General features: G+C 46.1%; 1 protein-coding gene and 1 non-coding gene across 2 annotated transcripts; both read left to right on the top strand.

Annotated features, from left to right (window-relative positions):
* The first annotated feature begins 30,439 nt into the window (after positions 1–30,439).
* LOC119383969 (putative exonuclease GOR) lies at positions 30,440–59,275 on the top strand. Its single transcript, XM_037652253.2, has 6 exons — positions 30,440–30,571; positions 39,863–39,936; positions 45,826–45,939; positions 48,548–48,663; positions 56,724–56,983; positions 58,988–59,275. The coding sequence occupies exons 1-6, from the start codon at positions 30,568–30,570 to the stop codon at positions 59,077–59,079; spliced, it is 660 nt and encodes a 219-aa protein (XP_037508181.2). The 5' UTR covers positions 30,440–30,567; the 3' UTR covers positions 59,080–59,275.
* Positions 59,276–60,539: 1,264 nt separating this feature from the next.
* On the top strand, positions 60,540–60,613 carry Trnas-gga (transfer RNA serine (anticodon GGA)). Its single transcript has one exon. It is a non-coding gene; the product is annotated as a tRNA-Ser (tRNA).
* The last annotated feature ends 11,476 nt before the right edge of the window (positions 60,614–72,089 follow it).

Genomic DNA, 72,089 nt, shown 5'->3' with positions numbered 1-72,089 from the left:
CGGACGCGCGGCTGGTTGACCTCCCTGCCTTTCATTCCTTTCCTTCCTCCTCCTCCTTCTAAGCCGGCTACATAAGCCGCAATAGCGCTGCCTTTCCTTCGCTTGTTCTGACTTCCTTTTAATACGGTAGTGAGCGCGTTTCGCGCCCCCCCCCCCCCCCCCCCCCCCGGTTCGTCACACCAAGGGGTCGGCCATCACTTCGACCAGTCCACGAGAGTTCCCCGACACATCTGGAAGGTTCCCAGACATTCGGGCGCGGTTTGCGCAAGGCAGTGGTTGTGTGGATAACGGACCAGTTACATAAAAACAGCAAAAGAAGCACGTGGAAATATTGACCTTTTAGATTCTCAAGCATTGACATTTCCCTCTGACATAAAATGTTATTTGCCTTTAGTTTCTCTGGGTGATCGCTGGGTGACAAAGATTCACGAAAAAAAAAAGAAAACAGTGCCTAGGGTGTGAGCTACACAAAATCGAAAAGTCTGTCACAATGCAGTGGCATATTGCAGATGAAGGAGGAAATCAAATGGAAGGGTACGAAGCGCAAAGTTAGATCCAGAAGGTAACAGCCGAGTCGTTTATAGGAAACGTCCAGGGGATTTCCCCGGCGAGTAAAAGTATGAAGGAGAGCGCAATCGAGGAATAGCTAGTACTTGAGAATTTCAAATGGGAGAAGGCAGATGGAAACATTTCAAAGCTCACTGACTGGGGAACGAACTAGGACGTAACAATAAAGAAGCACTGTTGAAAGCCGTAGAAAACTTGGAGGACGCTTGAACTTGAATTTGAATTTGAACTTTATTCAGACAGACATTGTCTGGGATGAATTAGGGGCTAAAGGCAGATACCACTGCCTGACAAAGGCCCCCCTACCCATACATAGCTCAGGGGTGGAAAGCCACAGTACATGCGCAAGTAGAGGTAACAAGAAAAGAAGGTCAAAACACGGGCATACAGGCGATCAAAACACAAGTAAAATAGCTACCTTCGGTACATACTAATAATTATGCGCCCACTAATAATAATGCGACACTAATAATAACTTCGCCTTCAAGAGTAGAACGCGATAGCGTAATCGGGCCCCGGCCGTGCGCATCGACCTGTTTTCAAGCGTTCCCAGAACCCCCCGCGGGTGCGCGAAGCACTATGGGAAAAGTGTGTACAGCGAGCCCGCCGGCTGTTCCGTAGCACCAAAGAAAAACACGCGTCGCCGCTGGTTCCTAAATACTACACATGTCTGAACGCACCTGCATGTATCTCTACGCATGAAATGCGAAAGGAACGATGCAGTCAGTGTAGGTATTACCGAGCGGATGTGTACCGGATGTAGCAGTTAAGCGGCATGCGGGTTATCACGTGCCGATACATGCAGTCAAAACGTGCTATCGTGAGCGATGTGAGCTGGAACACCGAATTCGTATTTATTCAATGATTACTTGTTCACAATCCGCTATGGCATTTAATGCCATAGCGGCTCGTGATCGGGTTTAACCAAACTGTAGAGAGGTGTTACAGTATAATCAGGTATACAGATGATTATTTGATTTTAATTGACAAGTCACGCGCTGTTCAAAGAAGTGAGCACATTCTAAACGTGTTTAAAGAAAAATGGATGGGACTAGAATTCACCTGCGAAATGTCTTGCTCTGATAATTTGCAGTTTCTTGATACATGCTTTAAAGTTTCACTGCGGAGCATGTTTGCGGGCAGTATGGCCCGCGTTCAGCAAAATCGGTGTTTAATTTCTCGTCGGCGCATTCGAATATTGTTAAACGAGGAATTGTGATGTCATGATTACGCACGGCATTGGGAAAGAAACTTGCGCACATAAGATGAGCAGTAGTTTCCAGCTGCAAAGTTATCAAAGAGGCGGGATATCCTGCGTATCGTTGTATCTGTTTGCGAAGATCTGTTCGCATGGCAAACAAAGATTACCACGGACGTCCTTCATCCGCAAATAATGAAGAAACTAGAAATACTGCAGTTATTCTACATATATATAAGAAGTTGGATGGCCTGAAGAACGTAGGGAAGCGATATGGAGGTGAAGGTTGTGTTTGCCGCCCCAAATAAGCTTAGTCGCATTGAGGTCGCAGGGGTCTGCGGTGGGCAAAGAAAAATGCGGTCAGAGGTATGCCAATTGTTTTGTAGACTAGTTAACCGCAAATTTCTCTTTCTTGTGTCCATGGACGTGTACATCGGCCAGACTGGTCGATGTATTATTACGCGCCTCAGCGAGCATCGAAATTCATTGAATGTAGCCGTCTCATCTCGCATCGCTATGTCAGTCATGAAACTGTAATTCCATCTTCGAAAGCACAGTAATTTTGTACCATCAACCCAATCGGACAACGCGAGAAATTTTGGAGGCATATCACGTCACAAATAACGCCACATTTTGTGTCAGTTAACCTCCTCAGTCGTGACAAGACAAGGAATTCAGCTTTATTAATCGACTGTAAGCACGCGCCTTGCTTGTTTGACTTTTTGTGCCTCTTTATGACACGCGCGACGCACTCCCATTTTTGTATATATGCTTCTTTTCACGCGTGCAATAAACTTTCAGTTGTGTGTGAGCGCTGGTTTGTGCATTTCCTTCTTTGTACTGCTCCTTTCTTTTTTCGCTCTAGGTATTATTCCAACAGCACCAACGAAGGTTAGTAGGCACTTATCGTTCGTTACATAGAGGGTGCGAGCCACGCAATGAATGTATCTCATTTCCCCAAATGCCGACAACACTTTTTAGTGTACTCTTTAAATATCAGAACCTCACACTGTACTCGTCGACAGTGTCGATGGCCGTTGATTCCAAATGAATCCGCGAATCATAGCCCGCTCCTGCACTTCGTAGGCAACCGAGTTGTATTTCGTTTTCATTTATGCCGTAAGGCGCACTGGCGCCAAAAAAATAAATAAAAATAAACAAAAGGTGACGCTTCTGAGCAGCTCAATTGGTCCAACAGGGGGACAGGTGGAAATCGCCGAGAGGCCGTCGCAACTAAACACTGAAGTTCGTGATGGAATTGCGCAGTAACATGTTGCACCTTGCCAAATTCACTGAGTCTAAGAAGTCGTGGCACGGCGCAAGCGGAAAGCTACAGCGCGAGGCCTGCGCGCTCGTCGCGACTGCTGTTGCGGCGTACACACATTTCCCATGAGCGCTTGCGCGCCCGTTGGTGGCGCTCGTGTGCTTGAAAAAGGTCTAATGGCTTCGGTTCTCGGTGCATGCCTCAACCGTGCCGTGAGGAAACAAACGACTGTGCGCGTAACATTGCCCGTTTCAAACTATCCTAGAATGCCTACGGCAAGTACAGCTATTAAGTACCCACCACGGGATAATTTTTCCTTTCGCGAATCAACGAAGGGCCTACTACCAGTGGCGTAGCCAGGGGGTGGCACGCAGGGCCCGTGCCCCCCGCAAACTTTTTCACGTGAAATTATTGACAAAAATATCTTGTCTGAGTCATCTCTTGCAATAAAAAGGTCCTTATTGGATTGCACATTCTGATAACTCGTGTTTGAAGGTACGATATCAAAAGGTGCTAAGCAGAGCATGAGATATTGGTGTCAAAAAGCATTGACAGTGAGTGAGTCTGAAAGACTCAGATTTAATCGTGAGTCTGAGTGAATTATATTTTGGTGAATCTGAGTCCGAGTGAGTCCGGTTGAGAAAAATTATAGTGAGTCTGAGTCCGAGTAAGTCCGAATGAGGAAAAGTTTGGCGAGTCTGAGTGAGCCCTACATTTTTTGCCGACCTATGGAAATACCTGTATTGTTGCAAAAGCTAACCTCACCATTATCTTCTTTAACACATAGTTTGACACTTTTCATCATTTCATTATGGGAAATGTTGCAGTATATAGACGCCACATACATCAATGCTCAAAAACATCACAGGAAACAAGGTTAGAGCTAACAAGGAGATCAACAAACTCTTCAGAGTTACGCGCCGCGAAAGGGTCATTAATGTGCAGTGCATGTAATTTTTTTTTCGAGTAACACGACACGATGCTCTGCCACGTATGTCTTTTTATTATGATTGCGTGGAACGCAATTCCTTGTTGATCTGTCTTCGCGGCAAAAAATATGCCCAAATGCATCGCTTTCGCATATCTTCACTCTCGCAACTATGTGCTCCAGATTATACACCAGAACACAGCGAATTCCATGCGCATCGCCATATTTGCATCGCGCGTCGCGCCATCTATCGCACACGCGACGAAACAACATGCGCGGGCTGCCACGCCAGCAGACGCTACACAGAGCAAACGTGAAACTCCCGAAACTCAGCCCGTCGGAGAGCGTGTTTCGCGTCTTTGCTTGCCTGGACATTTTCGCTGATTTTATTGGAACATCAAGAATATCTTGCTCATGCAAGTTCACAATGTATACAGTACGTGCTGAGTAGGCTGCGGAAGCAACCTCGTCAGATACATACGCTGTTACATTTGTAAAAAAACGTTCTCGCTGTAGTACGCGTGAATCGTAATTGCAGTGCAGCTCGCGAAAGAGTGAAACGATGTTTTGTTGCCCCATATTACAAGTTGTGCACGAAGTTTTGTGAAAGCTCAACATTTCAGCATGCATCACATAATAATTAGAGTATGCTTTACGGGTAGTTTCGCGGAACGTAATTTTTGTTTCACGATCGCTCTCACAATAATGCGTCTTGCTCGCAAAAGCGTGCTATCAGAGAGTAGTATCCTGCAGTATCGTTCAGCGATCCCTTTTGGAAGCTACCTGCGCGATTTTATTCTTGTAACGATGGTGCTTTACAAGCGAAACTGTGCTACTCTTAGTTAAGCCGGTTGGTTAGCCACGCCTGCGACGTAAAGGACACTAGCGCGAGAACTGTTTACTTACGTGCCAATATATGTATTATGTAGTACAGCTAGATGCCTCGTGTCCAAATAAATTTGGGGACATCAAAAAATGAAATGAAAGCACGAAATTCTGGCCAGCTGTTAAGGAGCACCGTGCCATTTATTACCTTTTGAAGGCGAAATTTCGAAGGCGTGGATGCCATCAAAAGCACTAAAGCTTAATACTACCATAGTCCCTCTACTATGATACTACGTTGAAAGTGGCAAAGCATGCTGATTGCTTGTGCTTGAAAGCACTACCTTGCACTAGATTTTCGTCAAAGCAAACGCTTAAAGGTATGAAGTGCACTCCCACACAAAGCTCGCGCCTGCCTTCAACCCAGCTGCGTGTCACGCAAATTAGGTTCGCAAAACGAAATAGGTGGGCATCACACTGCAGAATACACGCAGTTAGTGTACTTACTCGCGCATTTTCACTCGGCTCCTAGTTTTTTTTTTTTTTTGCTTGAATCACAGTTATCGACCCGCGGTGAAGCTGAAAACACCGCACCGGCACTATTTCCGTGGCGCGTCGTAATCGTCGGAGACAACGCTAATATCCTCTTCTTGCGCTGCTTGTTTTGGCATCCAAAGACGATGCAGTAGTGCCCAGACGAGCTCTTATACGCTGAAGTGGCGTGAACGGGTACTTTTTCACACTTTAAAGCCTCAGAACTGCAGCTTGCCCTGTTTACTGGGTGCAGCCCGGCGCGCGCCTTGGCAGCCCCGTCAGCCCGGCGTCTGGGTGCGAGAGTATCCGCTCGGCTCGCCAGCAGCCTGGGTGCGAGACAGGCGTGCTCTGGTGTATACTTCTGAAAAATGGCAAGAGCCCTTTCCTTAACTTTCGAAGGTATTTGATCCGCTTTTTTTAAATTCTTTTTCACAGACGCACAGGCTTTTTCCAGCCTCTGGAGCAACAACAAAAAGACGTTCCTAAGAGAAGAGGACCTCGTTTACAGCGTACTTCACTAGTGGTTTAACAGAAAGAGAGAGAGAGAGAGAGAGAAGAAAGGAAAGACAGGGAGGTTAACCAGAAGCAGTCTACGGTTTGCTACCCTGTACGTGGGAAGGGGAAAGGGGATGTAAAAGAATGAAAGAGAGGAAGAGGAGTTTGTGACGACGGCACGCGACAAAAAAATACAACAAAAAACAATATCATGACCGAAGTCCAAGTACAGAAGTGGGAAATGCACTGTTACCTACATTTCTCCTTCTCCTCTTAGCCTCGGCCCCAAGTTTGCCTGTGAACGTTGCTTGACACCACCGGAAAAGGTTGCCCTGGCAAGAACTATCACGCGACGTGGCGCCGAAGAGGCACGCTCTCATCTCATCGCCGATTGCATGGACGTGTTAAGCATAACTGTAGGTAACAGTGCATTACCCACCTCTGTTAAACAACTAGTGAAGTATGTTGTAATTGAGGGCCCTCACACCCTGACTTCCGATAAGGAAGGTATTTTGTTGCTGCTCCAGAGGCTGGAAATAGCCTGTGCGGCTGTGCAAAAGAATAAAAAAAACGAATAAAATACTTTCGAAAGTTAAGGAAAGGGCTCTTAACTGACATTTTGTAGTGTTAGCTACACTTGCCTAGCCGGAGCCGATTTCGCGTGGAGGGTCATGAGCCGTGCTGCGCATGCGCGAGGATCAGTGATGTCACACAGCTGGGTCACCGGAGCTGGCATCTCACGCGCTCTCCAACACCGCCGCGCGCGGCTCGCCGTTGCTGGTCTGCGCGTTCGGGAGGAGTGGCGTCGTAGGCGCGGCAGACACGCTGGCGCCAGCGCGCGCGCAGACTCCGCCACCGCCGCGCGCGGCTCGCCGCTGCTTGTCTGCGCTGCGCCGCATTTGAGAGAAGTGACGTCGTAGCCATAGACACAGTGGCGCCGGCGCGCGCGCAGCTATTCGCTTTCGCTGTGCAGTCGCCGCCTGACACTGCGCTGGGGCCGCTTGATAGCGTCTCTGACTGGCGTTTGCAGGTGGGTAACGCCATGGAGAAGGAGAGCGCAAATGCTGCTCGACGGCGCAGAAGAGCCGAGAAGCTTATCTCATCGGATCCCGAAGTAGTTGCCTGGCAATTAGCGGTTCAGCATACGAAGAATGAACAGAAGAAGGCTAATAATCCTAGACAATCAGCAAAGCTAAGAATAATCAGCTGAACCTTTGCTAACGCTACGTATATCCTGGCATAGCCGAGCTAAGCCACTGCAATTTTTTTTTCAGTTATGTTGATTAAAAGCTGCTAGGACGTAGAAAGCTGTAAATTTTGTTCATTGTGCACCAAAATGAAGATTTTCTCGAAGTCGTGATTTTTTCCCGTAAGATTTACATATTTCAGTGGTCTCAAGGTATTTTAACGCAGAATATGCCTTCCGTAGAGTAAGTATTGGTTAGTCAGATATTCATACATAGCGCAGTATCGCAGGAGGAAAAAAAATGCAAACATAGAAGATTTTAGATTGTTGCGATATTTTTGGAGGTGTATATGGCTGCAAAATTGCAGTAATGTTATCGAGGTTCGAACACATTAGACAAACGTCTTTGCCTAATATGTAAAATAAATTTGGTATTGAAACGAGAAAGGATACGTTGAGAATAAATTTCCTGATGAACGTCACTCAGACGACATAATGCGAAATTCGGAAGGCTCCCACGTGACCAAAAATGTTTTCTCTCCTAAATATTCTAGCAATTCACTGTTCTCAACGCAATAAATCAGCAAGATCTTTTTCGAGTACACTTGAGATGGTCGCCAAAATGGCTGGGACGTTTGGCGTGCAATGACCCTGCAGCGAAGTACAAGATGGCATATACACAACTGTGCCTTTTCTGACGGAATGAGGCATGCAAGTTTCAGCAGATTAATCTGCGGTATTACCATTTATGAGAAGACGCCACCACCAGCTCAGTCTCTCGGTCAACCAGACCGTATACAGTGCCTGTTGTGCGAAAGCATCGTTTCCTTGGTATTACATTGGACCGAATGATAACGTAGTGAGCTCATATCTCCAACATTGAAGAGCTGGTTTATCGGAGATTGAATGTTCTCCGATGCATCACAGAAACTAAATGGGGTAGCACAACCGAATCACTTCTAAAAACTCATAAAGCTTTCTTACGACAAGCCATCGAATATGCATTACCAGTTATGCAAAGTACATCTAGACAAATGAACGTGCGCTAGACAGTATCATAGCTCACAGTCTTCGTATTTGTTCGTATTCTTCGTATTTCGTGAATACAATTTGTAAATACAATTCGTATTTGGGTTTACGGCGCTCAACCCACAGTACCCTCGTAATCGCAGAAGCAAAACAACCGCCCATTCAAGCTCTTCGTAGCCAAGAACTCTGCCGCCACTTCCTCCGCTTATCGCAAAGACATTATGCTCATCCTTTTCGTGACAAAGTTATTCAAAGAAAGGGGTGAATTGGTGATACTTTGCGAGCTTATGAAGCAACGTTTCAACAAGAACAATATTGCGCCCAGATATCAACTTAATTTTCTCCTTGGCAGCTCGTATCGCCTTCTGCGACATTGGACATCAAAAGAATAGAGGAATAAAAAAAAATCTGCGATACACTACCTTGAAGCAAACTACGCTTCATCACATGTACACTTATCAAGACCGTTACCCATTCGAATTCACGGAAGGATATACAACTAATGAAAGCTTTTCATGTGCGTGCATATAAAGCAGACAAAGGTATGGTGGCCATAACAAAGGTTTCCAACTTTCTTGAACGACATCGAGCTTGTTGCAATATTACAAGCCGCAAAATTTATTGCTGAAAGCGAGCACTTACCACTGGATGATACAGTCTGACTCCAAAGGAGCACTGGAAATTATAAAGAAATGCTATTTTCATATAGACTATAGCATGATATATGAAATACGGAAAACAATGACCATCGCTTCTCCGGTGGGTCACGCGATCTGTTTTCACTGGGGAAGGAGCCACGTAGGAATGCTAGAAATTGAGATTGCAGACTGCAGATCGCACGAAAAGTACCTTGACATCAGTGACCGTTTCGTATACTCAGAATTGAAAAGTGTTCTTTCCACCCTGCGCGGCGCCACAAGTTATGCAAGGACGCATGGTTTGATAACCCTACAGGGTTTTCATTCTTGTATAAAGCAGATCAGTTTCTACGGTTTACACCGAATCACAATATCGATTCAACCTTTCACACACTTCTGCATCGCCTGCGCTTAGATGTTGCATACACGCCTCACTTCTTGCGCCGCATCAAAAGAACGCCCCCACAAAGCGGCCACTATGATAATCCCGGCGCGTCAGTGGAACATGCCATTACAGAATGTCCGCAATACGAATAACAACGCGTTCACCTGAGTGATCGGTCGAACAGCCGCGATAGACGACCACTTACAATTAGCAAAGGGATTAGACCATGTTACACCCTGAAATAGTACAATTTTTTGCTATTTGAAGGCGATTACACGACCGCTCTTCGTAATTTTTAACGGACACAAGTTTAGTTAGCTGTTTGCAATTGGCATTATTGCTCCTGTTCATCATATTGTGTTGTTAATGACCATATCTCGTGCCATGTTATACGAAAGTGCATGAAAAAAAAATATCTTTACGGACTCTGTCCTCGGTAATCTGTGTGACCACCTTGTATGTATTGGACATGAAGGCATCAAGCTGCGATCGGCGCTGACTAACACTACTAAGTTTAATCCACATATATACCCTATTAAGTGGACGGGGAGACGACCGCCGCCGTAGCTCAGTGGTAGAGCATCGGACGCGTTATTCGAAGGTCGCAGGTTCGGTCCCTGCCGGCGGCAGGTTACCTTTTCGTCCACTTTACTTTCTTCACATCTATATTCCAATTACTACAAATAACACCCTCTATGCTTTCCTTGGCATTGCTGTCTGTTAGTTCTCATTAACATCAGCTTAAGGGCATTATCGCACATGCGCAGTAATTGAGTACATCGTCAAAACACGATAGTAATTGCAAGCCGCGCAAAAATACTTCTCGCTATCCAGCAAAGCAGTAAAGGTAGCGTTATGCATGCATTCTCATTTGAAAATGTTCAAAAAGCCATCAATTTCCTGGGGAGGGATATGTTTGATTTTACGCAAGGTCTCAACTTGCTGGATAAGCAGCTCGCAACGAACAGGGCGCTATAAAAAGAATGGACAAAGCACAGCGCTGCTGTTTCTTGACCCTTCTTACATCCTGTTCTTTGCGCTGTTTTCCCAGCGTGTCATGAGCCAACGGGCCCGTATGCGCGCGCTTCTGAAGGTATTAATCTTCCAGAAAGTTGGACCATGCGCGCAAGCTTGACAACGCATATGCGAATGAGCGTTACTTTTACTTCTACATGAAAGATCGTATCTTCTTGCACGATCGTAAACAAAACGTCCAATTTGCTCGAAATATGACGCCCCACGCGATAGCGGGATTTCGTAATTGACAACCACGCATTTCGCAAACCGCTGAGTTAGAGGAAAGATTGCGCCTGTCCTTGTCGACTTCCTGCGCTTTTTTTGTCCATTTTATTCTTATTAAAAGTACTAGATACTGGAGGAACGATTGTATCTGACGGGATTCTTCTTATTGTTATGGCATATAAGATTCTTGTAAAATTGTTTAATGAATTTTGGTGAAGTTGGCAGTATTTAGACAAATTTTCATTATAGCTCCGTTGCATAAAGAATATTGCAAGTTTTCAGGTGTTTGCCTGCGAACTTCTTGTCACCTTACTTCCTGCTTCATATTTAATTTGTACTGCCTCTACTAACGCTGTGTTTTTTCGGGGAGTGGTAATCTCGAAGGAAATAACGTATTGTGATTTCGCAACAGTTAGCCGGGTATGCACCAGATCAAGGCAGATACGCTACGCAACCGACCTTTTTTTATTGCAGCCTTCATAAACGCTGCAGTGCACACGTGGCTGGAAATCGCACATTGCATCGGAGTTGTGTTTTGCCGCGTGGTCAACACTTGTCTCGTACCAACAGCCAAACCTTTGCAATCTAGAGGTGGGCGGTGTTCTGGTATTGTAAAGAAGTCAGAGCTGTTGAATTAGAAATTGACGCATGGGTATGCTTACCTGTGGTGAATGGCACTTCGGTGGGCAAATACGTTCCTTGCGCATGCGCAACAACGTTTTTTGCGAGTTGTCATGCGGTGCAGTGCTACGCAGTCCAGGAACCATTCCACCACCGGGAGCGCAACAGTGAAGTAGCAGCCGTGGTATCCCAAGCCTTTCGTGCGAAATGACACTGGATTCAGGTGAGAAATGTTTTAATATTCGCAGCTCATGGCGTCGGCGCGTTTATTGGAAGGAAAAAAAAAAGCGGTACTTACAGATCCGTTCGGTGTTTATGCCGCTGGAGCGAAGAGGACAGTCACGGCGATGTTGTTAGCTACGTTGCATCCCCAGTCAACGTCGTTTTTTTTTTTCCGAAATACCAAAAATTGCCATGCCTGCGTGGAACACGCGGCACAGCCACAGCGGTAGCGGGAAGAGCGGCCTTTCTAGAGCCTGTTGTAAACTCTCTTTGGGCTACTAATACAAGTACACTTGCAAGGTACCCACATACGCCGTAAATCGTCATAATTTTTGTGAAGTAGGAAAGTACCCACTATGCCATTATTCGTCATTCTGCGGAGAAGCGTGATACCTGCTACACATCTGTAAGGCATTATGTGCACTTTGTGCTGTGGCTGATGACGATGAATTTTGGCAGAGCCCTTTGTAATAAGCTGGAAACAGTCAACGATCCACTGGCCGCGCAATTCGACCGCATTGTGTGACGCCTGGCTATTTTACTGTTCTACCCCGCTATATTACGTATGTTAACGCGATTCCTTGCCCGGCATGACGCCTGTATAGGGTCTTTTTGCGATGGAGCTTCAAGCTACGGCGTGGCTCTGTGGTAGAATATTCAACTGCCACGCTGAGGGCCCGTGTTCAAGTCCTATTCAATCATGGATGTTTTTTTGTCATTTCAACTTTTATTATTTCGTGCGATAGCTGTTACGGACACCGGCGGCGGCGGACAACTATGGCACCAAAATCGGCTCTTGTGATCTCATAGCAGCTTTCACTGTAAAAATGAAAGTAACCGGAATGTCAGGTATTTTACGAGCGGAAAGGAGGAAAGCGAAAAGGCTCTGGACGCGGGTTCGATTCTCGCCCATGGCGGCCGCGTTTCGATGGGGCGAAATGCAAAGAACGCCCGTGTGCTTCGATCTAGATCGGATTAGCGAACCCAAGGTGGTAGAAATTAATCTGGAGACCCCGCTGCGACGTGCCTCATAAATCATGTCGTGGTTTTGGCACGTGAATACCCAGCGAAACGGCTCCATGAATATTAAGCACTATCGTGACAGGGAACAGGCGAGCGCGTGGCGGATTGCCTCAAATCCCTATTCGACAGACACTCTTCCGGCGCTGTCAAGAATAAAGTGGAAAGGGTGACGATTTTCCGTGAGCTGTTTTCACTCCCACTACGCAACTGTTTTTACGATCCGTGAAATATACGACACAAATAGCAGCTTGATATTGTAGAGCCTCTTGTAGTGCTCACGCGCAGCGAGGAGCACTACCGTTTTATTTTGCTGTATCTTGATTTTGTGTCTTACACATACACACAAGCGAATGGAAAGGAGGTATTTTGCGTGGAGCTACCGACAGCGCACTGCCGCGCTCTGGCGAGCTGCCCGTGATAAGCAATCAGCTGCAGTTTCCGTCAGCGAGGCGGGCGTGCGGGACCGCGGCGCCCTTTCCACTTTGTTTCCGACAGCGGCCGCGGCGAATCGCCTTGCGTCGCGTTTGAGGCTATCTGCCACGAACTCGTACTGCTCACGATGGTACTTCAACTTGAGGCTGAGGCATTTTTTTGAATTGTAAACTTTGAAAGCTCTCGGTGCAACGTCTTTTCGGCAACTGCTTCGTCATCTGCCAGCGGAGCAGAATCCGCCTGGGCACCCTGCTTTACAAGCGTCTCTGTCGACCGCGTTTCGCTCGCATATTCCCACCATTCGTGACGCGAGGTACTGTAGCGTTTGGTGCTGCAGCCTGGTGGGAGACCTGCGCATGTTTTCAGATCATTCACGGTCGCATTGAAATTGTGCCGAAAGCTCATTTGACGCTGCGTCCCAATACAGCTCTCCTAGCATGTTCCCTTGACCGAAACGTCGGCTATAAATATAGTGTATTCACTATCGCCCAAATTTCAGGGACTTGTTACGGGCTACCGACTGTTACGAGGTGTCCGTCACACCTCGGGGACAGGGGCTCGCTTTCCGAAGAGTTGCACTTTGTCTCCACCGGCCTAGCTGTCTGAATTCAAGTAATCATTGTTGTGTGAATCGTTGCAGCGCAAAACACCAACGCGTGCCTCAGCTGGTGGAGCCCATGCATGCTTGCTGGAACTTTTGAGTGGGTATAGACGAAGGGAAAGTTGTGACGTTACCAACGTACTATAATGAATATCGGGTATCGGGTCGCGGCGCGGGGATTTGATGTGGCTGCAAGAGTAGGTCTAGAGTGGACGATAGTGTACTAGCTTACGGTTAACTTTACTGCCGTCTTAGATGATATTTACTAGCCAGGATAGATCTTCTCGCTGTCTGTCGCGCTTTCTATTCGAGTCTGCGGCTGTCGATGAAAGACGAACACCCGGTTAAGACCGCTTAAGAGCCAGTTATTCGCTGCACACTTCTAGCTTGAAACACGACCAATAATAAAGTGATGGTTTGAAGGAGAGCGAAGTGTGAAGCGCAGAAAGAAATCGAGGCAGCTTGGCACTAGTGGAGCCAAGCCTGAAGAAAGTGCGGAGCTGCTCCGACTTCTCTGTCTCTTTTTCTCTCAACCGGTTTTTCTTTCTTTTTTTTTTCTCTGTTTCTTTCTTTGTTTCTTTATCTCTGCATGTATTTCTTTCTCGGTCTTTCTACCTTTCTCTCTCTACTTATTTCTCTCTTTCACTTTCTGCTTTTCTTCCTTTTCTTTCTTTATATGACTCTCTCCCTTCCTCCTTTCCCTACCCCCTCACATCTCACCTCCTTACCCTCACTTTCCTTTCCCGCCCTCTTGCTGTATACTATGCTATTCAAGGCTATGCTGTGCTCTGCTGTGCTCTGCTGTGCTCTGCTCGCGTACTTAAGGGCGCTCACGAATGACTGCATTTTACTGTGACCCAGATAAAAGACAAGCAAGACTTTATTTTCAGGAAACTTATCGGCCGTTTTATCGAAGTAGAGTAAACAAAATAACGTGTTCCTTCGTGGTTGGCTAGGGTAGAACATCTGGCTACAATGAAGGATTTTTATATGACAATGTTATTCACGCAGCGATTGACGGCAGATGTGTGCTAGCATTCTTTTTTTTTTTTGTCTTGTAATATAATTGTGTCGTCCCCGTTTGTGTGACGTACAACCGGAAATACAAAAAGCCTGCATATCCGAGTGGTTACGACGCTCGCGCCTTCGGATCGCGGGTACGCGGGTTCGAATCCCGCCTCGCCAAGAAACTTTTTTCGCCAGGAATTTGTTTTTCTCTCTCTCGTTCTTTCTCTCTCTCTGCACTCGTTCTGTCGCCCATCAGAGTTATTGCGTCCCACGCCGGACGAATCGGCGCACGTGTTCTGGGAGGGAAGCAGAAGTTGAAGAGGACGAAGAGAGCGCGCGTGCCAGTTCATGATGATGATAGTTTTCCGTTCGCTCTGCACGGATTAACGGTCGACTTAAACAGCTCGGCTGTGAAAAACTTGCCTTTGGAATAACACGACCACACACTTGTACACGCGGATCATCGCGATGCCTGAATAGAGCAGTTACTTTGATCTGTCGTGTCGATTCAGAGCACACTATAATGCCATTATTTCCTTCTTTATGCAGAAGGCTCTATATAACAACCTACTTCTTTCTGTTTTAGAGCATTATACGATTCCTCCTTCACGTGGTAAAAGTCACGTCCGTCAGTCTGGCCAAGTGAACAAACTACATATAGGCAGAGAGGACACCTAGAAGCGCTTGTAAGTCCGAGTGAATGGCAGGTTATTAGCCCCGAGAAGTTGGAGTGGCGCCGCCTGGCGGGAAGCCTGAATGACGTCACGGCAGGGACTCTTCGACGCCCGCCGTAGCGCGCCTACAAACGTGCGCTCGCTTCGTGCGCTGTTCCGCTGTTTGCGTTCGTTGTCTCAAGCTTCAGACGAATGACGAAAAGAGCATCGATAATATGCCTAGTAAAAGGACAAAAAGCTATACTTTTTTTCTGTACAGTCGCTAAGGATGTCCGCACTACATCGTGCATGTACACTTCGAAAGGGGGGGATGAGATTGTGTTGTTGCGTCGCGCTGCTAACCTAATATGGGTTTGATTCCAGACCACAGCAGCCGCATTCCGAAGGGGGTGAAAAACAAGAATATGCCTGTGCTTAAAACAGACAGCAGCACGTTAAAAAATTCGAGGTGGTCAAAATTAATCTACAGCGAGCCTCACAATCATATCGTGGCTTTGACATTATTAATTTACGTTGTGATGGTTTCGCCTCCACAAGTGTTATTTGCATTGGACGCGTCCGCGATATGCGGACAGCATTTTTGCCGGTCTGCCAAGCCCCGCGCGCGGTTACAAAAAGCCATGGAGTATCCAGTCGCGAGAAATATCTCTAAGCGATCGCCCCAGAACACCGCCGAAGCTGTCGTTTTCGTTTTTCTTCTGTACTTGCACTCTGATCATGTTGTATTGTCTCAAGATTTTCTTGCAATAACCTTGGAGCTTTATTTCACTACAAAAACAAGTTGAGGTTAAATGTGGAAACTTCTTATTGTTGCCAGATTGTTTATTCAAGCAGCATTGTTGCAACGGCGCAGTCAAGCTCGTCATGCAGTTTATATATCAAACACTTAAATTAATGTTCCTTCTAGTTGATCACTCCTGAGCAGTATCAACCTGTATGTAGACACGACGTGCGAGACCAGCCGTTGCTACATTGAGGCGAAGGCCGTTTAATTATTACTTGGGTCCAATCTTTGAGTGCGCCATCGAAACACTGCAGGACGCCCATTTTGAATTTCTGGCGTTTGTCTGGCAAGCGATTGCTATCAGCAGTGCTTCCACGTCAATAAACATTAAACATTTGTGACGCGGTGCTTGATCGGATCAGCAGTTCAGGCAAATCAGGGTACACAACTACATAATCCGTGATGACTGTTGAGAATAAATCTGTACATATATGATCCAAGTATGCCAACATATCAGCACTTCTGAAGCCGTTGTGTGTGTGGTAGCGCAATTCTGTCAAATCACCTAGATTATTTAGAGGCAGACATAACTTGCACGACAAACCGCAATGTGCTTAGTGAATTGAAAACGCCGTAATTTCATTTGTAATACTTCAGGACACAAGCTTTAACCTTGGAGTCTATGCGTGTTGTATTGAAGTTAATAATAATAATATCTGGAGTTTAACGTCCCAAAACCACGATATCATTATGAGAGACGCCGGAGTGGAGGGTTCCGGAAATTTCTACCACCTGGGGTTCTTAAACGTGCACCTAAATCTAAGTACACGAGCCTCAAACATTTTCGCCTCCATCGAAAATGCAGCCGCCACGGCCGGGATTCGATACCGCTACCTTCGGTTCTGCACTCGAGCGCCATAACCACTAGACCACCATGGCGGAGCGTAATGAAGTTAGAAATAATTAGTATACATATTTTTAGCACCGATTTCGTTGAGTATAGGCGGTAAAAACAACCAATGTCTTGCTGTCCTGCAGTGCCCTTTTCAGGTTTTTTTTCTCGTTCGGATGGGAGTTTGCCTATGCAAAGCTTTATTATCCAGACTTTACATGACTTCGTTAACGCTCTCTTAGTAAAATGCTTCCACCTTCTGCCTTGGGAGATTCATATCGTAAAATTCAGGAGTAATCAGCGGTAGACGGCGGGCGCAGAACACGGCAATCCCCGGAGGCGGAGCAGGCGAGTCCTTGCCGTGACGTCACATCGCAGCGACTGCAGCGACGCCAGTGTTCGTTCTCGGGGCTATAGGCGGCTCAACGCCGCCCCCTTTGCAATGCTGCAAACATTCTCGGGCGTTGAAATAAACATAAAGCGGGTTATGATATGAAACTTCTACATAAGGATATAAGGAAATAATTGCGTTAGTGTGGCCACAGTTGACATGACAGAGAAAGTTGGCTACATAGGGCAGGCTTAGCGATAACACGCATGCGCAGAAAACGCTTGCGTCGTGCTTTATAGGGCGATGCCTACTGAACAGGAATGTGAATTTGCGCATTCAATTTCTTTGTCCTGTCAACCGCGACCCGTTTTTAGATGCAAACATACAATGAATGAAGTTACACGGTGGTCACGTTGCACGCATTTCTTGCAGTAAAAATGTTTCGCTGCCACAAGCTCACGATAAAGCCCATTTGATGCTTAGTTTCAATTTAACACTCAGTGGTTCTATACCTTTTACATAAGAAGCAGCGCACTCGGCCCCCGTGGCTTCCACATCGGTGGCCAAGCAGACGCCTCCGGCAGTCAGGGTGGTCTCTAAAGCAATATGAAAAGCTCAAAATGTTGAGCCCGTCCGGCAATGGTCACGAGATTTTAACATTTTCGGCACCCGAGAGCCATTAAGAAAATGGGGATGAAAATGTTAAATTGCGTCCGGAAATGACGAATGAGGTGTCAGTTATGGGCACGATATCGAATCATCTCAAACGTGTACACCTAGGATACATCATTTCATCATGCAAACCAGTGGTAAGCAATTACGCGTCGACCTATACCTGAAACATCATTAGAACAACTTAAGCAAATTGTACTTTAATTATACCGTTAATTATTACGGAAGACCATGTATCTTAATTATCAGAAGCCAAACACGGCGCCCTAAGACTTTCCTGCAGGCCATTGACTACATTATAATTCTGCCCCTTTGGACTATGAAGCGGTTGAATATTACCTGCCCTTTGATGGTCCAAGGGGGAAAGTACCATTCCATGATATTAGCCCTATGGCCGTTTTTAACGTTTTATACAGCAGTATTACTAAAACAAGTGACAAGGAGTTGTATGACTTGCATTATCCGCTGCCAAAAATCCCCCGCTGGAATACTGCGCTGACGTGCTATGTAGTGAAGGCGAGGCAAACTTCCTACAAGGTTGTGGTTGTTCGGTTAGAAAATTTTTTACTCGCTTAAAACAAGAACTACTCTTTTCAAACTTTGTGTATCTCATACCAATAAAACATACTACACAACGATGTATAAGCCATATTTTTACTTGGACCGCTACATTGCGAAAATGAAGCCGCAATATGAGTCAAAATGCAATTTTTACCAAATATGACACAATATTGTGGCACTGTTTCTGCTTCATTCGCTCCCGCAGTACTTTTATCATTTATTATAGGAACCTATAAAGCCTGCGATGGGAATATATTACTCCCGAAAAAATATGTGCTTTTTCTAAGCTCTAAATATGCAGCATTTTGCAATTTTTCGTCGAGGCCAAAAATAGTGAAAGTTCAAACAAAAATGAATAAACTACTATGGTCATGAAATATCAGCGCCTTGAGTAAAGGAAAAAATGGTTTCGGAGTAACTGCTCAAACCAGTAATTTTATGCAAATTATTTAGCGCGACACAGTTTCACTTCCCTGCCCAAAGTTCGAAGCGCCCTCTATGCAACATAAAATTTTTTTCTCGAAATATAGCGCCTCAATAACTACTTCTTATATTCACATATACTAGCGCGATCTTTTTCAGCATGATCGGAGATGGTCGAAAATTTACTTGGTACACTTGATATGGAATGACCCAATAATAATAATAATAATAATAATAATAATAATAATAATAATAATAATAATAATAATAATAATAATAATAATAATAATCATTTATTTAACGTGCCCAGGAACAACCGTGAGGTCTTTGTGCAGGCGCACGCAAAAAAAAACAATAAAAATCAACAATACAATACAGACAGTCTTCAGAAATAAAAAGAGCAAAAACACGTAGACAAGGAGAAATGAACACAAAAGCGGAGGAGTAAAATAAGACAATATGAGAAATATTGAAGGAAAATAAAAAATTAGATTGCACATATACAACTATGCGGAAAGACGGAGAAGGGAAGACTTTGTACATTGTGCCATACTATGTCAAGACAGTGCAAAGCTCGGATAAAAACAATGATTGTGGACTATGAAAAACGTCAAGATCAAGAAAATTAATATTATAAAGACTTTGTATTCTGTGAACGGTAGAGTGTTGGAAGAAGCAGGCGGGTACATGAAACGGTCTGTTCTCTCTGGTTAACTTACGCGGAATTCGAAAGTTAACACAATTGAGAAGTACAGGGCAGGATATGATACCGTGGACTAGCTTGTAGAGAAATAAGAGATCAGAACGATCTCGTCGGCAGTGAAGTGATGGCAGTGATAATGATTCAGCAGTATTTGAACGAGATCCAGAGTCATTTTTAGCAAAGCGATGGTTATATATGCTGAGGAATTTTTTCTGGACTCGTTCAATGGTGTTACCGCTGGATTGAGCAATGCCATTCCATATCACGGACGCATACTCAAGTTGCGGAAGACATATTGCCGTGTACAATTTGTGTAGGGCCATGGGAGACCTGAATTCTCGAGATATTCTGCAAACACATCCGAGAGAACGAAGGCCCCGCATAGCAGCACGCTTAACGTGAGAAGAAAAGTTTAACGCGCTGTCAACAACAACACCAAGATCACTGATTTCATAAACCTTGCATAACGGCACAGAATTGACAAAGTATTGAAATGACACGCTAGATGTTTTGCGAGTGATAGACATGAATTTTGTCTTTGAGGTATTTAGAGAAAGGTTATTGCCGTTGCACCATTCGGAAAAAGAACACAAATCTGACTGCAGCAAGCGACAGTCGTTAACTGAATGAATTTCCTTAAATATCTTGATGTCGTCGGCATACAAGAGGAAAGAAGAATTACGAATGGCAAAAGAAACATCATTAACGTAAATAATAATAATAATAATAATAATAATAATAATAATAATAATAATAATAATAATAATAATAATAATAATAATAATAATAATAATAATAATAATAATAATAATAATAATAATAATAATAATAATATAATGATGATAGAGACGCAAGGGCGGCTGCAGGCTGAGCGGGAGAGGGCTGGCGGAGCAATCCAACCTTGCAAGTCACACGGATATCTCCGCATGGCGGCGCCAAGGTTGTCCTCGCCCCCAATATCTCAACCATGGGAATGCGACGTACCGGTGATACAAAACAGAAGGAAAAGTAGAAGGCTTTCAGCAAAGGCTGTTGAAGTATTTCTTGATTGTGGAATGAAAGGTCTCTCGGTCAACATGTAAAGCCGACATGGAGCACTGTAGTACATATCGGGAGCATTCCAACATTGCCAAAATTTAATGCCAAACAGGGGTTACGATGATCGCTGGATGGGCCTTCCGTTGGGCCATTCCGGACCAAGACATACGCTGGAAACAGACTCCATGCTGATGCCATTTGAAAACAGTCATAGGGAAGGCCCGAACCAATGGCGTAGCCAGGGTAGTGGTTTGAGTGTCCCCCCCCCCCTTCCCCTTCTACGAAAAGTTTTTAAATGAGCCACTGAGCGTAACTCTCGCTTATGCGTCGCTTAGGCAACTCCCAAACGAGATTCTGCGTGGATGCTTTGTTTTGGTTTCATCTATAGGATTTTATCAGGCTTCAGTTTCTGATTACTGCATGTTCTTGTGCTCGCTTTGCAGAAACCCACTTCTACGAGCTGTTGCAGGTGTACCGGATGACCCCAGAACAGCTTGCAAAGTACAACTACCCGCACCCACATCCGACGGATCCGGACCGCGCAGTATTTTTTGGAGATGCCGGCCGTCACTACTCGACGTCCAATGGTGAGCCACTGTGGCTGTGCCCACTTTGTTGTGCAGATGTTTATCGGAGAAACTGCCATCTCTTTCTTTTTCATTAAAGCTACGAGAAACAAATTAGTGTTCGGTGATTGCATGAAACTTCATCTGGTCCAGAAATATAGCTTAGTTGCACTGCACAGTCATATTGTGCTTATTATGCTAGCGTGTAAACACTACTAAGCCAAACATAACTGGCGTCGTTCAATTCAACTACTTTAATGAAGCTACTTGTTAACGTTACGTGCTAGATAATTATGAAGGTGCTGTCTACCAATAAAACTGCAACTTGGGCGGGTTGGTATCTGTTCATACTTCACTGTAACAGCGCGCCACAGCAAAACAACCGGACTGAAAGGCGAAGAATGACACACACAAACCATCTTCGCGAAGCCTTGGAACCGTGACAACCGCCCAAAGCACTCACACCGGATCCACTGCTGTGTTGCTGCAGACAGGCCGTATATGGGCAGAGTCCGCAAACCGACCGCTTCTCGTTCGAGTGCATTTGGACAGCGGTAGCCTGGGGTGCTATGCAGGATGGTCCGTGTTTGGCGAAACTCGGAAGCTTTACGCGCTCTGGCGACACCCCCTTTTGAACGAGCTAACAGTACGAAAAGGTCAAATTCATCCATCAGCGCACGCTGCGTTCCATTGGTTACGATGGAACGTGGCGTCACGTCAAGGGCGGTCGACAAAGTTGGGTGGTGTCTGCAAACCAGACATCTTCTGGGTGTGTCCAGATAAGATCGAACGCGAGTTCCCGGTCACCATTCCAGATTTTGATGAAATTTACTGTAGGTCTAGGCATTAGACCCGGAACAATGGTTTCGAAGTTGGTTTTGCAAAACAAAATTTCGTTCGCCCGAAAAAGAATAATGGCCGCAAAAAAAAAAAAAAAAACTTTTCCGTCAATTTCGCGATTTCTGAATTTTGAGGACACCTAGGGAAACAACGGTGCACTTCTTGGTCACAATATTTATTGCCTTCAGAAAAGTGAAATACAATCTTATGAGTGTATTATTTCCCTTGCTTGTCGAAGCACCTGTGAAGAAAAATCACAAACATGGCAAATTGCACAAAATACCTGTATTTTGCGAATTTATTGCTGCAAACAAGTTAAAGTGAGGATAATAAAAATATGTAAAAATAACATATCAACTTTGATATTTGCGCTTTCATAATTCCGATTCTGAAGCAGGGTAAGGACCCATCCTCAGTTTCCAGTTACAGGCCAATAGCCCTAACAAGTTGTCTGTGCAAGGTTTTTGAAAAAATGATAAATCGGCGACTCCTACATTTCCTCGAAGCCAGCAACTCACTTGACCCATACCAGTGCGGTTTTCGAGAGGGTAGATCTACCTCTGACCATCTTGTACGTATCGAGGCCCAAATTCGCGACGCATTTGTCCACAAGCAATTCTTCCTTTCGGTGTTCCTCGATATGGAAAAGGCTTACGACACCACATGGCGCTTTGGAATATTAAGAGACCTATCCCACTTAGGTGTACGAGGTAGGATGCTGACTATAATTGAAAGCTACCTGTCCAATCGAACATTCCGTGTTAGAGTAGGCAACGTCTTGTCCCGAACATTTGTCCAAGAAACAGGAGTGCCGCAAGGTGGCGTACTGAGTTGTACACTTTTTATTATCAAAATGAACTCCTTGCGTCTGTGCATCCCGCGTAACATGTTTTATTGCACATATGTCGATGACGTGCAAATCGGATTTAAATCTTGCAATCTTACAATGTGCGAGCGGCAGGTTCAACTTGGTTTGAACAAGGTAACTAAATGGGCAGACGAGAACGGGTTCAGCCTCAACCCGCAAAAAAGCACTTGCGTCTTATTCTCAAGAAAGAGAGGCCTCCATCCTGACCCGGACATTGACCTGCACGGCGAGCGGCTACCTGTCAAAACGGAGCATAAATTCCTTGGTGTAATTTTAGACGCGAAACTTACCTTCATATCACACATAAAATATATAAAGAACAAGTGCATAAAAACCATGAACATTCTAAAGGTATTGTCACGCACTACGTGGGGTAGTGACAAGAAGTGCCTGTTGAATCTCTATAAAAGCCTCATACGCACGCGTCTAGATTATGGGGCGATAATTTATCAGTGTGCGACACCAAGCGCGTTGAAGATGCTTGACTCTGTCCACCACTCGGGCATTCGTCTTTCTACGGGTGCTTTTCGCACCAGCCCCGTGGAAAGCCTCTACGTCGAATCAAACGAGTGGTCGCTCCACCTGCAGCGATCTTACATGTCCTTTTTATATTATCTCAAAGTGAACGCAGACAAGGAACACCCCTCACACCCCACAATTAATGATTTATCTAGTTCTGCCCTTTTTGACCACCGTCCTTCGGTGAGACAGCCCTACTCGCTTCGCGTGAGGGGCTCAGCTGAAGAAACGGGTGTGCCACTTTTCGAACACTGTCTAATGGCTCCCGCTCCACAGCTACCGCCGTGGCGGTGGCAACGTATAGATTGCGATGTATCTTTCGTGGAAGTAACGAAACACGCTCCTATTGCCCATATCCGTACATACTTCCTCGAACTACAGCACAAATACACTTGTCCAGAGTTCTTTACAGACGCCTCAAAGTCCAATACTTCTGTGTCTTACGCAGCCGTTGGTCCATCCTTTTCCCACTCTGGCATTCTGCACCCCAATTCAAGTATCTTCACAGCAGAAGCTTACGCGATACTTGTAGCCGTTAAACACATTAAGGAATTAAAATTAATACGTGCAGTCATATACACGGATTCTCTGAGCGTCGTAAAAGCATTGAAAACTTTGAAAAAACATAAAAACCCTGTCCTTGTGTCGCTTTACTCCCTTTTATGCACGCTACACACACTCAAACAACATGTTGTAGTATGCTGGGTGCCAGGGCACCGCGAGATCGGGGGAAATGTTTTGGCGGACCAACTAGCTGCCTCTGCCCACGACAACGTTGCCACCAATACATCAAATACTGTCCCTGCACTAGACCTTAAACCCTTCGTAAAGCAAAAGCTCAGGGCTTATTGGCAGCGCTCGTGGGACACACAAACTCAAAACAAGCTACATGTTATTAAGCCGAATCTTGGAATTTGGCCACCAGTATCCAAGTCACGGCACACACAAGTAACACTTACGAGGCTACAAATAGGACACACCCACAGTACACATGCATACCTCTTGTCCGGTGGTGATCCACCTGTGTGTGATAGATGCGTTGAGCCACTCACCGTACTACACATTTTAATACAATGCAAGGAATTAGATGCTATAAGAAGAAAACATTTTCCGTTTCCCTACAGACATCAAATACCATTGCATCCATCCATGTTCATAGGTAGGGAACCGCTTTTTAAATACGAATCATTGTTCGCGTTTTTAAGGGATGTAAATAGTTTTCACGTCATCTTCTCTGGCAACCCGTAGCACGACCTCTGAGAAGAGGTTGATGCTGCGGTGACCACATTAAAACAGCACCTGCCTCGCGGCCCTTGGACACAAGGGCTGTTGCGGAGGCATTCGTGCTCTGGCCATTTCTGTATAGCCCCATTATCACGACCCCTTGTCATTCATTCTCACTGCATATATCACGTCACTCTCATAATTTTAATACCTATATGTTTTACCCGCCCTAGGGCGTGGAATTTTAGGCCCCTATACAGCCGCGTAACAACATCATAGCTCACATCCCTTTCAGAGCATTGTTATCTTTTTTTACATTTTTCATGGCGCTCTTTGGCCAAGCATGGCCCTTGCGCCATTAAATCCCACATATCATCATCATTGATATTTGCGCTCTCTCTTAAAATAGCTACTGTGGTTTTAGTGCGCTCTGCTTCACTCGATAGTTGGGCTGAAACGTAAGTGATTTGCCAAAAACGCCGAAGTCAGAAAATAGTTTTCTCAAAAAGGCCATTTTTCATTTTTTTTAAATCCCTCTGATTAAAGTCAAGGCCGTCATCCACCATTATGCACAAATGAACGTTGCATTATTTTGGTTGCTAACAAGCTATAATTCGTCAACTGTAACCAAGTCAGCCGAGCGGCCGCGCCGTTCGTTTTGTGCTAAAAATCGGATATAAGTCGTTCAAAATAATTGTACGCGACATAATCGCAAAGCAGCAGCTCCACACCAACAAATGCGCGGCCAGGTGTCATGGTTCAGCAAGTGTTGTCTTGGGATCATCCGCTTGACAAACCCGCAGCAGCGGCCGCTCGATGCTGCAAGCGCTCACATTACATGAGTGCCGCTTCAACTGCGGATGAGCGCCGCTTGCGCGCCAAACTACGCTCGGAGGACGAACGAGAGAAGGAATGCATCACTGTGAAAACTTTCACTCTTTGTAGAATCAGGATAGAACACACACGCAGTACACACGCACACCTTTTGCTCGGTGGTGACCTACCCATGTGTGAGAGAGGCGGCGCGCCACTCACTACTCCACATCCTCCCTCAATCCACCCATCTTCATGCCATCAGAGCAAAGCATTTTCCGTCATACCGCCGGCATCTCCCACTCCATCCTTTAGCGTTGATAGGCAGCGAACCTGTTTTTAAATATGATTCACTCCTCCGTTTCCTCAAAGATGTATACTACATAGCTTTAATGTTGTATTCCCAGACAGCCGCAGCACGGCTTCTCAACACAGACCGCTGCTGCGGTAGTTCCCTCAAAGAAAAGCACATGCATCCAGCCCTTTGGACACAAAGGACTTGAGGAGGCACAAGTTCTCTTCACTCCTACGACAGCGCCATAATTTCATTGTGTGTATATATCTGTTCACACATTTTTCGTCACCCTCATGATTTTAATACATATATGTTTTACCCGCCTTTAGCACGCGCAATCTTAAGGCCCTTATACAGCCACTTACCATAATCATTGTTCACATCTTTTTGTCCCATGACCTTGCGCTCTTTGGCCATTAATTGGACCTTGCGCCATAAAACATCACATATCATCATGCTCTTGCCGAGGAGCTGTGCTCACGCTGCAACGCCAGTGAGCGGCACGATTCATCTATGAACTTAATCGCACAGACTATGCATACACACACACGAATAACTAAGGGTTATATCATCACGTGGCTACGATGTCTCGCATTCGATTTCAGCGCGCTCACGATGTACTACTCACAGCCATGAAGCAAGCGCCCCTGGTGGCATTTGCGGTGAGAAATGTTACTATTTACTTGTTTGTGGAGACATTGTTTCTACCTATTCGTTACTGCAGAAAAAATGTCCAGACGTGTAATGTAAGTAGCACTAACTTGTCCATTATTTGTCTGTAATATTTGAGAGAAGCGAAACGAGCTGCACGAGAGTGCTGCGTGTGCACCCTTGTTGCCTTCGAGAGTGGAAATTTCCATGCTGCCGGTGAACTAAAGAACTTGCCCGAGAGAGGACAAACGCCCACGAACACGCCTTTGGGAGGCGCGATGTTCAGTAGGCAAAAAGATAACGCGACAATTACGCTGGCGTCGCTCCACTGTTAAAATGTTGACTAAGTGGCGGCGATGACGCGTTCGCACGCGGTGTGCCTTTTAAAGGGCCCCTCACCAGGTTTGACAATTTTGAGCGAACGAGCGCAATGCATACACTGGGCGTTCACGATCACGTCTGCCAAAATTTGCAACGCTACGCGCCGCGGAAATGGGTCAAATTTCAAGGTGAACGCTGCTTGCCCTTCCTCTCGCGGGCGCGCGCTTTAGAGAATGAGGGGATGACGTACATGAGAAAATGGCCCTACATAGATGGTAGTGCTGTGACGTCGCTCTTCTACGTAGACGACTGTGCTCTGACGTCGCCAACAGTAGCACGTGACACTGCGATAATTATTTGACACAACATGTGTAGTTTGTGTAATTTGTTGCTTGAATAGATTAATAAAACTTGAGAGAAATAATGAGACACGCAAAGGGAATGTGTGCGTCTTTTTCATTTTTTTTTTCGTGAATTGCAGCGAGATGCGGGGCTAATGTGCCTCCCTTTCCTGTGCGTTCGTGTCCCCGCGGTTAGCGCATCGAGCAGACGCCAGCCCTGGAAACGAAAGGAATGTTCTGGCGCGTTCGATCACTCATTGTGCTCATTTATTCTACCGCGTCCAAGTAAACGTTAATGCGGCACTGGCTCATGATACCACCACTCTCGTGTCCGTACAAATGTCTCAACTTTCATGCCCGTCCCGCAAAAACAGGCAGTACACCACAGAGAACGCCGACAAAACGCCCACGGCCGCTACATAAAAAAAAAAAAAAAGGTAGCGGCCGTGCAACGCCGCTCGCGTGCTCGGACCACGGTGTAAGATATATACTCTTTAGGTGAGGACACTCGCGAGACGCGATCGACCAGATAAAGTAACAACGCCGAGAGCCCGTCGGACCGCTGACGGCAGCGGATACCTGCCGGCGGGAAGATGCAACTTCAACACAAAAACGCGTTCCCGTAGCAACTGGCGCTTCGCGGGAAATCTGAATTTCCTAGTCAGCGAACGCGGCTGCGGCACGCCAGCAACTCAAGTTAGAAACGCATACCGCGTTTTTCACCAGCGAAAAACAAGACATGCAGCGGACGCCGGCGTTGCCGCCGACTGCGTCGGTTGCTATAGCAACGGTGCAGAAAGCATTTTCTCTCTTTAGGTTGCGTCTTCCCGCCGCTAGATACCCGCTGCGGTCACCGGACCAACAGACGCGCGCCGTTGTTACTTTATCTGGTCGAACGCGCTCTGCATGCAAGCCGAGGAGTGTCCACACCTAAAGAGTATATATCTTACACCGTGGCTCGGACTGGCTCGGGCACGTCATGCGCAAGTGACCATGCATGCGCATGACGTGTTCATGCGTATGTGTCAAGTGAAGAGGGCAGGGAAGGGATTTGGCTTGCTAAGGCTACACGCATAGAGTTTCCCACTGATCTCCACTAGGAGGAGCTGGATGGCGCATCGAGCACGCGGGCGTGAAGCCACCGGAAGCCGCCGTTTTTGTCCCGGAAGAGAGCTTTTCTCTTCTTTTTTTAAAAAAATACTTGCCTGTAGCGCAGTAAACTGTACGAATCGACCGGAAAAGTCGTCAGGGAAGACAATTCACGCGTAAGTACCTCAAAGTTGCATTACTTTTTACGCGTTTTGTACGTTGCAGCACTCCGCCGTATTCGGACGGTGTCGGCACGGCGTCTGTCATCTTTCGTGTAGCGTTCGTCGGCGTCTAAAGTGAGGCGTAATCACAGAGTTTGAAAAAATAAAAAATAAAAACGATCATAACAACAGCTGCTACCCGAGAATATTTGAATTGCGTGACTGAGACGCACAGAAGACGCCGGCTTCCGGGACAAACAGGGCACCTTCCGGTGGCTTCACAAGCGCCCGCCTCGCAGAGCGGGGATGCGCCGTCCAGCCTTTTTAATGGAGGTCAGTGGAGTTTCCTACAATACTTACTAGAGGGAACTCTGGCGCTAGTGTCTATGGGAGCCGCAACGCATGACGCTTCAGCCAGCATGGGAATGATGGGTAGTACACAAATTTGTCTAAACTTCGTACTTTCGGCTCCGTTTGGCTCCGCGTCGGCTGCATCCGCTTTGTCGAAAAACAAAGTTCAGCAAAAGTCAGCAGTTTCACTTCGCCACTTTAACTTCATTAGGCTCAGCAATTCAAACCTGGTCACGAAGTTCACAACGGTCCATTCTTTTATCCGAAACGAACGCCAAAACACAGCAATAAACAAAGCCACAAGTACCCACAAGTACGTTTGAAGCCGCAAGCACGAAGACTAGGCAAATTTGTGTACTACCCATCATTCCCATGGTAGCTGAACGATCGCAGCGCCAGAGTCCCCTCTAGTTAATTTTAGGAAACTCTATGGCTACACGGGGCGAGTGGCAAGGGTTTGAAACTCGCCTCCTCGCATCATGGTTTCGCGCCGCTACAAATTATTGTTTTTCTCAGCTCGCAATGAACCGATTTTAAAAATTCTTGCGGCATACGGCTCTTCATTCGGCACACAACTTCCAGCGTCTAACTAAAATTTGCTATGTGGCCTGGTGAGGGGCCCTTTAAAACCGTCCGCAAATACCGCACATGCGTTTGTGACGTCATGCTCGTTCTTGAAGCCGTTTTTGTCAACGCTGCTATCACGCGATCAGCACTGTCTTCCTGTCATGACCGCCGTAGTGCGAGCTCGGAGCAAAGTCGTGTTCCCGAGAAGCTCGGGCCATCCTGAAATAGCACACCTGCTGACGTTCTTGCAGCCAGAACTCTGCGCGAGCTACGACGTAGCTGATCTTGTCGTTGTAATCCTAGTGCAGTTTCGACTTCGTGGTCAAGACTGTCTTCATCCGTGACTGCAAAAATGACGTCAAATGTTGGTAATGCTGATTCCTTGTCCTTAAGATAGTACAGTTGCACGCTAACTTCATAAAAGTAGGGATTCCTTTGCTGTAGCCAGTCCGTTAACTGTGTTAGGGCTCGCATGACGCCAGCCCTGAGTGCACCACGCTTCTTGTGCAGCTGGTCCGAGTTCACCATGGCCGTGACATGAAGGTGTCTCTCGAGGTGCAGCACCGGGTTTCGGCACTAACAAATGTTGCGAAATGACTGGTTCCTCAGACGTGAAAGAGAGACGTCCATTTACTGCCAGTACTACAGGCGAACTGACGCACCACCCACGTGCCCGTTCCCATGTGCCCTCCACGCCACCTCAATTTTCTCTTCTTAGGTGCCATGACGTGCCATGAGGTGCCACTGCGATGTAGTGCATCCTCGAAGCTAGCAACGAACGGATGCGTCCCGGCACACCACAACCTGCACATCCTGCACATAATTTATTTGCGGCGCCACGTCCTTATCTGAATTGAACAAACCTATGATATACCCGCCACGGTGGTCTAGTGGAAGTCGCGGGATCGAATCCAGGCCGCGGCGGCCGCATTTTCGATGGAGGCGAAAATGCTAGAGGCCCGTGTACTTAGATTTAGGTGCACGTTAAAGAACCCCAGGTGGTCAAAATTTCCGGAGACCTCCACTACGGCGTCTCTCATAAACATATCGTGGTTTTGGGACGTTAAACCCCAACAATTATTATTATTATTAAACCTATGATATGCTCAGCGAGAAGGAGAGTGAATGAATGTAGAATATGCAGGGAGGTTGAGCTTGTTTAGTTTGCTAGCTTGCGCGTGAGTAGAATGTGGATAATTATGCGAATTAGATCGATCCCCTTATTTAAAAGCGGGAGTATCTTTAGAAATTACGCTCATTCGGCAGGTGATGCACCTGGCATCAGTGTTCTGCGGGCAGCTTATTGTGGCCGCCTATATCTCTGAGGCCATGCCGAGGAGCCTCGCCTTCAGGAAGCGGTAGTCAAAGCGCCCCTCCGTCCTGCAGAAATGTTTTGCAAGTTTTTCGGGACGAGTCCACTCGCACTTCAAGCTTGTGTTTGCTTACACTGCCCATTGCCTCAGCGCTCTCTGAAGCTAGGCTTCTAACAGCGCCTAAAATTGTGTTCGTTGGACTTCTCAACTATGGCACGTGATTATACCGTGTCAACACAGGGGTTGTTTCTTAACGCTTTTGCGGCGTGTATACTTGGTAGTGGCGTGACTAATTAAAGAGCTTCTTGTGTGTTCCTATGCGCAGACCCAGTGCTGCAGTGCAACCGATGCCCTAAAACTTTTTCGCTGACAGAAGAAGGCGCTTACTTGAACCCGGAGGAGTGCGTCTACCACCGAGGTCGCCTTCGATATGATATGGGTGAGTGGTGTTGAAATTCACCGTGGTTGCACGAGTACTCTTTTGCAGAACTTATGAGAGCCTTAACAATTACGCCTAAACGTACGATGACGTATGTATAAACAAGTGACGCGTATAACCTGTAGTTCAGATTTTGACTGCCGCGACTGTGCTGGCCGCTCTTGTCGTTTGGTGCGTCGTTTGTCTTGTTCGGCCTTAGGTAGGAAGCTGGGCGAGTTAAAAAGGACGCACACTTACCAATCAGCGCGGAAAACGGAATACACACAGGTAGAAGGAACACACACTGGGGGCTGTCTAACCAGTGAAATTTTAAGGCGAAAGCTTTAAATGCCTCCTCAAACGCGAAATTTGACCGTCGACGTCCTGTGGCGTCGGGGACGAGTGATGCAAAAAAAAAATCATGTGATGACGTCACATGATGCCGTCATCACGTGACATCGTAGCTTGGTCAAAAGTGAGCAGGTCATGGAGGCAATGCAAAATCAGGTAAGGTGCCTCCGATCCTGGAGGCTATGCAAAACCACGCCAGGTGCGGAAAGCTTTCGGAGGGTGGCGGGGCAGCATCAATACGTCGACTGAGAAGATGGCTTTCGCCTTCGTGTATAAGGGACACTGTGAGCTTTTTTAAAGTTTAAAACACCCCAAAAAAGAAAAAGAACTGCGTGCACAGGACTGTGGATCACACGGAAAAAGTCATTCAGCATGTGCATTTCAGAATCTCGCAAAACGATATGTGGCTTCGATGCGCAATCGTCGCCCAACGTTTTTATATGGAAGGTTTATGCGACTTCACAAGCCTTTTTGCTTAAGGTGGTAGGCCACTCAAAAATTTTTTTTACGAGAGCCGGCACTGAAATAACTTTTTCTTAAAAACAAGCATGTCTAATTTAACTTACCCAGCCATTTATAGTGCAAAATATTGATTATTACTTTTGGTAGGTGATCTTTGTCAAAATTTGCCTTAAACGTGGTAGTCACTGCCAGCCGTGATAAGTGACTAATGGGTGGCTTAATTCAGTAAAGCTTTGACATTTGTGTAACTAAAGGTTGGAGCTATGCAATGAACTACACTAAACAATATGCAGCGAATATCAAGGAAGTAATGTTAAAAAAACAAAAAAGACGGGGAAAAAGAGCCAATTTAGACTGAACGTGTTTGCAAAATTAGCTGTCAACTTAAAAATATTCCATCAATTTCTTTTATTCTAGTTGACTGCACAGATATATATGTTGTAAACTATTATACAAAATTTCAGTTCGAAGTACACATGAGAAAAAAAAGTGACAGTTCCGCCGCAAGGGTGAAGCAATGAATGCGATAGCAAGAAACTAATGCTATACGAAGTGAGGCTCGCCAATGGATACTCTCTTTGAACAGCGCTCCTGTTGCAAAGGCGGCCGAAGCAGCGAAGGAAACTAGCGTGCTTCAAGTGTCGAGCTGTGACACTTGATAGTTCGCGCTCATCTTCTGTTTGTTCGTTTAGTGGCGTCCCTTGAGCTCGAGTGACTTTCGTACGCTCCGTAACATGAGCGCGGACATCACGGTGAAAGCTCCAAACATCCCTCTTCCCCTCACCACGAGAAAACCGCGCGAGCAGACAGAGGAAGGGCATGGTTTTTCCTGCGCAAATATAAGCGAGCGAGCTCGCCGACGACTTTTAAATGCGCCCGTCGCGCTCCTCGCGCTATCTCGCTGGTAACGAAGAAACGCTTATAAGTGCCTGCCGTCTCTGAGTCTTGCCAGCGGCAAAGGGTGTGTATATAACGCTGGCCGTTAGCTCCCTGAAGGATCTGCGCTTTCTGGCGTAGTGGTTAGCGCCACGTGCTGCGGAACGACGACAGATCGCTGGTTCGATTCCGCGCTTCGAAAGCATTTTTCTGAATTATTTTTCTTTGGGACTTTATATATATATATATATATATATAATCTAATATACGGTGCATGACGGAGGCGACGGCAAAATCCAGCCGAGGCTGTCCATAAAAGTTATGAGAGTTGGCCTCACATGACTTGAAACAAATTCTTATTTTGAGAAAAACGCAAAGATTTCAGAGCTTGCAAGAGGTGTGCCTACCCCCAGTGGCCATTTTTAGAGATTTAAAAAGAATTAGAAACACAAAGTTTTATTTAATGACATCCTCTTATGTAACAGTCATAATAAAATTTATAAAGTATTTTGAAAATCAATAATATACACACTTTCGAAAAAAAACAACAATGTGGTTTCGGCTTCGCTATACGAGCATCTGGTATGGAAAACTTGCTGTAACTTGCAAACTAATGATGATAGGAGGATAATTCTTTTGCAACATATTTTTTATTGTTTGGGCGTGCACAAAAAACAAAAAAAAAACTAAAAATCGGCTTCGTGAAAAGAATTCGACTTTTGAAGGTGGCCTACCACCTTAACGATGTCAATGCTTTCGAAGAAAAGATTGCACCCGCATGCTTTGCAATGAACTGAAAGATGAGAGATTTGCGGCACCTTCGGGTTTTGGGGAACGCGGTACCAGCGAATGCAAAGAAACACGTATACAAGAAGGCGTTACACAAGGACGAACGCTGGGGTTTTTCCTCGTGCGTTCTTTTTCGAGCGCTTTTATTAAATTTCAATTGCTAGACAGCGGTCGTCCTGAGTCCTTTCGGCCTGGGCCTTCGTTTTGCGCTCTAATTAAAGCGGGACATAAATAAAACGAGTTTTAGCCATTCTACTTCATGAAGGTTGATGACCCGCGGAGCTGACTGGCGCACTCCCTCTCTGCTGTCGCTGACGCTCTTCTTAAGCGCGGTGTACCTTGGGTGTTCTCACAATGTGCGGTCGACCCATACTTGCCACGCGCGACCGCCTCAGCGCAGCGCCTAGACTCGACTGACGTGGCGAAAACAACGGAAGGCGTACCGCTCCAATGAAGCTTTGTGATCGACACTTCCTGTTGCATTGCCTTCGAGATCGGCGCACCTCACTTGCATTTCCTTGGTGATCAGCGCGCATTTGATGATCCATGTAAATTAGGGTGTCATAATAAGACAATATGTATCGTAATTAAGTTTAATAAGAGGTACAAGATGAAGGTGATACAGGCCTACGCGCCTACATCCAGCCATCATGATCAAATGATTGAACGCTTCTACGAAGACGTAGAATCAGCAACGAGTAAGGTAAACACACAGTATACTGTGCTGATGGGCGACTTTAATGCAAAGGTGGGCAAGAAGCAGGTTGGAGATCATGCAGTTGGGGAATATGGCATCGGCTCTAGAAATGCCAGAGGGGCGTTACTAGTAGAGTTTGCAGAACGCAATAATTTACGCATCTTGAATACCTTCTACAGAAAACTGGCTACTCGTAAGTGGACGTGGAGGAGTCCTAATGGCGAAACTAAAAATGAAATAGACTTCATAATGTGCGGCCACCCGGGCATTGTACAGGATGTGGAAGTAGTTAACAAGATCCGATGCAGTGACCATAGAATGGTAAGATCTAGAATTCAACTAGACGTGAGGAAGGAACGGAAGAAACTGATACGCAAGAAGCCGATTAATGAACTAGCTCTGAGAGGGAAAGTACAGGAATTCAGAGTTTCACTTCAGAATAGGTACGCGGCTTTAACCGAGGAAACCGACCTTAGCGTTGACGCAATAAATGATAATCTGACTAGTATCATTAAGGAGTGTGCAGTGGAAGTCGGGGGTACAGTCGTTAGACAGGACACTGGTAAGCTATCCCAAGAGACGAAAAACCTCATTAAGAAACGTCAAGCTATGAAAGCCTGAAATGCAACAGACAAAATAGAGCTGGCGGAGCTTTCGAAGTTAATCAATAGGCGTAAAGTAGCCGACATAAGAAAGTATAATATGGAGAGAATTGAGCATGCTCTAAAGAACGGAAGAAGCCTCAAAGCTACGAAGACAAAACTGTGCATAGGCAAAAATAAGATGTATGCATTAAGGGACAAGGAAGGCAAGGTCACAAACAATATGGATAGAATAGTTGAGGTAGCGGAAGAGTTCTACAGAGATCTGTACAGCAGCCGAGGCAGTCAGGATGATAACGTAAGAAGGAGTAATAGCGCAGAGGAATCTGACATCCCACCAGTACTGACAGGAGAAGTAAAGAAAGCCCTAAAGGGAATGCAAAGAGGCAAAGCAGCTGGTGAGGATCAGGTAACATCAGACCTGTTGAAAGACGGTGGAGAGATTGTTAGAGAAACTGGCCACCCTGTATACGAAGTGCCTCTCGACGGGGAGGATACCAGAATCTTGGAAGAATGCCATCATCATCTTGATCCATAAGAAAGGGGACGTCAAGGACCTGAAAAATTACAGGCCCATAAGCTTACTGTCCGTTGTCTACAAGCTATTTACAAAAGTAATTGCTAACAGAATTAATACGACATTAGAGTTCAATCAACCAAGGGACCAGGCAGGATTTCGTACAGGATTGTCAACAATAGACCATATTCATACTATCAATCAGGTGATAGAGAAATGCGCAGAATACAACCAACCCCTATACATAGCCTTCATAGATTACGAGAAGGCATTTGATTCGGTGGAGACATCAGCAGTCATGCAGGCACTGCGGAATCAAGGCATCGACGAAGCCTATATAAACATAGTGGAAGAAATCTACAGCGGATCCACAGCCACTATAGTCCTCCATAAAGAAAGCGACAGAATCCCAGTAAAGAAGGGCGTACGGCAGGGAGACACGATCTCTCCAATGTTATTCACCGCGTGTTTGCAGGAGGTTTTCAGGGCCCTAGATTGGGAAGAGTTAGGGATAAGAGTTAATGGAGAGTATCTCAGTAACCTGCGATTCGCTGATGACATTGCATTGATGAGTAACGCGGGAGACGAATTGCAGCTCATGATTACTGAACTGGATACGGAAAGTAGAAGAGTAGGTCTGAAATTTAATATGCATAAAACTAAAGTAATGTGGAACAATCTTGGCAGAGAACAGCGCTTTGCGATAGGTGGCGAGACACTGGAACTTGTAAAGGAGTACGTCTACTTAGGACAGGTAGTAACCGCAGAGCCGAACCATGAGAGTGAAATAACTAGAAGAATAAGGATGGGTTGGGGCTCATTCGGCAAGCATTATCAAATCATGAATGGCAATCTACCACTATCCCTCAAGAGGAAGGTATATAACAGCTGCATCTTACCGGTACTTACCTACGGAGCAGAAACCTGGAGACTTACAAAGAGGGTTCAACTTAAATTGAGGACGACGCAGCGAGCGATGGAAAGGACAATGATAGGTGTAACCTTAAGAGACAGGAAGAGAGCAGAGTGGGTCAGGGAACAAACGAGGGTTAAGGACATCTTAGTTGAAATCAAGAAGTGGATATGGGCCGGGCACGTAGCACGTCGGCAGGATAACCGATGGTCATTAAGGGTAACTGACTGGATTCCAAGAGATGGCAAACGCGTGAGGGGGAGACAGAAAATTAGGTGGGTAGATGAGATTAAGAAGTTTGCAGGTACAACGTGGCAGCAGAAAGCACAGGACCGGGTTGATTGGCGAAACATGGGAGAGGCCTTTGCCCTGCAGTGGGCGTAGACAGGCTGATGATGATGATGATGAATAAGACACGTAGTTACGTAACCAAGTAAAGCTATGATGAAATGATGTCAGAAATATTGATGGCCAGTGACGACATGGTGACGTCATTAGGTGACGTCAACGCTCGTTCACTGAAGGTCGTTAAGGGACGCGGACGGACGCCGCAAAATCGACCATGGTGTGCCATTTACAGGTCCGCTATAGAAGATTATTGTTTAACAATTCTTTGGGCTGCTCTTTTGTTAAGTCACCACAACAATGACTTCCTTCGTCGGCGGGCATTTCGTGCGTAGCGTCGCCATGAAGCCGAGCTGAGAGGGTTATTTACACCCACGTGTGGTCGTGCGTAGCTCAGCCGTGTTAAGAGAAAGGGGGATTGCCTGTCTCTGTCTGTGAGGTTCACGTCCCGGCAGACTTGATGCCTGTAGGTAGCATGCGAGGGTTTATTGGAGAGCTTCCGGCTCGTGGAAATATCACGTGCGACGTGACGCCAGCTGGCAAAAAAGATGTTTCATACTGGCCGCCATGCCTATAAGAGGGCGCTGGCACTCCCAGCATTACACGCAGAAATACGCAACAAAGTGTTGGGTATTTGCCCGCCGTCGTAGATCAAATACAGAGCGTCGGACACGTAATTTGAAGGTCGTGGGTTCGAGTCTCACTGATGGCGAAGGCGCTTTAACGCGATCGCGTTAAATAGCTCCTTTCGCAGAGAATCTGGTGTCGGCGTCGTTGGTTGTGAGCGAAAAATCGGCGTTGTCCGTGACCGGAAAAGATGCAAATAAAATAATAAAAATCTTCGGTTGGAGTGGGAATAGAACCCAGGCCTTCTGCGTGGCAAATAGGTGTTCTACCAAAGAGCCACGCCATTGCTTGAAGCTGTTTCGAAAAAAAAAAAAGAACACTAGATGAATGTGATGTAGCGGCAGGGGTCTCCTTAACGAATGCAATATTGTTTGGCAGAAGCTTAGAATCGCGCCAGGCGTCAAGCATGCGAATTGCGCAACGGGGCGTAAACGTCGGCAAAATATGGAGAGCTCTCAGACTCACTCATGAAATATATTTTGCCCTCAGGACTCACTCGGACTCACAACTCACCAAAGCTTTCCTCAACCGGACTCACTCGGACTCAGACTCACAAAAAGTTTTCTCGACCGTATTCACTCGGACTCAAACTCACCAAAATATTACTCACTTGGACTCTCTGAAACTCGACTCACGGCTCGATCTGAGTCTGAGTGAGTCGACTCATGAGTGAGTTTGCCGACCTATGCGAGTGGGTATTTAAAAGTTTTAAAGGCCTACCTAACACAAAGCGCTCATACGTATTTAATCACCATCAGCTCAAAAGCATCAACAAAGTAGCAGCTGCGTAGGTTCGCGTGTTGCCTTACGGACGCGTAGTGTGCCCTTCGCTGATTCGCAAAAGGAAGAATTATGGCGTAGTGGGCACTTCGCAACTGCACTTGCAGTAGGCATTCTAGGATAGCTTGAAACGGCCAATGTTACGCTCACAGACGTTCGTTTCCTTGGGGCATCCGCCGAGAACCGAAGCGAGGCTAGCAATTGAGAAGGCGGTGCGCACGGGGCCCGACTACGCTATCGCGTTCAGCTCTTGTAGGCGAATCTCAAGCGTCCTCCAAGTTCTTTTAACCACTTTGATTCATTTTCACTCATATCATGACATTCATATTCCGCATTGCAGTTAAAAACTACAAGTAATATCTCTTACGCTTTCCTTGGCTGTTTGTTGTTGGTTGTTTGTTGGCTTCATTACTTTGTGCTTCCACACAGTATTTGAAAGTGAATGTGAATACTGGGAATAGTAATTTATTCTGCCATAAATGACATCGCGTGTGCAACATTATTTCATAAGTAATCTGTTGCATGAGCCCTTCATAAGAGCCCTTCTTAGGGCGTCTTAGGAAGCTGAGTGCTGAAATCGGAATACCACTATGTGAACACCGCCTGATGGCACCAGCAAAGCTGCGGCCGCCGTGGCAGTCGAAGCTCGTGCACTGCGACACATTATTTGTTGACACGTTCGAAAGCAGTTCCTCTGAGCGAATACACTTGCCCAGAGTTTTACACAGATGCATCGGGCCGAGATTGAAGACAGGCAGCGTCGTGATAATCTTCTGTTTTCTGGTGTATCTGATTCCAATTCTGCGTAGCGGTGCGATACCGAAGGAGCGCTTGTTCATGCGCGGTGAAGCTAGTTGAATTCGGCTGTAGCGGTACTGTCTGCTTAACGTGCTCATAGGCTTGGTAGACACTGTGAAAGCAAATGCAGGCCAGCCATTGTTGAGTTTTCATCTTTTAAAACGAGGCAGTGAATATACGTTTTTTTTTTTTCTAGAGGAGCAAGCTAAGTAAGCATATATAACTGAAAGCGATCGATGGTTACTTTTCTTCGCGTAAAACGCAAAGGCAAAGGGAGCACAATTCCGCGAATTCACGATAATGTACAACAGTGGAATAGAAATCATGTCTGTTGTCAGCACGCATGTTACAAGGTTGTAATTCACAAACATAAGTTACAAGCAAAGCAATTTCTTTCAATGCTACTTTTGTTGCTGAACATTCTCAGTCAACTCTCAAATATGTACATCGAGTTTGATTTGGTGAACGTCCTTCTCGAGAAAGCCTTAAAGCTGAACACTTTGACAGATTTGCCTGTCTGGTTGGGTTTTTAATTAATACTTTCAAAGGGCTCCAACCAAAATATGGGTTTATTTCTCGACGATTCGGAATCAGCTCGATTCCTTCTTCAGGGGGAGTGAGAGCGGAGGTGCAACTTTTAACTCAGGAACCAGCTGGAGAGGAGGAGGGACGGCGCGTCTTCTTTGTGGGTGTACGCAGACGTATGCACTGCTGAATACTGTTATCATGGCTGCTGATATAGTTTCCTCAAAATTGAAAACTTTGAGTCTGTCAGGCCAGCGCACAACTTCAGTGCCTTTCACATCAAATGCGTCTTTGAGCTCACCGTCTCTCTGCAAATCAGCCAGCTTGAACTGGTACATATTCCCACCTTAACAGGATTCTGAAAGAATCGGATGTTACTCTAATGTTTTTGAAAACCAGAGAACCCAACTTGGAATTCCCTCTTTAAATACCGTAATATTTGGCAGTTTTTCTCTGGGAGTCGGTGTGCTCGTATCTCCCACAATTTTTTTTTGTTGCAGCTAGGGAAATAAGAAAAGTTACTCACTAGCCTGCTGTTGGAAAATGTTGAGATTCAGCTCAAAAGCCTTAACGTCTACGAGCATGTCTCCCTTTTCCTTGGATGATCTTTCTCCCCCCCCCCCCTTTTTTTTTTGGACCTGTGCAAAGAAATGAAGACGTTATCTGGCTGAGTGTGGAGATGGAGTACAATGCGAGTTGGAAGCGATCTTCCTCTGTTCCTATTTTTGAGATTAAAACTGCCATGCCGGCCTTCAGCTAAAAAGTGACAAGGGGGCTGGCTCTCGTCCATACACATTGCGAACAGACGAGGACCGAGCGGATAATAATAGACTCGGCTATGATACTCAGCCCTCAGTTGCCAAATGAACAAAATTACCTTCTAAATGAACAAAATTACCTTCTAAAAGCAGATGAAGATGCTGTGTGCCTTTACCTCAAGTTTCCGTATCCGCGATGCTGCTGATGCTGCACGGCAGTTGATGCTGCACGGATGGCATAATTTCATGTTTCATTGCGTTTTCCCATGCAGCATCGGGAAAACCTTTGTATTACTACACCTGCTGCAGAGGCATGGAAACATTGGAAGGATGCTGCGTTTCCCAGGTGAGAAGCAGCGGCTCCCCTATTCCCTAATCCACCAGTGTGAAGACTGCATGCTGCCTAGTCGATGCAATTCGTCTGCATGGATGCGTCTGTTGGCGCATCTGTTGCAGAGCGTTATGTTACTCCTGCAGACGACGGAACCAATGTCGCAGAGGTAGAGTGACGGGCTCGTTGTAAAGCGACTGGTTGCTAACATTAACGTTCCCAGTTGAAAATGTCAACAGAACTTGCCACCCGGGCAACAGAAATTGCTGTCGCTACAACCAGATTTCTTTGTAGTTATAACAGATTCCTGCTGAGGCGACAGGCATTTCTGTTGTGCCACAGACAGTTTTTGTAGTGACAACGGAAGTGCATTCTGTCGCGTGGGTTATAACAACCGGGAGCTGGAGTACTACAACAAAGGTTTGTAGTACCACAGAAAAATGTGTTGTCACCACAGGCACCGTGTGGTCATAACACAATATCCCTGAAATAACGCGAAACGTTTGTTGCAGCACTACAGAAGCATGTTCACACAACAGACCTATGACAGAGCATCACGACTGACGACAGCGTAACAACATGCTCTGTTCAAAGTACAAGACATCACAATTTTCTGTCGTCGTATTCTGTTGTATTTTTCAACTGGGTTAGTTGAAATGCGACCGATGTGAAGTTGCTCGCCTTTTCGCAGTTCCGCTACAAGATCGCAAAGTTGCTCGACCGATAAGCAGCGATGGATATGGACGTCATAGATACCCTGAAGTAAATGCGTGCGCGAAAAAAGGCCCATTCACAAGAAAGAGTACCCTCTCTAGTGAACGTGTCTTTTTTAACACGAAAGTGTTTTATGCCGGGGTCCACCAAGACTTTCATGACGTATTTCCGTCACGGAAGTACGTCAGGCTCGCATGCACGCAAGAGTCTCCACCACCCCATTCCCCTCTCCTAGTTTTGCCGGATCGTTCAACAAAGTTGTTCACACACACACACACACACACAGAAAAATGAACGCCATCAGATGGCAAAGAAAAAACTAAGAAAAAGTTCCGCTGACAGGAGTCGAACCCACGACCTCTCGGTCCACGGCGGTTACTGACGGGCATTTAGCCCACTGAGCTACCGCTATAAACATAACGGAGGCTACATGAACGCGCCTTTTATCTTTCACGCTTTCCTCTCACAGTGCTCTTGGATGGATAGATTGATGAATGGACGGATGCTATGAGCGTCATCTTTATAACGAGGCGGTGACATGTGTGCCACCAGGCTCGGGAAAAAAAAAAGACTTCGTTGTTTCCGCAATTAGCTCCAGTATGGTGGCTGCGGCAACGCGCCGTTGCTACGGCCGTCCCGTTCGGCGCGTTTCCAATAGAAGTGTAATTTAATCAATGATTTAGCACACCCCGAGGTGGCGGCTTTAGCCCAAGCCTCGCTGATAGCATCCATCCATATCGAAAAATAGCTCTCCGACGCTCGTCCTGGCTGTCGCACCGCGTTCCCCGCTCGCCCTGTGAGAATTAACGGCCAGGCTGAAGGGAAGACACGACGCTCGTCGCGTTTCTCTTCGCGTTTCACGACGCTTTGAAGGAGTGCATATTGGCCGCGAGATCGAGCGGAGTCGCCGCCTAGCGGCTTCTGGCTGAATCGCGCCTAGTGTGGATTACTCCGTGCGTCGTCTGCTAGCCCCGTTGTTTTTGCACGTGCGCGTACGTCATGCAGATCCTCAAAAGGCGGTTTGTTCCGTTGCGTTAGTGCAACTTTAACCGCTCGTACGTATGCCTAACACGATGTAAAGATGCATTTGGCCTTGATCTGCTGTACATGTACTGTAATAAGACCAGAGAGTGCACTTGTCGAGAGTGCTGTTTGTGGTCATCGTACCCTCCGTTCACGAGGGTCATATCCGTGTAGGTGCCGCTCTGTGGTTTAAGCGCATTGCAAAGTGCACTTGGCGTTGCCCTAAAGATGAGAAGTATTAAATCTCATGGAAATATAGCCTTTGAGCGGCACGGTGGTAAAAAAAAGGCTCGCATGTACTTGAACGTTGTGGTTAGGTGTTGTTTATACGTTACGCGATGAGCTTTAGTTGTGTACGGTCCTGGTCTCACTAGAGACAAATATATCTTGACAACTTCAGCAGAAAATGAAATGACCGCGCAAGGGTTAAAACTTGTGGCAAATTTATACAAAAACACCCGTGTATTAGATTAAGGTGCATGGTTCAAAATTAATCCAAACGCGTTTTAGTCGTAGTAATTTCGGAAGCCACATCTTTTTTTCTTTACATTATCTTGGCGTTTGTGTTGCGTTGTTTAGATGACAGAAGGCAGCGGACATGTCGTATGAAAAAGCACTAGGCGTCAACGTCGTGAAAGTAATCAATCGAAGAAATTTCCGCGTCAGTTACCTTTGTGTACTGTTATGGAATAAAAACAAGCGGTGCTATAGCGCTCTGCCAAACAACAATAGACATTGTACACGCAGCTATTTCAACTATCGTGCAGGAATACGGGCTTTCTTTTTGTTGAGGGGCATCCAAATGAACAAGAAGTATATAGTTAATTCTATCGCGCAATACAGCAGTGCGTAGTAGGTGGAACACAAGCTAAACATGTACAAATAAAACAACAAGAAAACGTCACCCATTGCGAAAACACCGACTGTCGCCGAAGGCGAGCAACCCTTTCGTTGGCAGAATGCGCTTCTCTCACAAGTAATTGTAACGTTCGGCGCGCTTCGTGCATTAATTCGGGAATGAAGAGCGCACATATTACCACAAAGCTGCAGTCAACGCATTTTGTTTGCCGGAAATCGGGTCACATCGCTCACAACGAAGCGCTGTTGTGCAAGTTTGTATACGCGCCGACAACCGCCTATCCACACTAGCGCGGAGACTGTGCGCGGAGACTGAGCGCGGACCTGTCGCCCGATCTCGCGCCGAATAGAGTATCTATGGAGGAGAAACATGCGAGTATCAGTGCTTAATATGTGCTTGTTGATGCCATATTTGCGCGGGATTCACCATATTCGGTGTCCAGGTATATCTTGACAACTTCAGCTGCCGCAAGGATTAAATCATGATCATGGGCGTTAGTCGTCGGTACGGAGATGTGCCACTAGGCGTCAACGTATGTGCGTCCACATCAAGCGGTGCTATATCTGCCAAACAACAATAGACATTGTACAAGCTCTAATATACCAATGCACTAAAAACAATCAACTACTTGTGTGACTACACGTTTCATTTTAGTCTTATACCGATTCCTATGACGGAGGGATCAGCCTTTACGCACCCTTTTACTTCAAACTATGCAGAACACACTAGGCTATCAACGATTTCTCCAGATGCCATATGTGCATATGTGGCGTGTTTTTTTTAAAAAAAGCCAAGTGCATTTTAACTGAAACTAAGAAAAACGGACTTTTTTTTTTGCTACTGAAAATATGATCGGGCCTCCACCAACAATTTTTTGCCAGTGTGTTCCTGTCCCCTAAATACCTCAAATCTATATTGCGGCTAAAATCTATTAGCCCACTATCGTCGGTATTCAGCAGTAAACTTTGTATTTGGCTGTTATAGATTGGAACATTTCATTTGGGCTTGAATTAGCTAGTAAGAAAAGACTAAAACGATTCGAATGTACGGTATACAGTGAAACCTCGGTGATACGAATCTCACGGGACCACCAAAAATATTCGTATAATCGGAAATTCGTATCACCTGAAAGCATGGAAACTTTGCATGCGACAAGAGAAAGCTGGCGTACATTTTCATTTATTGTTTGTCACGGTTGCGGCAACGTCAGGAAGAATCCTGAATGATTGTCAGTTAAGTTTTTAGGTATCGGCAATCATACCAGCACTCGTAAATATACGGCCCGTACGAGCGCTCTTAATTAATGAACCAGGTGCGTTGTGATCCGCGACACTCGGAGGCCGTGACGCGTCTCTGAAGATTTATTTTGACCGTAAGAAAAGTGTTTCTCTTACACCGTGGTTCTGACGATTTGGCGGTGTGGCGCGCATGCCCACGCTTGCATTTTCGCGCTCGCACGTGCTTGGCACGTCTTCGGCGACAGCGCGGACAGCACCTCTTCGAACCTGGGTGGTAGCGAACGTTCGTATCAAACGTCGCTGGGTGAAAATTTGTTCGCAACAACCGTACTCCATTACATTGAGGCCAATGGGCCTTGGCCGGGACCAACGAAATATTCGTATCACCCCGAAATTCGTATGAGCTGTCATCGTATCACCGAGGTTTCACTATAGCAATATTTTGCGATGACTAGACTTGTAGAGCGAGTGGTCCTTCTTGGCAAATGGCGCACTATTCTGGACTGTCGGCGGCGTTTTCTTGTTCTTGGCATCTATTGAAGGCCTTGAAAAGTGCTCCAGCTCTTCTTCTGAGCTCGTTCTATGCCGTGCCGTTTCGAATCACTTCTTCAAGGAATAGAACGGTGCTCAATGTCTTCCTTTCATATGTATTTTATTTCAAATGTACTGTCTTGGAGAACAGGACAAAGAGGGATACTGTAGCGCTAAACTCGAAAAGAAACGGTAAGAGGCAAAAAAAAAAAAAACTAAATTCGGCCTCTTACTCTTTATATTGGAGTCTTGCCCTACAACATCATGTCCTTCAGTAAGTGCCAACTCGCCCTAGAAAAACTAATTGTGGAACGAGAACTTGATAGCAAAAGCAGCTAGGACACAAATGAAACAGATTGGATAAGACCACGTTGCTTGTTACAGTCACGATTGTTGGCGCAGAGCTCGTTTAATGAATGTGGCTCAGTTTGATTGAAACAGGTGCAGGATCTGGCTCATTTTTACTAGAAACAGCGTTGATGAGTTCACGTTACAATCATGAATTGTCCCATTTTGATTCCAGCTGTTCTAGATGTACTTACGCGCGTTTTGCTCCCGTGAAATTTAATCCAGTTTTGGTTTCTGGATTTGCCTCTTTTAGAAAAAAAAACAAACAAAAACGCCACATATATAATATATGAGAAGACGTAGGGGTATTTGTTAAGCGTATAAGCTGTTAAGCATAGCGATAGTGTTACGAGCTGACGTGAATGACACCAGTCGCTCCAAGTTTCCGTGTATCGACAGGCAGATCACGCTTGCAGTGGTCGCGCGGGTGGCTCTTCGGCCTCACTTGAAACTCGCCACGCGAGCTTTGGTAAGCACCTGTGGGTTAATCACCTTTTAGGGGGCCGACCTATGTGTCTTCAGATAACTGTGCCAATGCAAAATCATTGACCTAGGAACAATCGCAACACGGCGACATTCTGGTCACGTGTCATTTTCAAAAGTTCTGCTTGTCATATGATTTCTGTCTGCCTGAGGCTTTATACTTTTACTCGTAAGAAAATAAAACTATATAGAGGTTGTTTATGAAAAATGCGCAGCGCTGTGTTGCGCTCCCTCTATAGGTTTCTTGGTCGTATTCTTCTGTTGGCAGCGGCTAAGAAGCACAAGTGTATTTGGTAAATTCGTTAAAGCATTGGATGACCACCAGTCTTACAGCTCGGCCGAGATTGTTGGTGCAGTGTATTGCTTCAGTTGGGACCAGTTTAGCCAAACACGCCTTTGAGCCCAAAATGCATTAACCATGCTTCGACTGCAGTTGAAAATCTCTTGGGTTATATGAGCTCAAGGTGCTCTCGGCTAGCGACACCTCGCCGAAGCTACATGATCAAAATAGACGTTTATTCTCTGTCTCTTCTGATTTCCATCAAGATTACCACGAATCCGCTGTGTTTTCATACAAAACTCGGAAGTGGCAAAGCGGAACGTATGCTAGTACATACATGATACACATAGCGTAGTATCTTAAGTTTTAGGGAAGCACTGTCTAGTGCACACCACTGACTCATCTGTGCCTAACCGTATTTTTCGCAGGGTCACGTGTATGACGGCCCTATGCCGAGTGATTTGACGGGCTTTGTGACGACGATTGCCAAGGGCCCACGTGACGACGGCTGCCCTGGGGTTTATGCACTCGACTGTGAAATGGTAAGCACTCTGACCTTTACTGGCAGTACTGCTCAAAATTTGCGGACAAGAATGTGTAGTAACCGTAAAACAGTTCCGCTGCGGACAGATATGAAATATTAGCTGGGGCGAGTACTAGGCTTCGGAAGGCTTGCTTACAGAAGTTTGCCTAGGATCTATCGTTGTAATTGCGTTATCTTCAGTGAAACTAAAGGGTGTCGAATGCCATACTTTGCTTGAACCTTAATTAAAAACATAGGCAGTCAATGCAATCCTTCTTCCTTCGTCTGCGCCTTTGTCCCGTGTTGCACCGCTTTCCTATATTTAAGTATGCACCATCCAGCCCAGCAGCGAGTCTCATTAGTAATACGAAACCACGTGGTGCAGTGCTTCTATTGCAAAGATGTTAAACTGCACGGTTTCATCACAGAAATAATTAAACGTTAAGTGGCGGAACTCTTTTCATTTCACCTCAATAACTAGCTTTTCAAAACGTGGTCCTGTTACGGTTTGCTAGCCGGCGTCTTGCCATCAGGGATAAGGTAGGTGGAGTGTGCGGCTTCACCTACCTGCTTCCAGCTCAGTGCCACGTCGGATACCGTTTTCCTTTGTTTTTTGTAATTACAGGCGTGGTCAAAAGTTCCCTGGCCGCGCTGCCAGAGGATTTCATGGGATAGCGGCCCAGTAGCTTCTGACCACCCCTGTACGTCCACGCGCGTGTGTTTCTCCGTTTGCGTGCATGAACAACTATAAAGGACAATGGGGATAGGCCGCACCACCAGTAGCTATCACGTGTTTCGGTCAACTTAAGATAAAGAAATTTTGACATTTTTTTTTTTTTGAAAAAACAAAACGAAACGAAAGAATTTGAAAAAAAAGAATTTTTTAAAAACGTTGGTAAAGAAAACATCCGAGGGAAAAAGCGATGAGTATGTGCTGTTATTTCATCTAGTAGGCCAAATAGTTTATCAATTTTGCGAGGACAATGTCCGAATACATTGGCGGTGTATTTCCGCCAGTTAAGTTCAGTGTTTCGTGTGTTCTTTTTTTTTCTTCTTTTTTGCATCGACATGAGGCGACGGAATGCATTTACTGCGGTTGTGCAATTCTTTGGAAGTATGAAAGTACAGACGAAACGATGAGGAAAGATGTATCCCATTGGCCCGGAAGACGACGTAGGCGCTGATGACGGTTGACTGTCTTCAGGAGGGCCCAACCCGCTTTGTCACTGTGTGAGCAGGGCAGTCGGCCACGTCGCTGTTCGTTGACAGCAAGCTGCCGTTCCAACGAGGAATTCTGCGGGAGGTTTTGAGTAACCTGCTTTTAAATGCGAACTTTGACAAGAGAGAATGCTGGTGTGGTTTTCAAAAGGAAATGAGAAAGGCATAAATTTTCCCGCAAACATTGCGAATGCCACGATTCATGTAATGCTGAAAGATGAAGCAGTGATATTATCGTTATTAGACGCAGGCGTTTCCTCCTCCATTGTTGTTGTAACTGCTGTGTGTGTGTTTTGCACTGTTTTACTCGTAATCAGGCACTCGTATCAACATGCCAAGCCTTCAGTATAGCTTCTCGCCCACATTAGCATATCGTCTGCTTTCTGGAAGAAACATGGACGCCTTCAACAAAATTAAAATGGCGGTGTGCAGTTAACTGAAACTTTTTACCAGCGAATTCAGTATTGTCTCACGTGATTCGGGGGTCCTCGAGTCGACTTGTCGGTGTTTGTACCTACAGTGGTTGTCCTAATAGTTTTGGAATAGTTCAAGTCCGCAAGTATGCGCAATAAATAGAGTGCGAACATGGGCCGCCGGTTTTGCACGATGTTTTTAAAAATCCAGCAACACCGCAACACACAGTACAAGGGAGGCCACAGGCGAAACAGCGTTTGGTGTCTTCCCTCCTTTATCCAGGGTACTGCGCTGCTACTCGTATTGCGCTGCTACCAGGGTATTGCGTGCTACTACCCAACATAAACTTGGGGTAAGCTCGATGCCGTAGCCGTACTAGTAGTGTCCATAATGGATGTAAAATGCCAGAAGTTATGTATATATAGCGAGCTGGTTCTACTTGAACCATGTGTTACTTAGCACTCTGCGAAGAGTCCTGCGCATGGGAAGCAAAAAAAAGGATCCTGTATTCCAAACGCTTGACTTGGTTCTGTATAGAGTGCCGTGTTATGATAAATTTGCTAAGATGCTGAATACTGTAGAATACTGCAGAGTATCAACATTTGTTGATCGCGTGTACAGGCGGAACAATCTGTACATTTGTATACTCTCCTAGTTGTCAGTATTTCTTTACTTTCGTTTGATTTCTACGCATAGAGAACATTGAATACTGAAATTCGAGCAGAAGCTAGTGCTTAATAATTGAAGTCATCGAATATTCACCGGAGATTAGCGAAAACAGCTGTTTGTCATTCGAAATGTACTTGAGTCGATTCGTATGAAGCTTGGTCTGAAATTACTATTCGCTCAGCTATAAAAATTAGAGAGAGCTTGTTGCGTTATGAAATGCGTTCTCTTGTGGTTCATTCTGTGAAGGTTCAACTGTATCTTACAAACCTCACGGTACACACTGCCACGACCCCAGGCCACACGTGTAAAAGTCTTTCTTTGTGCAGTGCTGCACGACGAAAGGCTTCGAGCTGATAAGAGTGTCGGTAGTTGGCTGGGACTTCGAGCCTGTGTACGACACGCTGGTCAAGCCACAGGGGAAGATCCTGGACTACAAAACAGAGTGAGTGAGTGCGTGCGTGGTGTGTTTGTGAGGGAGAGAGTCGAAGTGAATGTCATCTTGTGTATAGATGATCCTGGCACCACAACCAATTGTTCATTAAGGCGACAGCGTTGAAGAGCTCGTTTCGCGGAAATTCCGGTGTCGGCGTCGTTGGGTGTGAGCGACAAATCGCGCGCTTGTCCTTAAGCGAAAATTCGAGATAGATGCGAATGAGTAAATAATAAAAAATTTTCGGTCCGGGTAAGAATCGAACCCAGAACTTCTACGTGGCAAGCAGCTGCTCTACCACGGAGCCACGCCAGTGCTTGAAACTGCTTCGTAAAAAACGCTAAAGAATGTCATGTAGTGGGAGAAGTCTCCATAACGCATGTAAAAATTGGGGATGCTTATGCTTCGCCTTTAAGAGTTGAACGCGATAGCGATACCCGACCCTATCCTCATCGTGCTCGGTTTCATTTGTCATTATGTTCAGTCGCCCAGTCTCACACACACACACGCACACACACTCTACATACCTATAGTAAAGGTAAAAGTTTCCGCCCTCTTCAACAGCACTTTTATGACAACAATGTACCCACTACGTGTGTGTAAGAGAATGCACGAACTAATGTGTATGCCCTTTGTGATGAGTGGCATGCTTTAAACCAGCAGCAATTACGCGCGTGATACTTTTTCGAAGTTGCGATGCACTCACTACGTGTTCGTAAGGGAATGCGCGCAGTATTGTGTGTGCCTTTTGTAAGGGGTGGCCGGCTTTAAACCACCAACTCGTTATGAAGTTCCCATGGTGTGACTCCCGATAGCAATATAAGCTTGTACCCCGTTTTACTGCGATATTACATCTCGTACTGTGACTACCTGTACACAGGAGGACGCGTATGTTTGTGAAGCGTTAAACTGAATTTCAGTGCAGTCCCATGCGATGGAGTGGCTATGTGGTAGAAACCTTACTTGCCACGCAGACGGCTTGGGTTCGATTTTTTTAATTTATTTCATACAAGACGATTATTTTTCGCTCACAACCAACGACGCCAACACCGACGCCGACACTGGAATTTCTGCGGAACGAGCTTTTTAACGCTGTCGCGTTAATATTGCGGGCAGAATCGCACCAGGCGTCAAAACGTGTGAATTGCTAAGAGTGGGTGGTTTAAAGCTGCCCACCCATTACAGCTGCACAGATGCGCGTGGCACCTAACGGACGCGTAGTGGGTGTTTCGCCAATTTGCAAAAGAAAGCATTATGGAGTAGTGGGCAATTAGCAACTGCACATGCTGTAGACATTCCTGAATAGTTTCAAACGGCCAGTGTTACGTGCACAAACGTTCCTTTCCTTGCGGCACGGCTGGGGGGGGGGGGGGGCGATTACGCTATCGCGTTCTGACTTATAGTTTCCCATGATGCAACCCTTCGTAAATTGTCTTTAAATTTAACGATTTCGTTATGGGAATTTACAAAAGTTTCGTCAAGTTTCGTGAAAAAAATTGGCGAAGCTTGCACTAAGCCGCGCAAGGCATGAAACATCGAAACTAGACGAAATCTGAAGACTAATCTGGATGCTTCTAGGTTGTTTCTAGTCCTTAGCTAGGTGATTTAGGTTGTTTTTAAGTTGCCTATAGGTCGTTACTAGGTTTTAGCTACGTTATGCTAGGCTGTTTCTACACTGATTCTCAGCGCAGAGAGGTTCGAGTTAAAGAGACAGTCACAGACACGACACGGATGTCCAAACAAGAGATACATAACCTCGCGCTGAAACCAAGCGTACGCACCTCTCATAGATCTACGGGCAGGTCGTCGTTGGCGTAGGCCTTCCATCGCTTCGGGGTCTTCTCGAAGCCGCCGCTGCCTTTCCCGTTTCCTAGTATACTCTTGTTGCATGTACTCGGGGTCTTCGGCTCGCTGCCGTCGCTTCGCAGCCATTCCTTGGCATAACTGTTGACTTCATTTTTAGTACACCAGTGGTGAGTAGAGGGATTTACCCAATTTCTGTGGCACATACCCGTTTATGATGACGATAGTTTTCGCGTAGGCCGCATGGTACATACCCGTAGGCCGCATAAATTGCGGCTAGCTTAGACAGCTTCGCTGGTAAAAGCTTCGTATGCGGTCGTTCCACGTAACTTGAGCCATTGCTTTTAAAATGAAAGGCGCATCGCAAGCGAATTGAACCGAACGCATACTATTCACACTAGCCCAAAATAACTAAGGATATTTTTTTTATCCTTAACTGACTCATTATGTTTCATTAATCAACTTTTTAATTATTGGCTGAAGACTCGCAGTGTGTAGGCAGAGTTGCAGAGCACCTTGGGAAACTACCAATTGAATTGTTCGATACCTTTCACGTAGGTATTTTTTTCTGCGTTCTAAAGAATGCCCGTGAAAGAGTGAAAAGGAAAAAAAATCACAGCATATCCACGGAGTGAATGATAATGAGTGGGCGAAGCTGCGGAGGTTCATCGGTAAACCGTGAATCTTCCGTGAATTCTGCCCAGTACATCATCACCGACGTGAGATCGGGCGCGTTTATACTAAAGGTTCGGTAAGTTATGACGACTTGCAGCTCACTTTAATTTTACATGTACGCTGTGAATTTTCATTGTTTAGAAAACCATTGCTTTAGAAAACATCTGGCGTCTTTCGTGAAGCAGCTAGCGTCTTTTCGTTTTGCTTTAGAAACATCTGGCGTTCTTTCGTTTTGCTTTAGAAACATCTGGCGTTCTTTCGTTTTGCTTTAGAAACATCTGGCGTTCTTTCGTTTTGCTTTTAGAAAACATCTGGCGTCTTTCGTTGGTTTATTTCATCAATCAACGGCGTTTTGAACAAAATTTTTATTGTTTAATCGCGCACAGGAGAAATCTCACCAGGCACTACCTTGGAGGTAAACAATGGCTGCTAATGGGAATGAGAGACAGAAGAAGCCGGCTTTTAGCTAACACTTACACTTCTACTTCTACTAACGTTTCCTATTGGAACACGCCAATGGCTGCTAATGGGGAATGAGAGACAGAAGAATTCGGCTTTTAGTTAACGCGCACGCTGCGAATTTTTTATTGTTCAACAACGCACGGGAAAAATCTCCCACCGGCACCACCTTACAGGTCAAGATCTGGTACTAGCGTTACGACTGCTTACGCACTACGACTACGACAACTACGAGGGACGAACGGGTGCCGCTTTAAGGAGCTTCGCCCCTAAAAGCCATGACGGACCATTTGCGCACTGCTATCGTGCTGCACTCAAGCGTTTCCGCAAACGTTGTTTGCGAAATACTGCGATACAGCGAGGCTGTGGTTGCGGGGAAGCGGCAGTGTTTTGATGGTGGGCGTCACCTGGGCCTCCGGCTTTCGTAGGATGACGGCGCAAATGAGTTGCTGGCCGAGCGCTGTCGAGGCGAGAAAACACTCATAAAACTCTGCAGGCGACCTGGCTCTCCAGTTGCACTCTTCAAAGTTGTTAGACAGCGCCATATGTCGGCAAACTGATGAGTCGACTCGCTCAGACTCGGATCGAGCCGCGAGTCTAAGTGAGTCCTGGTGAGGGATATTTTGGTGAGTTTGAGTAGAGTTCGAGTGAGTTCGGTTGTGAAAAATGTTAGTGAGTCCGAGTGAGCGAAAAATATATTTCTTGAGTGAGTCTGGGTGAGCTGCACATTTTTTGCTGACCTATGATCCTATCTACTAAACTTTCAGTATTACTATCAGCCTTATGTCGGCTCACGTATACTCACACATACGTCAACGCACTAGCGTTCACACGCCGGCTCAGTATGTATTAACAGGGGCACCCCCTTTCCCCTGCCCCCGCAAACTCTTTCACGGGAATTTCTTGATAAAAGTTTCTCGTGTGAGTCCTCTTTCAATAAAAATGACCTTACTGGGTTGCAACCACTCATAACTCGTATGGGAAGGTATGAGATCAGAAGGTGCCAAGTAGAGCACCGATTATGCGAGATATTGGTGTTAAAGGGCATCGACAACAAGGTCGGAAAAGCTAATTATACGCTATCATACTCATGAGTCGACTCACTCAGACTCGGATCGAGCTGTGAGTCTGAGTCTGAGCGAGTCCGAGTGAGTAATATGTTAGTGAGTATGAGTCCGAATGAGTCCGGTTGAGAAAGCCTTGCGAGTCCGAGCGAGTTCGGTTGGAGAAAATTTTGGGGAATGAGTCCGAGTGGGCCCTAAGGGCAAAACATATTTCGCGAGTGAGTCGGAGCGAACTCCAAATTTTTGCTGACGTATGGACAGCGCTCCTCCTGTGTCCTTATTTTTCTGTGTGCCTTCGTTTTCGCGCTGGCATGTTAAGTATGAATAGTATGCGCTCGGTTCAATTCGCTACCGACGCGCCTTTCATTTTTAGGGCGCCGCGGTGGCTGTATTTTCGATGGAGGCTGAAATGTTTGAGGCCCGTGTGCTCAGATTTTGGCGCACGTTAAAGAACCCCAGGTGGTCGAAATTTCCGGAGCCCTCCACTACGGCATCCCTCATAATCATATCGTGGTTTTGGAACGTTAAACCCCAGATATTATTATTCATTTTTAAAGCCCTTGTTCAAGTTACATGGGACGACCTGTATTCATCATCATCATCAGCATCATCACCATCATCATCATCATCAGCCTGTCTACGCCCACTGCAGGACAAAGGCCTCTCCCACGTTCCGCCAATCAACCCGGTCCTGTGCTTTCTGTTGCCACGTTATACCTACAAACTTCTTAATCTCATCTACCCACCTAATTTTCTGTCTTCCCCTCACGCGTTTGCCCTCTCTTGGAATCCAGTCAGTTACCCTTAATGACCACCGGTTATCCTGCCGACGTGCTACGTGCCCTGCCCATATCCATTTCTTCTTCTTAATTTCAACTATGATATCCTTAACCCCCGTTTGTTCCCTTGAGGACGACGCAGCGAGCGATGGAAAGGAAAATGATAGGTGTAACCTTAAGAGACAGGAAGAGAGCAGAGTGGGTCAGGGAACGACCTGTATTATATGACCTTTATGAATGGAAAACAAAAAACAAAGGAGGTGGTGGATAGCGGTGACACGTATGTTTACCACAGAAAGACACGGCCATATTTTTATTGTCGCGACTGTAAAATGAAAAAAAAAAACAACAAAAGAACATGGTTGATCGCGCCGTCATAGGAATCGGTATAACACGAAAGTGAAACGTGTCCTTACAAAAGTAGTTCAATGTTCATTGTACATTGATAACTGAGAGCTTGCACAATGTCTGCTGGTGTATGGTGGCTATAGCACCGTTTAATGTGGACGCACCTACGTTGACTCCTGGTGGCACAGCTCCATCCCGATGACTAACGTTAATGATCAAGATTAAACCTTTGTGGTAGCTGAAGTAAACATAAATCCGAACAGAGCTTATGGTGAATGCCGCGCAAAGATGACGTCAACAAGCACATAATCACTAGTACTCGATATGCGCTCATAGAAAGCGCCGTCATTTGAGGAAATAAACGGCAAGGTGTGAGCTCTCAAGTAATTGGGTAACCTACACTTCTGCTCATGCATACGTTGCCACACAGCGCTTCAGAAACGCGAGAGGCATAGCTCGTAGCTTGAACCGTTAACGCGCGAAGGCGTCCCGCTGCCCGCTGGCGTCTCTCAGTGCAACAAAGCACTCACTCAAACTGTATTGAAACGAAATGGTGTGGAAATCGGGGAGCCAGCCTCCGCAGCGCTGAGTAGGGCGCCTCGATGCCAGCGTTCCTCCAGCGAAGGAACATAGTTTCCTAATAATACACTAGAGGGAACACTGGCGCTAGTGTCAATTGGTACATTCGACTGGTAATTTTCGAGCGTTCCAGAGCGCTCTGGCGACGCTTGTCACCTTTGGCTGGTCGAAATCGAGCATTCTGAATACGTTCGGCTGGTTCTTTCAGAGCACCACGCTCCTACTTAGAGCGCTCTGAGGCGCTCTCACTTTTATCTCGGAGCGTGACCGAGATCTGATCACGTGACTCCCACACCTCGTCTGTTTGCAACAGATGATGTGTTGACGCGTATCCTCTTCCGGCTTCAGATTGCTCTGGCGAGCGGCTGCACGTTCGGCTCGGATCACCAGCGAGCTCCGTGTTGTTGCAATCTGAGTCAGACTTCAGTGGCGCCCCGCCGAATGTGCCTAATGGGAGCTGCAACGCAAGGCGCTTCAGCCAGCATGGGAATGATGGGTAGTACACGGATTTCTCTAAGCTTCGTTCTTTCGACCCCGCTTGCATCCGTGGGGTCTGCAACCACTCTGTCGCAAGACGAAGTTCAGCAAACGTTCAGCAGTTCCACTGCACTACCTTGACCTTTTTAGGCTCACCAATTCAAATCGGGTCATGACTTTCACAACTGTCCATTCTTTTATCCGAAATGAGCGCAAAAACACAGCAATTGTAAAGACGTTTATTAGCGGGCGCTCGGCGACGATACACGACAGCGACAGTCAAGGCGGGGCCCACTCTCAACACGAGCTGCGTTCTCTCCGAAAAGAGCCAAAGAGGGCGACCCACTAGAAGGGGCTGGAAAGAACGACCCACTGCACAGTTCCAAGGCTTCGCTACACGATAAACAAAGCCACAAGTGCGTCCGAAGCCGTAAGCACGAAGATTATGCAAGTCCGTGTAATGCCCATCATTCCCATGGCGGCTGAACGATCGCAGTGCCAGAGTTCCCTCTAGTAAATATTGTAGGAAACTCCATGCGAAGGAAAGCTGGCATCGGGGCGCCCAAGCGCCGAGACTACCGAAGCGCTCCGTGTCGGCGCTCGTTAGTGTCATGGTGCAGTAGTTCACTTCACCTCTTCAAGACGGCTACTTCGCTCCCGCCAAGAAGGTCATTGTGGAAGGGAGATCTGAAAAATATAAGGCGCGCTTGTAAAGGCTCTTGCATGGGGTGGGAAAGTGTGTTCGATGTCTGGAAATAAAGAAGAAAACAAAAGCGTTGTGGCGCAATGGGGGAAAGCGCCCGACTCTCATCGTAGCGGACCGAGAGGTCATGGGTTCGACTCCCAGTTTATCCAAAGTAACGAAACTTTTTCTTCTATTTTATTGCGATAGCAATTATATGGGCAGTCTCGGTTGGAAAATGTCCGTCCCCGTCGCCGTCATGCACCGTATATGTATAAGTATGTATATATATATAAAAGCCCCAAAGAAAAAATAATTCAGAAAAATACTTCCGAAGCGCGGAATCGAACCAGGGACCTCTTGCTCCGCAGCGAGTGGCGCTAGCCACTACGCCACGGAACGCAGGTCCTCCGCGTAGCTAACGGCGAGCGTTATATACACACCCTTTGCCGCTGGACGGACTCAGAGATGGCCGGCGCTCATAAGCGTTTCTTCATTACCAGCGAGATGGCGCTAGGAGCGCGACGAGCGCATTTAAAAGTCGTTGGCGAGCTCGCTCGCTTCTTCTTATATTTGCGCAAGGAGAACCATGGCCTTCCGCTGTCTGCTCGCGCGGTTTTCTCGTGGTGAGGGCAAGAGGGATGTTTCAAGCTTTAACCGTGATGTCCGCGCTCATGTTACGGAGCGCCGCTAAACGACGCCGCTGAACGAACAAACAGAAGATGAGCGCGAACTATCAAGTGTCACAGCTCGACACTTGAAGCACGCTAGTTTCCTTCGCTGCTTCGGCCGCCTTTGTAACATGAGCGCTGTTAAAACTGAGAGTATCCATTGGCGAGCCTCACTTCGTATAGCATTAGTTTCTTGCTATCTCATTCATTGCTTCGCCCTTGCGGCGAAACTGTGATTTTTTTTTTTGTCATCTGTTCGTGTGCATTTTAAGGACGTAATATCCGGGACGGAAATGATGTCAGCGAAGTCTTGGTGGACCCCGGCATAAAATGTTTTCGTGTTAATATATCGTTTATTTGACATTTCAATTCCTGTTCATCAGTAATGTAAAAATAACGACTTTACCATATCAACAGTATATGCAACAAATTACATGATCGAAACCTGTGTCTTTAAGTATAACGAGCGTGCTTTCATTCTCGAGGTAAATGTGACGCTGCTATATTTTGTGCTCATCCCATCCTTGCCTCACAGGTTCAGCGGCTTGACAGAGGAGGATATGGTTGGTGTGGACACGACCCTGGCGGATGTGCAGGCAGCCCTGCTGGAACGCTTCTCGGCCGAAACCTTGCTCCTCGGTCACAGCCTCGACTCGGACTTTCGCGCCCTGCGGCTAATCCACACAAATGTCGTCGACACGTGCGTCGTGTTTCCGCACAATAGGGGCTTCCCTTACAAGCGAGCATTGCGCCACATTGTGAAACAATACCTGGACAAGTCCATTCAAGACGGAGGTGATTCTTGTTGGTGGGCTAGTTGAAGGCGGCTCGCTTTTTCTTTTCTTTTTGTCCTGTCAGGAGAAGCGTGGCAAGCGCTAACCTCACACGCTTGCAGACTCTAGGATGCTGAAAAAAGCCCAGTTTTAGGCGCCTGCTTATGATCGTCTGGTCAGAAGAAATATTTTACGAGTTTTTATTGGTTTCTCGTTCAGTCTATAAAACTCATTGCAAACAATACCGAAGATGACCAAGTCTTCGTAACTCCGCAACTATTTTTCTTTCAATGCTAAGGCCTGTCGGCGCACCTGGGACACCAGCTGTAAAATAAATGTATAAGAACTGTATGAGAACTGTATTTCCGCTACGGCACTGCTATTTTTTAAGGTCTAAATATCAGGCGAGTCTGCACACTCGCGGCACACCGTAGTTGCTCAGCGGTTCGGGAAGGTTGCGTCTAGCGCGCACTTTACTTGTGACGCTTCTCACGGACAACCTGGCTTAGATACAGTCCGGAAACAATCTCGTATTCTGCTCTGCTTGTTGTTGTTAACCTCTCCTTTCAGTTCTCTTTTATGCCCATTTCCTCCTTTCTCCAGCGAAGGGTGGTCAGCCAGTGGAAGAATGGCCCCCTGTCTTTCCTTCTGTTGCTTCCTCCTATATATTAGCTTTCAGGATGCCATAGTTTGCATTTATGTTTACGCGTCCAAGTTATTTGCAAAGCTATGCGCTTGTTAGTGTTCAATAATAAGCTCGCGTCTCAGGTAAAGAACATCCGTAACACACACCCATTATTGCGCGATCCTGGTGTAACTCATTGTGCTTTGCTTATAAACTTTTGCATTCTTTACGATAGAACATTGCTCACTTCAAATTACACCAGTTGGTTAGTCACGGGGGTCACAGTAGTTCGTCTCAAAATCTAACTGAATGTCCATACCCTAGACAGTGATTTAGTGCGTTGTGACTGAATGAAGCCATATTTACGTGTTTCGGCCTAATTGTAAACGGTATAATGGCGGACAATGTAAGAGTGAGAGCATTTTCCGTGATATTCTGTATAATTTTTTTATTCATCCAGCAGCTTTCTCACCGGCCCGGGAGTGGGGGGGTGGACGGGGGTGTGAATGAGAAGCAAGCCGGACTAACTATGTACTGTGAATTGAGAGTGACGTACACAAAATAATTCAGTCGTTGTCTTGCTCGAAATTTGGAAGTTTCTTTGTGCAAAGTTCATTCTAACATTCTACTGCATATTCTAAAAGAACTGCAGCCTCTAATTAGGGCTGCTACTAAGGTATGCGGTCCAGGGGTGTGAAGCCAAGGTCTGTCCCCGTCCCCTGCTCAAAAGGTTGAGGGGGATAAGCAGTCAATTGCCCCGCCCAAGAATCCATTGTCACAAACAAGGTCGGCAAATCCCAGCCGTGTTAATCCATTTAGCGTCAACAGACTGCTAATTATGAATTCATTAGTTACTGTTCATCGAAAACATTAATTACTGCTAATACTTGCCAGTTCTCATTTGTGCTATATTTTGATAAGTTCTTTCCAGGGCAGATTAAACAAGTCAGAATTGCAGAACGTCCTACTCTTTGTTGATTTAGGTTCTGTTATTCTGTAATATAATACTCATAAGGTTATCGAGCGTGTGTGATCTAGGTAGTCCATCTCGCATGTAACGAAGGTGTCATTTCAGTTGTATGATTTGTGCAGTATATTGAAAAAGATGACAGGGGTGTTTTGCAGACAGTCAGGAAGGCCGTATCTACATACTCCACTCAATGCAGGCTGTTCGCTATTGCGAAATTCAAGCGGAGTAGGAGCCTGCCAGGCCTCGATGCCCTTCCCTTTTGCTTCGGTTTCTCTAACCGATACAGAAGTAATGTGTCTTTTTGCTTTCAAGCCATGCATGTCATGTAAAAACAAGTTATTGTTCTTTATTTGTTCTTCGATGTGGTGCTCAAGGTAAGAGCGTGGACGTCCGTATTTGTAACTCATAACCAGACTTTTCATTGTGCGCAGAGGACGGTCATAACAGCCAGGAAGATGCAGCCGCCTGTATGGAGCTCATGCTCTGGAAAGTGCGCCAAGGCCTCAACGAGGATGTTCTGTAAAGGTGCGGATGCCTACCGCTCCAGCCTCAAAAAAAAAAAATCGTTTGATCAATTTCGCAGGGAAACAAGTGTGCCGTGATCTCTGAGGCCCCGAAAGACCTGCGCATCCGACGAGGATAACTTTTGACGACTCGCGTCCCCTGCGACGAATGAATAAATGAGAGCACCACGAAAACGCCTGCAGTGGCTTTTGATTTTCCTCGATTCAACGCGGTCCACGCACCTGAGTTAGAGACAGTTCGCTAGTACCTTTCACATTGCGTTAGGCTCAAGGCTGGCCATTTCGAGCGCTAGGGAAGACATTCCTTCTATTTCTGTAGAAGGCTGCGCCAGGGATAACACATTTTTATATTTAAAGAATTCTTCAGGCGTGCTGCATTTTAACGTGCAGTTGTCGCGCTACAACGCAACATTGAGCGAGGAATGAAACGGCTCGAACAAACTGGGAAGTTCGGAAAAAGATTGACTTGGCGAATCTCGGTCAAGCCGAGATTGGCCCGCAAGCTAAGGCTCTGATAAGAGAAGAGGTGGTCCAGCTTCGGAAACTTCACTTTCTCGTTCAACAATTTGAAACTTTAGAATCTGCTGCTTGTGCTGGTAACAGCGTTCAAATAAACGAAGATAGCTACGATATCCAGGGTCACAACGGTACTTTCGCTTCGCGTCTTCATGGCGTTGAATCGCGGTGTTTCGCCTAAGACGAAAGAATGCTGCTGCAAATCAACTTGTATCATTCGGTATGAATGATTTCAGTGAGAAGTGTTCGGGCGTGTCGCATAGGCCTTTAAGGTGCCAGAGCTTGTGCGCGGCAGGAGGTTCTGAGTTGATAATAATAATAATATCTGGGGTTTAACGTCCCAAAACCACGATATGATTATGAGAGACGCCGTCGTGGAGGGCTCCGGAAATTTCGACCACCTGGGGTTCTTTAACGTGCACCTAAATCTAAGTACACGGGCCTCAAACATTTTCGCCTCCATCGAAAATGCAGCCGCCGCGGCCGGGATTCGATCCCGCGACCTTCGGGTCAGCAGTCGAGCGCCATAACCACTAGACCACCGTGGCGGGGCAGGTTCTGAGTTGAGACAGGATCATTTATGTCGTTTTCTCGCACACCATAACATAGAGCTGGGCGAGCTGGTATGTATCCATCTTAGGCGAAAAAAGAAAAAAAGAACGCAGGCAAACTGTCTGTGATGTTTTTTGCTCAGAATTTTTCTCACACACTGGTAGTATGAAATTTTGGTATTGTATTGCCCAATTTACATTTACAGACAAAGCCAAACATTAAATACACGCCGTTTATATCTGAATGAGATGTGCATTTAAAAGCCTGGTTAGCATGAGTCCCGGAAGCCTCATTGATAATAGACGAGTGAATTGCCTTCTATTTGCAATAATGTGTGTCCATGTGCTTCGAGTTGTCGATAAATTCGCCCTCGCGCTGCAAGTTCCTAGGTTCCTGGTTAGCTCAATTGGTAAAGCGAGCGCCCTGGAAAGACGTTGGTCCCGGGTTCGATCCCCGGACCAGGACCGATTTCTCGGCAACTAAGAAGCTTTCTTTCTGAGAAATCCGTATGGATTTCTTTGTGGCTTCGTGCTGCGAACACGTGGTTGCCAATTTCCTTTTCTTATCCCTTCCACCGCCTTGCTGGTTTCCGCAGAACTTATTTGCAAAAGCTATCATCTTCCTGAACCTGCACGCGCTCTCTTCTTTCTCTTCTGCTTCTGGTCCACCATAGAGTTACTGTATATGCTACCTTTGGGTAGCAGGGTTTGCGCATCTGTCTTCCAAACGCTGCTACCAACCATGCATTGCGGAGAAGCTGACGCTCAAGCCATTTTTTTTTTTTTAGTTTTCTATGCCGCCGCTGCAGCGAACTGCATTAACACCAGTCATCGATAGTCCATGTTTATCGCCGGTATTCGACAGACCAGGCATGTTAATCGGCGACACGGTAGGCATGTCGCCTGCAGAAACGGAGTGCGACTTCGCCGCATAGCTGTGATTGCTAGCCAGACCAATGCGCAAATCTGGTACCTAAAGGTAGCATATACAGTGATTCTAGTCCACCAGATCTGCTGTGACCCAGCCTTGCGCGACTTTGTGCAAGTTGCGCTAAGATTTTTAGGGGCGAAGCACCTTAGGCTCTAGGCTTGTCCGTTGTGTGGTGTCCGTGCTCACGGCACATACCCCATTTTTATACCCGACGAAACATCTGTGACACGTGTGTGTATGTTGCGATTACGATTATAAAGTCTCGGATAAAAGTCATACGTAGCACTCAAAACACTCCTGAAATATCTTAATAAAAATGAAATCGAAAGAAACGCCAGGCCTGCGCGGAAAGCGCAGCACAGTCACGGCGAAAGCTCGAAGAGCGGCATTTCTAGAGCACGTTAAAAACTCTCTTGTGGCTACTAATACAAGTACACTAGCAACGTACCCACTACTCCACAAATCGTAATTTTTGTGCAGTTGGAAAGCACCCACCACAACGTTACTCGTCATTCTGCGGAGAAGCGAGGTACCATCTCTAAGGCATTATGTGCACTTTGTTGATGCGACGGCTGATGACGATGAAGAATTATGACTTAGCTATTGTAATGGGTTGGAAGCTTTAAAGGACCCACTAGTTACGTAATTCACATTGTGTGACGCCCGGTCGTTATTTCACTCTCCCACCACTCTTTATAACATACGCAACCGTGAGAAAGAGATAGAGAGAGGGAATTACCTTTATTGAGACTCTGAGGAAATGGATCATGGGAGCCTTATGGGCTTCCTTGGCAACCAATAGAAGTGCACTTGCGAGGAACCCACTACGCTAAAATCATCATAATTTTTGTGAAGTAGGAAGCAGCCACTATGCAATTTTTCGTCATTCTGCGGAGAACCGTGGTATCTGCTAAACACCTGTAAGGCATTATGCACACTTTGTTGATGCTGCGGCTGATGACGATGAAGAGTTATGGCAGAGCCATTTGCAATGGGTTGGAAGCAGTCAACAACCCATTCGTCGCGCAATTCGCATTGTGTGACGCCTGGTTACAGAATTCGCATTGTGTGACACTTGGTTGTTATTTTACTCTTCTGCCACGCTACATTACATATGTTAATATGGTTCCTTCCCGACATAAAGCCTGTATGGGGTCTTTTTGCATAGCAGTTTTAAGCACCGGCTTGGCTCAGAGGTAGAATACTGGGCTCCCACGCAGAGGGCCCAGGTTCGAACCTCGTTCCATCCTGGAGTTTTTCCTATTTCCTTTTCTTTCCTATTTCGAGCGATAGTGGTTACGGACACCGGCGGCGGCGGACAACTACGGCGCCAAAAACGGCCCCTATTGTGATCTCATAATAGCTTTCGCTGTAAAATGAAATATGTTCGCGTAATCAACAAATCTGGCTATCACAATTCTGAAGGATGTGCCCAGTGGGATGTGGAAGGTGTGCCTGACAGTTTGACCATTGGCTCTCCATTTCACAGACCACAAAGCAGTAATTATGAAGGGAAAACGGAATCCAGAACTCAAGACGATATACGAATATAACGAGAGGATTAGAATAGAAAGGCGTTAAAGAGGAACCAAATAAATGCATTTGTATATATATAGACTTTATGTCACTCAATTTACATTCGCAGTGGCAACGTGCGGGTTATGTCAACGCCACCTAGACAAACTTTGTCTAGGTGGCGTTGGTTATGTACGGAGATACCGGTACAATACCCGGTGCTTCGCCACTCGTCATGATTCACATTAGTGGAGATGCGGTGATTTCCTTTTCTTTTTTTTTCATTTTAGCTGTGTCAGTGCAACGCCTCCTATAGATGAGGCGTTGGTCAGTGTCATGTCACCTAGTTCTTAGCCACTGTCCTGTGCGGAGTACTTCAACGCGCGACGCGTCTATTGCGCAAATTCTGATGCCGCTATAGTGTGGTTATCAAAGTTTCTCCTGCGTTGTGCTTCGTTACGAAGTATGACGAATGTAAGAAGGGGCTTGCTTTGTGTCTGGTGGCTTTTGCACACCACTGATTTGAAGGATCGCGTGGATTTAATTTAGACTTACAAGCTATGAGGTTGAATTGTATACAAATAAGATTCTAACAACTATAGCGCCATCGGTAGCGACGCTAGATCTAATAGAAGAAGCACCTGACGGAAGATATTTTGGCGTTTTTCTTTCTGCCATATGTATTCAAACAGTTCTTAAATTGATGATTTGATTGTTAGCGTAGTAAGTGCTTTCTTAGCTGTCCTTTTGTATTCCATATATTACCTAGGTCTCTGTAATGTTTTGTTTTTGGTCTTTTTGCTGCAATATGTCTTTTGTAACGTGCTGGCAAATTAAGCTCCCTGGTTTGTTCTTACTTTTAAATGTCTGCGTCATTTCGATTGCTCTTTACATTCCACTTGAGTTTACTGTTGTGTGAAGGCGATGTTGACGGCGAGTATATAATAATCTGGGCGGGTCTGGAGTATAAGAAAAATTCTGCTTATTCCTCAGTAAAATAGCGAAATTCAGTTTTCATTAAAATAACAGAAAATATTAGTAGTCACCTTAAATATGTTACGAAGCGTTTTCGAGAAACATTGCTAAACCAAATCCTTTGTTTTTCTCATGAGCGTCCCAACAAGCCATTTCAGGCTATTTTCCGTAGGCACTGAATTTTTTATTGTCTTACGATAACAGGTAAGTTGACGATAATTCATGCTTACAACTGTCAGAGCTAAACGGTGCCTCCTCCATTGTTTCTTTACTTATTCTCTGTGAATATATGACAGGGAACAGCCTTTCTATTTTATTTAGACATATACTTGCTTTTCTTTTTTAGGGCTCCCTAATTATTTTTTTTTACTGTTAGAGTTACCAGGTAATCTGAGCTATAAGTGACAATAGTGTGAATAGCGGCGGTGTATCCTGTGACGTTTCTCGGCTTCACATGTTCCCTCGTAGAAAAAATTGTTTAAAAATAACTAGCGCCGCTTGGACGAAGTCACGCAAGGCTGGGTCACAGCACAGATGGTGGTTACCTAGTTGGTCCTGGCTTGGCTAGGCTTTCACCCTCTCCTCTCTTTTTCCCACCCCATGATATATACTATGCTATACATGGCTATATGCTTGTTTTTTTTTTGTGTGTCTGTTTCTTTCTGTCTCTTTCTCCCTCTATTTATTTCTCTGCCTTTCTGTCTTTTCCTCTATTTCTTCTCTTTCTTGCTCTCTATTTTTCCTCGTTATCTTTCTTTCTGTCTTTATTTCTTTCTCTCTGTAGTCGTTCTCTTGCCTTCTATCTTTTTCTCGCTTTCTTCCCTTCCTTTCTATATATTTCTATCTCTCTCTTTATTTCTAATCTCTCTCTCTCTCTCTGTACTCTTTCTCCCCTCCTCCTTTCCTTCTCCTCACCCTCACTTCACTTTCTCACCCCTTTACTGTGCTATTCCATACAAAGCTATGCTCTGCTCTGCTAGCGTGCCTGGATAGCCGAGTGGTTACGATGCTCGCCTCAGGAGCATTCCCAAGAATTTCTTTCGTTCTCTTCCTTTCTCTCTTTCTTTCACTCTCTCTCTGTACTCATTCTCTCGCCTAACAGAGTTATTGCATCCCACGCCAGACAAATCGGCGCACGTCTTCTGTGAGCGAAGCAGAAGAGGAAGAAGATGACGACAATGAAAAAGATGACGACGAGAGTGCGTGCGGGTTCATGATGATCACAATTTTCTATCTACGACACACGGCAAGCCTCGGCTGTGCTGTAAAAAGATTGCGCATCAGTGCGCATATGGCTAACGAACGCTTTACACCAGCAGATAAGTGAATGTGAAGTCGCTGCTGCTTTATGTGTTTTACGGATACACGATGCGTCACAAAAAAATGTCGCTAGCAGCGCTCTTGCTGCTGCACATTTGAGATGATCGGGTATAGCGAAAACTGTAATATGCTTACGTTCAAAGCCACACCGGCACCTGCGCCCTCGTGCGGAGGCTTCTTATCGACGTTCTTGTAAACAGACGGCCGCCTACTTGCTGGTCGACAAGCAGAGCAGCGACTCTCATCAATTTCATACACCGCAAGTAAAAACCGCTGACAGCGCAGCGTATAAACAGCTGTCATGATCGGCAACCAAAGCAACCCCAAGAAGTGTTTCGGAATGACACGAATATACTTTGAGCAATAAGGAGAAAACTTTTGAGATGCTAACAGACATTTCATTCAAATGAAACAAAGTTGGTTGCGGTTAAGAAGTTTTCAAGCAAACATTTTTGTGCATACATGCTTTCTGCTCCATTATATAGATCTATAACAGAATTGCGAATGTATCGAATGTATCTTAAGATGCATTAGGAAAGTATCTTATCGGATGCAACAATTTCGGGTGTATCTTGTATCACAGTATTGCATCTTGTATCATTGTATTGTATCTTGTATCTTGTAACACAGGCCCTTTCACGCTATCCTTGAATGCTTACTGCAAGTACAGGTGCGAATGGCCCACTACGCCATAAGTCTACATTTTACCAATTCGCAAAGTACGCGTCGGTCAGGCAACACGCGCACCATCTGCCGAATTTGTTGATGATGATTACTTACGCCTGAGCGCTTTCTTATGGGCCACCCACTCGTTGCGCAACTCATATGTTTTGACGCCTGGTGAAATTTTGCGCTTCTGCCACACAGTACTACGTGTGTTAATGACACTCCTCGAAGGAATGGGCGCTAGGAGCTGCGCTCTAAAATGACATGCGTAACTTGGGGTACAGGGCCTTAATGAGCATCAGCGCCATGAAATCGGATAAGGGGCAGTGAAGTATGTACCACTTTAAAGAAGTCTTGAACACTTTTTTATGTATAGTTCTTCATCATTAAGTCCTAAACGCATTATGACCATAGGCCGCTCGAACAGGGTGACGTGAGCCAGTGCTGGAAGTTGTGTCGCGAGGTTCCGGTCCAGATGAGCGAAGGTATTCAACGGTCATCCAGATGGTGCGCACTGGCGGCCCGCACCGTTTCTGTGGCCCTGCGGAAAGGGGCCTTTCAAATTTCGCTCTGTATTTTCGAGTGAAGCCTAGCTTTCAATAGACCCTTTTCATAATCCGCAAGTGCGCTTCTCTGCGCTGCATATTTGAACAACTAATGGCGGCACCTCTCTTGCTTATAGTGGAGACGAGGTCCTAGTTGCACGTGCTGAGGCTTGTCTATTATGCGTATTTATGTCAAGAGAGCCGAGTCTACGTTTTCCACGTCATTGCGTAAGCAAAATGCGCTTGAACACGCTGTTTGCAGTAAGTGACTAGCCGCCATTACTTGGGCAAACTGCATGGCAGGAAAGCTGGCTTTACAATTATGAAAAGGGTCTATTACGCAGCTGTAGCTGGCACCTGCAATTTACTGCGTGGAAAGTAACAAGACGTGGAGTTAAGACTCAGTACAATATCTCATTACAATTAAAAATCCTTGGAACACGGGGCGTCGCTAGAGCCAACGTTTCGGCAAGCGATCTCGTCTTCTTCAAGGCTGCCATTGCGGCCTGGAAGAAGACAGGTCCGCTTGTCGAAACGCTGGCCGCAGCGACGCCCCATGTTCCAAGAATTTTTCACCGCTTCAAGAATCTATCTTCCCCTGAACTAATATGTGATTACGAAGCACACCGCAGTGGTGGATGCGCCTGGTTAATTTCGACCGCTTGGGGTTGTTTAGCGTTCCACTGTCACAGTAATGCGGGCGCCGCATCCAGGATTGAAAGCACGACCTAAAATTCAACTGTGCGAAACTGGGCTACCCCAGCGGGCGTACGTTGCATGGAAGTATGCCACTCTAGAGTGCCAGTAGCCCATTGAACGCCTGTTGCCCTGCACGCACAATGCGGGGCAGTCATGCCAATGTGAAATTCTGTCGCTCGGTTTTGTAGCGTTAACTACACTGGCCTAGCCAAGCCATTTTCGCATGGATCCTCAAGAGCAGTGCTGCGCATGCGCTTGGATCAGTGATGTCACGCAACGGAGCCGGCAGCTCCCGCGTACTCCGCCGCCGCCGGTCTGCGCTTTCCAGAGGAGTGACGTCGCAGTCTTGGCAGACGTATAGGCGCCGGCGCGGGCGAAGCTATTCGCCTTTGCTGTGCAGTCGCCGTCTGAGACTGTGCTGGAGCCGCTTGATAGCGCCTCTGAATGTCGTTTGTCAGTGTGGTATAGCCATGGAGAAGGAGAGCGCAAATGCTCCTCAAGCGGAGAAGCTTAACTCATCGGATCCCGAAGTAGTTGCCTGGCAAAATAAATATACATGTGCCACATAATACGTATACCATGTGCGTGTCATTGGTGCAGCAGTAAGTATGATAATCAAGCTAATCCTAGAAAATCAGCAAAGCTAAGAATAACTAGCTGAACCTTCGCTAACGCTACGTTATCCTGGCATAGCTGAGCTAAGCCACTGCAACATTTTTTCTTCTTATACAGGTTTTTTTTAGACAACACAGATCTTTAAATAAAATTCATATGACAATAAGCGGCCTCCATGTCGAGGCGGAAATACTTTGCTGCAGTTAAAATGACAGTGTTGCGACTAATTAACAAAAACTCGTTAATAAACCTTTTAATTATTGAATTGAGGGCAGGTGTTTATATTACAAAGTTGTAGTGCGTGCCAATTTATGGCATACCTATTTTTTAGGAAAAACAAAAATTGCACGTAGTTCGAGATATTCGTCATTAAATTTCATGGGCCAAATGAAAACTGATCGCGCAAGGCGCGCACGAAGCGCGACCGTTCTGCTACGTCAGACCGGAACTGCCCGTCACATGGGAGTGACGAAATTTGAATGACAGCGCGGCGTGGCCGTATCTTCTCAGGAAAAGCTGCGAGTCATCTCATTTGTGCCCGCGCATCGCCTTCCTTTTGCGCGTAGTGTTTGGTGCTTATTCGTTTCTTTCGAACTGCGCCCAAGAAAACAGCAATATCAACCTATTCTTTGTCTGGGAAACATAAAACTCAGGGGTGGCCACTGTGGCGCTTCTTCTTGCAGACAGGCGAAGTAGTTTCTCGCGCCTCTTTATAGTATTCAGTAGGGGTGTGCGAATATTCGAGTTTCGAATTCGAATCGAATAGTTTCTAATTGAATAATTCGATTCGACTTTCGAATAGCTAGTATTCGAAGTTTCGAATAATTCGACAGGACGAATATCTAAAACGCGACAAAGGCTAATGGTGCAACTTTGTTAGGGTAGGGTGGCTTAAACTAACGCAAACGTCGCCGTTCGTTAAACTTTCACTGACATCCTGGTTCAAAAGCGAGCGCATGTTGATCTTAAAGGAGAATATATCATTTCAGCACGTAGAAAAACACATGAGAGAACTGTAAAGTCCTTCACAACATCGCTCCCGAAACGAAGGAACGGATTTCTTGCGTATAGTTCGGTCGCATATGCCGCAAGCGCCGTGAAACGATCTGACTTAGGCCTGCGAGACCCTCGGTGATTGGCTTTGCATGTAAAAATTTGTTCACGTTGGACAGTCACCACTGCCGCACCACACCACTAGTTCAGAAACTCCCATCGTTCCGGTGCGCAGTTAAAACGCTGCTGTGAAAGGGCGCCCGAAGACTTCTGGGCCCGGAGCATCCATGGCGATGAAGCACAACTTTACCGTTGTCAGATGAGCCTTATTTCTCGACCATAGGGATAGAAAACTAGCTACCGAACCCCCCTCTGTTAGCCGATAGGAGGAGTGGCGCTGCTGACTGGCTCTTATATATCAACATGCTTGCGCGCCCATAAAAGCTGAAACAAAAGCCACTCCCGAACAAGTGCGTAATGAAGCTGTCTTCCCGTAACTGCGGTACACATTTCGTGTAAATATACTATTCGATATTCGATTCGATATTCGATATTTTTGGCCACTATTCGGCACTATTCGATTCGAATTCGATACGAGTTAAAATTTCACTATTCGCACACCCCTAGTATTCAGAGAAACAGATAGGCACCACCCATCGCACGCAACTATTAAGCTATCTACTAGTGTGTTTCGGAATGCTTGCAGATTTTTCTGACCCGATTCTGCTTTGGCGCGCCTTCATTCAAATTTCACCATTCTTTGTCACGCGTCATTCCGCTGTTCCGCCGCGCTTTGCGCGCGTCGGGCGCGATCAGTTTCGATTTAGCCCTTGAAATTCGACGATGAATATCTCGAACTACATGCAACTTTTGTGATTTCTAAAAAATAGGTATGCCATAAATTGGCACGCACTACAACTTTGTAATATAAACACCTGCCCTCAAGTCAATAATTAAAAAGTTAATTAACGAGTTTTTGTTAAGTAGTCGCGTCAACGTCATGTTAGCTGCGGGAAAGTATTTCCGCCTCGGCACAGAGTTCACGTGAGAAACCGACAGGAGCCTCAGTAAAACTTTTGTTGGGCCTAGTTGGTACATAGCATTTAGGAACACAACTTCAGCGCAAATGAAGACAGACCACGAAGACAAGGAAGGCAAGGACTGGCGCTTACTAACAACTGCTTTATTCTTCTCACAGCATCGCATATAAATGCCGCAACCACAATCATTGCATGCGCACGCGTACGCGCGCCCGGGTGTCGGCTACTGCCAATGGACTCCTGTAAGGAGGAGCCCACCCAGCCATGTCCCCCATTCGGGGAGCCTCCACCTCTTGAAACCCACCCGAAATAAAGTCTTACTACAACGCGTAGCGTCGTGTTGCAACCGTAAAAACACAGAGGTCTAACCGAAATTCGCACGCATAAATTCATATTCTGATGAGTACAAAGAAATAGAGGTGTCACTGATACAATCAGCTCCCCTTTTCCTGATGTGATATGCTTCCAATGCAAGCCGCGCATGTTCATTATTACTTCTGCCGAGAATCAAAGTCTAGCGAAATCGCGGAGCACAGTTGTGGCAGGAGTTAATATGAGCAACAAGATGTGCTCCTTTGTCGACATTGTTAGTTACTTTTCGAGCGTGCTCCCTAAGTCGCTCGTTTATGCAGCGCCCAGTTTGCCCGACGTAGGTCTTGCCACAAGCCAGAGGTATGGCATAAACCACACTGGTGCTGCATGGGAGATAGCAGACACTGTGTTTAATTTGGCACCCATGTTTGCTACCACCGCATGTGCGGGAGCACAGCTTAGAGAGCTTGTTGGGCGCAGAGAAAACCATGGGGACATCGTGCCTGTTAGCCACTTTCTTGAGTTGATGTGTGACCTTATGGAGATAAGGCACCACAACAGGCCTGAACGGTTCACGTTCACAGGTCGCCCTCTTACTGGCTTTTGTTTTCTGAATTAGGGCTTCGGCAACAGCTGTGAGCAGCGACATAGGGTAACCTGCAGCCAAAAGCCGGCGTACCTGATTATCAAAGCTCTCCTGCATTTTATGCTCACACGACTTTTTGAGAGCCGATTCCATGCATGTGGACACTATTCCTCCTTTGACGCTACTATTCCGACACTATTCCTCTTTTGGGTCCTGTGTTGCTCCTGTACTTGCCGACATTTTTTTTATCTCATGTTGACAGGTCTTTAGACAATGATTTTAATGACTTGAAGGTTTTAAGAGTTTTTAGATACGTTGATGATTTTATTGTGTTTTTAAATTTGGCCTCTGACTACAGCGAGACGGTGATCGACATTTTAACTGTTTTTAAGCAACACGGACAAGGCCTTACTTTCACTCATGAGCTGCCCCAAAATAATGTGTTACAAGCCCTGGACCTTAGTCTCGATGTGACCGTCACGTGTGTTGGGCTTACAGTCCCCGCGCACAAAAGGAGCTGGTGTCTTTTAAGTCAGCCCATTCAAAAGTTGTCAAAAGAGGAGTAGTGTCCACATGCATGGAATCGGCTCTCAAAAAGTCGTGTGAGCATAAAATGCAGGAGAGCTTTGATAATCAGGTACGCCGGCTTTTGGCTGCAGGTTACCCTATGTCGCTGCTCACAGCTGTTGCCGAAGCCCTAATTCAGAAAACAAACGCCAGTAAGAGGGCGACCTGTGAACGTGAACCGTTCAGGCCTGTTGTGGTGCCTTATCTCCATAAGGTCACACATCAACTCAAGAAAGTGGCTAACAGGCACGATGTCCCCATGGTTTTCTCTGCGCCCAACAAGCTCTCTAAGCTGTGCTCCCGCACATGCGGTGGTAGCAAACATGGGTGCCAAATTAAACACAGTGTCTGCTATCTCCCATGCAGCACCAGTGTGGTATATGTCATACCTCTGGCTTGTGGCAAGACCTACGTCGGGCAAACTGGGCGCTGCATAAACGAGCGACTTAGGGAGCACGCTCAAAAACTAACTAACAATGTCGACAAAGGAGCACATCTTGTTGCTCATATTAACTCCTGCCACAACTGTGCTCCGCGATTTCGCTAGACTTTGATTCTCGGCAGAAGTAATAATGAACATGCGCGGCTTGCATTGGAAGCATATCACATTAGGAAAAGGGGAGCTGATTGTATCAGTGACACCTCTATTTCTTTGTAGTCATCAGAATATGAATTTATGCGTGCGAATTTCGGTTACACCTCTGTGTTTTTACGGTTGCAACACGACGCTACGCGTGCGCATGCAAGGGTTGTGGGTGTGGCGTATCTTGTTTAAATATCTATGTTGTTACGTATGCAATACGAAGCTAGTAGTAGTAGTAAGACTTTATTTCGGGTGGGTTTCAAGAGGTGGAGGCTCCCCGAATGGGGGACATGGCTGGGTGGGCTCCTCCTTACAGGAGTCCATTGGCAGTAGCCGACACCCGGGCGCGCGTACGCGTTCGCATGCAATGATTGTGGTTGTGGCATTTATATGCGATGCTGTGAGAAGAATAAAGCAGTTGTTAGTAAGCGCCAGTCCTTGTCGTCCTTGTCTTCGTGTTCTGTCTTCATTTGCGCTGAAATTCTGTTCCTAAATAAACGACAGGAGCCTGACTGTCATAAGAATTTTTATAAAAAGTCTGTATTTTCTAAAAAAACACCCTATGCAAGATAGCAAATGCGAAACGCGGATTATA

Source organism: Rhipicephalus sanguineus, chromosome 2 (assembly GCF_013339695.2).
Source record: "Rhipicephalus sanguineus isolate Rsan-2018 chromosome 2, BIME_Rsan_1.4, whole genome shotgun sequence".
NCBI classification, from domain to species: domain Eukaryota; kingdom Metazoa; phylum Arthropoda; class Arachnida; order Ixodida; family Ixodidae; genus Rhipicephalus; species Rhipicephalus sanguineus.
This window is presented reverse-complemented; position numbering and strand designations above follow the sequence as displayed.

What these genes read in the sequence shown, in the direction of transcription:
- LOC119383969 (XM_037652253.2), top strand. An exon ending in AAGGATGCTGCGTTTCCCAG is followed by an intron (nt 39,937 to 45,825) that starts GTGAGAAGCAGC and finishes TATTTTTCGCAG; the next exon opens with GGTCACGTGTATGACGGCCC. An exon ending in ATCCTGGACTACAAAACAGA is followed by an intron (nt 48,664 to 56,723) that starts GTGAGTGAGTGC and finishes CTTGCCTCACAG; the next exon opens with GTTCAGCGGCTTGACAGAGG.